At 38.2% G+C, this 56,326-nt stretch overlaps 1 protein-coding gene across 2 annotated transcripts; it reads left to right on the top strand.

Moving 5' to 3' along the window:
- Window positions 1-3,190: 3,190 nt before the first annotated feature.
- Window positions 3,191-51,993, top strand: ghrhrb (growth hormone releasing hormone receptor b). Of its 2 annotated transcripts, XM_042417609.1 has the most exons (14): window positions 3,191-3,549; window positions 3,912-4,357; window positions 17,698-17,806; window positions 33,393-33,497; window positions 38,689-38,789; window positions 39,906-40,003; window positions 40,154-40,286; window positions 43,575-43,728; window positions 43,861-43,921; window positions 44,557-44,626; window positions 45,997-46,088; window positions 46,200-46,329; window positions 46,468-46,509; window positions 48,168-51,993. In XM_042417609.1, exons 2-14 carry the CDS (start codon window positions 4,271-4,273, stop codon window positions 48,372-48,374), a joined length of 1,389 nt encoding a protein of 462 aa, XP_042273543.1. In that variant the 5' UTR covers window positions 3,191-3,549; window positions 3,912-4,270; the 3' UTR covers window positions 48,375-51,993. The 2 variants fall into 2 exon arrangements, with proteins under 2 accessions (XP_042273543.1, XP_042273542.1); XM_042417608.1 differs by having other exon boundaries at window positions 43,575-43,921.
- The last annotated feature ends 4,333 nt before the right edge of the window (window positions 51,994-56,326 follow it).

Raw genomic sequence — 56,326 nt, 5'->3', positions numbered from 1 at the left:
TAAAACTCCTTATTTATCTTATACTGGCCCTTTATGCAGCCCCTCAGTTCAGCCTTAAGGCCCGCCTCCTGATGAGCCCACTCTGCTCTGATTGGCCAGCTCAGAGAAGCGGAGGTTACGTAAACAAACAGTAGTAGTCAGATTTCTTTTTCCTGTTCTTTATTCGAAATATAAACCTCACAAATACATCTGTTTATGTTCAGGCTTGAATCCGATCCGGAAATATGAGAGTCGACAACATGAACTATACAAACAGAAACAAATCTGATGTCATCACGAGGAGGAAGTAGAGAAAAATATGCAAAAGGAGCTGAAGCCCTGACTTTTGACTTGCAGGGAACATTTTTACGTAGAAAATCACAAAAAGTGTGATATGTTCCCTTCAACCTCTCAAACCTTGATATCCCAAGTCAAAGATTTTTCTTCTTTTACAAGCTAGGTACTCTTTTTTTGTAGTTTTGACTATCACTCCCACTAGATATAATAACATTTTCTAATCATGTTAAATGTGTGGAACATTACTGTACATGTTGGTGCCTGAGTCTGTTTTGTACCAAACTATGGACTTCAGATGATGATACAGGTTGGAAAACAAACTCTCAGTTTAGCCAGTTAGCGTGTTAACAGCTAATCTGGATGTGAAACAGGAAGTGAACAGACCCGTAATGTCATTTATGTCCTTTAACTCTTAGGGTAATTGTTGCCATAGTGATTGACCCAAAATCATAATAACAGACTGATAGTGATCAGGTTTTTGCTTTTAGACACTTAAACAGTGTCACAGTAATATAAAATAATATAGAATAATATAACTATTTTGTTTTTACAATGGAAAATTAGGACTAATTCAAATATTCTCCATATTATGAAATTAACATCCACATTAACAGTTAATAAAAACATTTCTAATCAATTTGTGATCAACTACAGGCTGAATGATAAAACTACAGAAAACTACGCACAGTACTTTAACCCTCCTGTTGTCCGCGGGTCAAATTTGACCCGTTTTCAAATGTTTTTATATCATAAATATGAAGCCTGAAAATCACATGGATGGCTCCATACCACACACTTTGCAAGTAAAAGTAATGATCACTACTTTCATTGAATTTTGAGTGTTTTATTAAAATTTATAGCATATAAATATAATATATAGTATATCTGTGGACTTTGGTCCTCCCGACTCAAAACTGACCCGTGAGGACAAAAGTTGCATAGTCGACGGGAAGACAACAGGAGGGTTAAGAAGAGTGCATCAAACATTTTATGAAAACGTTTTGTCCTCAGATGGTTTTGGTGTTTTGAGGCTGTTTCACAGTGATATTGCATTGTGAGAAGTGTTTTGTTGTGTTGAGCTAGAAAAAGAAAGAAAAAAAAAATCACCTCTTACACACAAGAAAATCTCCGGTGTGTTTTTTTCATAATAGAAAAATAATCTGTTGTGATTTACAGAGATGAACCAGGACGTCAGATGTGGAAAAATAACAGAAAGGAGGACAGTTTGTCCTCAAGTCAAAGTCGAGCAGCTTCAGAGAGGACGATTCTTCCTGCTAAACACATCATTACACACACACGCACACACAAAATCTTATTGTGCCTGTGAGGACATTGTATTGACTTCATTTTCTGACTGTAACCTTGAGTCACCACTTTAAAGCAGACAGTCTTCAGCAGAAAAACAGCAGCCTATTGTTCAAATTGCTTAAAATCATCTGTTCTTACTTTTTCCTCACAAGTGACCTCTTGCAGTCTTTTGAAAGTGTCCCAATCGTATCAGAAAGTGGCTCAGCAAAATTAAATTTCATGTTTTTGATTGATGATGTAGAGATAAAATGGATACAAATACTATCAGTGTTGCTTATCATTCAGTAGAGTGTGGTTACAAAAACCGATAGATGGATAATGTAATACAGCGAATACGATAGCTTCCTCCATCTTGCAGTTTTAGACACTCTGGTTCTTTCTTTTAAGGTCAGCCGAGTCAAAAAGTTCACCAAAATTTAAAAGAAAAGGCTTGTGATCATCTAAGTTTTTCTTATTGTCAACAAATCTTATGTGCAGAGCCAAACCAACAATGAATTTATCCACTTACAAGTATTGTGTCTGTATTCCTCTGTGCTGTAGACCTCCGTTGTTGTTCAAAAACTATTAAAAAACGCTGCACTGGGTGACATGTTGACATAATGAAGTGAAGAAGATGCTGCACTTTAAAACTTACTCGAACAAGTGACACAGATGTGAGATTTAAGCTTTATCACAAGTGTTTTAAAAATACTTTTTCAGCTTAACAAGAAAAAAGTCTTTAAACCTGCATTAACTGATTTTTTTTGTGGAAACTTTGGCAGCATCTGAAACAAATTTTGAGCACAAAATTGATTGAATTGTTGATCTTGTTAGCAAACAGTTGCTTATTTCCACATCCAGCAGTTTTTGGAGCAACATTATCATTCATTTGAAGTCGTGTTTCTGTCCACCTGGTGAATGTAAGTCCAATATTCACTCTCTTTTAGCTCTGATTCTGTTCTCCACCAACTCCTGAGGGAAATATCTGGCTCTTTAGCTGCTAAATGCTCCACTATGTTCACCAGCTAGTCTACAGCTAACTGTGTCTGTTTGCTGTTTGGTGCTGAGCAGGTAGTGTACAGTGACTTTTTAGAGCTTTTTCTCTGAGAACAGCTGCCTGCTGCGGCTGAAAACGACACTATAAGAGCGCTGAGAGTGAACCAAAACAGTAAAGTTGCAGCTGGACAGCTAAACAACGAGCTGAAACTCTCTATAAAGCTCCGTAAAGCCGAGAGGAGCTGCAGAGTCACCTGGGCTGTAAAGTATAACTGTAAAGTACAACTTATCCGAATTTAGATGTGCATTAGTGTCTGCAATAAAGGAAATCGAGCATGGCTCAGTTCAAGATTTGGCACACACTGTGTTCATAAAGCAACACTCTACGACAAGAGTAATGAGGAGGAGTCAAAAACAAAGAGCCCCTGGACACAGTCATTGCCGTTGCAGGATCAGCACCTTGACAGCAGTTGTGACACTTCATAGTTTGTAATGTTAAAAAGCTCCAACAGTTTAAAATTTACTGAATACAAATAACTCCATAATCTGTCTCTAATGTTCTAAAGTGGTCTGTTATATTTTGAAATCTAATTCACCTGATGCCTCTTACATTACACACTGTCTTCTCATACATTGTTATTATAAAAAATATTGATTATAGCTGCTTTAAACAGATGGACACTGGACGTTTGTTCCCAGATGGAAAGTGAGTCCTCAGATTTTTGTCTTCACAACATGATAAATACGAAGCAAACACACAGCCTCATAAACACACATATCTAACAGCTGCTGCATCACACTGAACCCTTCTCAGACTCTCATATTGCTTTGCAATATTCTTGAAGCACAACACATAAACTAATAATATGTGCAGCTTAATCCCAGTATCTCTCTCTCTCTGCACAGGTGCTGCTGTCTACAGGAAGTTCATTGTTGGTGGTCTGGTGGAAAAGCCAAAGGCACCGTCTGTCATCGATCGACCTCTGCAAGGTGCCTCCAACTGCACATACACACACAGAGAGAGAGAGATTAACACATAGATTAGCACTGTTTATATTCATCCTAAATGTTTATAAGCATGCTGAGTAATGAAACATAACTGCAATGACACGCTAATGTACCACACTCACTGAAAGCAACAACACATATAATGTAATTCACTCCTGAACTCCTGTCTGCATCCTGTATGCTTTAATCTAAATCTGTCTCATTCATATCACATTGATATGAATTAATACGTGCTGTCCCCGAAAAATAAATATATAATTATATGACACAGTACAGACACAGTGCTGTTCCTGATATGTATATTTAAAGTCAGTCCCTGTGTGAACACGCTGTTATTCCTGCAGGCTGAGAGCGCAGGTTCAGATCTGCTCCCATGCGGCAGCGTGCAGCTCTGCGCCGCTGCTGCGTCTTTGCGCTGCGCTCCGTCTCTGCCTTTTTCAGGGGAGGAGCGCACCTTGTTTGGCTCAGTCGAGTCCCGGCTCTGCTGCGCGCGTAATGCGGACCACCTCACGCACCGGAGAGACACCGGACAACATTCATATGTGCAAACTGCAAACTAGCGGTTCAGTTCATGGATGGTTGCCGGCTCTGGGAATTAACAAGGAACTGATTTCTCATCATCGAAGACTCTTGGAGATACTTTGGTGTGCGTACTTTTGCAAAGTGAGGAAAGCTTGAAAAAAAAAACCCATTATTGCACAGTATGTTCATCTCTGGAAGCTCGTGGTTGAAATGGATTCCCACATTACTTCACTTCGGTGTGTTCCTGCAGCTGGCGGTGTGGGAAACGGTGAGTCCACTTCAGACACTCCGCTCATCAGGACCGGTGTGATGAGGTTAATGATAACACTCAGTGATGACTACAGGTTGTGAAAGGCTGGTTCTATTTTTTGCATTTTTGCTTATAGTCTGGTGTTTGTGCAGAACTAATCTGTCGACGTTTTGCTGTGTTGGGGCCATAATTACAATTTAAAGAAGCCATGGGGCCTATTTACGTGCTATTAAGTCGTAATTAAAAGATACTATAGAAATGATCCAAGCACTGTTAAATTTCAATAATTACTCAACACTAAAATATTAGACAGTTTTGTTTATAATATTACTTGTGAGTACAGTAGGCAGGCTGTTGAATATTTGCCAAAGCGTGCTTATTTGCTCATTTCTGTATTTATTTAAATCATTTTTTAACTTAAAAAAACATTTTCCTTTTTATTTTACTGTATTTGGCCACTACTGGGCAACAAGTGTCTCTGTCCATTGAGCTTTGTATTTGACATGATGTCTAGAAACCTCATTGAAGGGTCATTGAGGGAATAAAGTTGTAGATTTAATACCATAAACTATTTTTAAACGATTCATGCCCTATTTTTTATACTTTACGTTTTATATTTATAGTGTTGATCTTGTCCTGTGTGGTTGTTGATGACTTCCACACATTTAATTGGTGGGAAAAAGTAATCTCAATATATGTGAAGAGTTCAAATAATCAAAAATGATTTTCAAGTTGTCAAACTGCACTTTAACAAATTACCCTGTAAAATTACTGTAAATTACTACCCTTTTTTTAACAGTATCATTACTGTAATTTAAATTAACAGTTGAGTGCTGTAAAATGTATTACAGTATTCTGCTGTAGACTGTGAGGTTTACAGTTTGATACTGTAGGTCTGCAGTAATATACTGTAGTTTTACAGTGTTGCTATTGTAATCTACACGAACAGTTTCTTACTGTAAATGTTACAATAAACAATGGAAAGGTTTTTTTACTTATTCATATTAATAAAAACAACTATAAATTGCAGACACATGCTGTAAATAACAATGTGTCTTCAAATTAATGGTCCAGTAATGAGATCAGATCAGTTGTACATTTAAAAATGTGTAACCCTTAAAATCAAGCACAAAAGACAATGAGGCAAGTGGAAGCTTTGTGGAACTGAACATTTATTCAAAAGGTTTTTTAAGTATATTCAAGTATGTTTGAAAAGATCATTTCTTACGGTTCATGCTCTTTCAAAGGGGGTCAATGTAAATTTGTTAATTATAATATCTTGAGCTGCCAGCAAAACTTAGTCATGAGTCTAAACAGCAACTGCTTTGCAAACTACTGTTTAAACAAATATAAAAGCACAAATAAACAGATTGCAGGATAAAACAATTTGTAATGCCTTCAAATGTCCACTCTCACTGAGTGAGAAAGAAACAAGAGTGAAAGTCGAGCACAGAGTGAGAGAAAGACAAATGAAACAAATGAATGGGAGAGATAAACAAGGACACCTGACTTCCCCGCATGAAGTGACGTCAAGTTCTTCAGAAGAGTGGTGACTAGGATCCACTGTGAGCTTGTTTGTCTTCTTAGGAATTGCTTTCTCCAGCTGGCCTCTGTTCCCCTCTCAGGGTTAATCACAATGAAGTACCTGAAAACAACATGGAACAAATCACCTAATATGTCCCAGGTTTTAGTAAAGCTTGGCAACTGCAGTATCTTTGTGTAACGGGGGACTATATTAACCTCAAAGTTTATAACGCCCCCGTTAAGTTTGTTTTATATGGCTGATAATAGTGACAGCCTACAGTCTCTGCGTTGTGTTGTGATGATGATGGTGAACTAACGGCTGACAGTTAGTAACATCAGTTGACTCCAACAAAGACACCCAGACAGCTCCGATGACGATTCAGTGATGTCTGTTTATTGCTTACAAGCACTTTGGGATCTGGGGGATACAAGTCTGGTCTCAGTAAGACTATTTAACATAAATAAAATCATAATCAAAAGGAAACTTACAATACTAATAAATGATTTCTGTGACGGAGCTTAATAACCGATAAATAACAAATTACAGGGCCGACAGTCTAATCTTGACCAGGATGAAAAACTCACTATATTACAGATTATTGATACAGATGAATCAGTTCACATAGATAATCACTCTGAATGTCAGTATAATTATAATTAGTAATGAAGTCTATCTCAGGTCAGCTATACATTATTATTTACAGGTTTCCATTTAATAGTCACACACTCACCTGGGGGATACAAGCCCGGTCTGACTTGTTACCCAGGTGATGGGCTTTATAGCTGCATCGTTACCTTGGATACTACGTAGCCAAGTATTAAATATTAAATATAAGATAACAGCATAAAACAATGAAAATAACACAAATATGTACACTTTACAACTATTAAATAAAGGTAAAATTACTGACAAAATTATATTCTATATTAAAAGATTTTGCCATTAGACATAGTGACCATTTAAAGCACAATTAATGTATTTAATGTAACATGCAAGAGGCATATGTTACATTTGCAGCAACCTAAGATAAGATAAGCTAAGGTAACCTATATGACCGCTCTGTCTGTCTCTTGGGGCTCAGCAGCCAACGTTATCTTAATCAACTTTGCTACATATTTGAATTAACTTCAATTGTTATGTGCTTTAGATAGTAGGCTATTATTAATTATGAAATGCAAGTGGGATAAACAAGGTGTAGGTATGGACCAGGCCATACTAACATTAGCATTCAGTGAAAAGATTTTTAAATACCAGTAATTCAAACTTTCAACTGAAGATAAACTACCTGAAAATGCTCTCTTGTGCCTGTCAGGTGCTTCCTAGAATAATAACAGTTTAATGTAATGTTTTTAACCAGATGCACAAATGTAATTCTATTCTCTGAGTAAGATGTTACTGACCTTTTGGTTTGATTACACAAAGGAGGATGAACATTGATTATATGATGTTGATGGATGCATGTTGCTTCTGTCCCTCCATTACTGTGGCGGCAAAAATGAAAATACTGTATTTTACCGTCAAATCTTATAGTAGCCTATTGTTAACGTCCGTTCTTGGTTTTGGCTCCAAAGAGCATCAGAGTTTACAGTATTTTACCACATATAGAAAGAAACAGTAAATTACTGTTGGAATTTTGCTGTATTTTTACAGCAATTTTTTACAGTGTGTTTTTTCTTTCTTTTTTTTTTTTACAAAAAGTGTAAATGAGTGAAGCTGTTGACCTGCTGTTGGTGTTTTCTTACGTGTAGGAATTGATCATAATCACTTTGTGGGTGATTAATTTGTCATGAGTGGTGTATAATCCCCATGCTCCCCTTTTAATCCCATTATTGGCTGTTATTTGCGATGGACAAGTGATTTTAATATTTCAGACTTTTGTGTTTTTGATAGTTGCTTTGTTTTGGTGAAGAAAAAACATTTAATTGATGAAACATCTCAGAAAAACTATCAACAGGAGCCACCAATGAATAAATAAACACGCATATACCTAAAATAAATATCCAATAAATAAAAAGAAAAGATCCAATGGTGCGTCCTGAGACTCCAATCAACACTGGACACTCTTGACTCTTCTGCCTTTGGCTCCAGACAGACAGCAGCAAAGAGAAAGCATTAATATTTTCTTTTTTTTCTATATATGTACATATGCTGGTTTGAAATTCAAATAATAAAGAAAATCCAGGGTGCAGAATATTCCCATTTTATTCTTATCTAAACTTGGATTCGCCATCATTGGAGGCGTTCTCACCTGAGGTTTGATCCCAGTGTAAATCATGATGGTTTTGTGATGTGTTTCCTGTTCCTGAAGGCTGTTAATGATCCTGTGTTTCTTCATTAGCTGCTTCCTCCAGAGACTTTGTTCCACTGCTGATTGGTATCAGGGTGAAGGTGCTCATCTTATCCTTCCTGCCTTTTCATTATAGATCACTTTTTCTATTGACGACAGCAGGATGAACGTCTTTAACGTCACTTATTGACCTGCTGGATCACTATAATTGTATGTGAAATTACACAGTGATTCAGTGCGCACATGTCAATGTTTACACTCTTGAGCTCTGTCTTTTTCTCGCTTTCTGTCAAGTCAATTATAGCTCAGAATCAGAAATCACACATTTACCTTAATAGGCTTTACAATCTCTACAGCTACAACACTTTTTATTCTTAGACCTTCAATTCAGATAATCTTATTTTTGATATACAGATTATTGACTACATTTATTTATATATTTCAGCTTTCAAAAACAAGTTCATAAAAGTCTCAACATTCATTCAGCAAACATTTTTGTCCAAAGTGATTTATATATATATATATATATATATATATATATATATATATATATTATATTATATTACTGGATTAATAACCCTCTTGCAATAATCTGTTAGAGAGAAAATGGAAATTGCTCTCTATAACCTTCAAACTATCTGGTTCAGTCTGTTGAAAAGTCACAGACGTCTGGACGAGGCATTCAATTCCCAGATAGCAAAAAATTGCTGCAGCCCAGATCCCGCCCACACCCGACACTTTGGGCACTTTCATCTGGCCCACATACCGCGTGGAATGATGGCACTCTGGTCCTGTTTCCCATCTACGGGTCACAACAATGTCAACCAAGAATAAACCAGATAAACCAGAACTGGCTCACATCCAGAATGCACATACCCGAGAGTGCTGCATCTTTACCAAAAAAGGCCCACATTTGATTTGGGATATTTGGGCCATATTTGCTATTTTACATGGGGGGGGCATTTCAGGCTCACATCCAGTTTGTCCAGGCCAGAAGAAGGCCAGCAGTACTGCATCATTGCCTGAAGTGGCCCACTTGCTATCTGGGTTGTTCCACTGCAGACACCCAGCAACTATACCAGTCTCGGCTCCTCTACTCGTTGAACACCTACTCGTTAACTTTGTCACAGAGCTACCTCAGTTAACTAAGAGTCCCGAAATCTAACTGGCTGTCACTGCTAGGTGATTTATGAGAAAGACAGGTAAAAGGTCAATAAAATCAGAGAATCTAAGAGCCTTTTCCACAAGCAGCATTTTACTGTTGGTTAAGGTGAAGCTAATTATAACTACTTCATGCACTGTTGGGTGGTTTAATCTATAGCTATGCAGCATATTTTATAAGCTAATTATATGATTTATATTTGCAAAGTAAAGCTGTATGATAAACGTAGTAGGAGTAAAAAGTACAATATAAGTACAGTACAAAGTAGCAAGTAAGAACCTCAAATTTGCACTTAAATGTACTGAGTTACATTCCACCGCTGGTAAAAGATCATTTAAAAAAAATATGTCCTAATAGAGTTTCAAAATAGAATATAGTAGTTTTTTTTATCTGATATCAGACTGAATGTTCTTCCTGAGTGATGTTGTGTCTCCCACCTGAGGGCATCTCCTGCCTCTGCTTTAAAAACAAGCTGTAAAATTTTAAAATCAATTCTAAAAGCCACAGTTAACCTGAGCAGAGAGGCCGAAAAACGAGGGAAATGTGCTCCACTTTTTTTTTTTCTGTGGATCCTGTGAGTGCCCTTCCCTTGCAGCTGTATTTTGCTGTTATTGAAGGTGGAAATTGATTTTTTATTGGTGAAAATAATGACAGTAATCTAGTTTCTGGTCACAAATGCAGGAAGGGCGTATATGTCCGGAAATTAATAGAGTCATCCAATTTTTGGAAATGCTCCTAAGCTGAAAGATGGCTGAGTTTGTTATACTGTTAAAATGTTCAGAGAAATTTGAAGGGAAATTCTAATTTATTACAAATTGAGACTTATTTTTGTGCTTTAGTGGGACAACAGTTACATATCAAAGCTGCCGGTGTAGACACAGTGAAACGCCACATCAAGTCTGAAGGAAGAGTTGAACAACTCTCAGTTATTCATGCAACACCCAGGCGACCTTGTCCCTCGTCACAACATCGCTATAAAATTGTTTACTTTAGCGCTGTCTCTATGGTAACAATCATAGAGACATTTTTTTTCTAATTGGTCGTGATAAAATTGTTGTCGTCAAATTATGGTAATTGCTGAGATCTCAGAGGTGGCAGGAAACAGCATCAATCAGACAATTAGATTGTAAACAAAGCCACAGGATAGACTTATTTGGAAGAGAAAATTAAAGTGAATGGCAGAAATGATTAGTTTACAGACCGTCTTCCCCGGTTCAACTTTAACCATCTATCATGTCGCAATACTGATATTATCCAGTCTGACTCAAATTGCGGCCAAGATTTCATTAGACTCTTCTTGCGCAGTGCAGTTAACTTGTAAAGTCTGTAAAGCAGCTTAAGTCTGTGACAAAAAAAAGGTCAAGATTTCTGTGCAAAGTGTAGTTTTTGTCCTACGTTGTGCTGTAAGGTCAAAGATCATCACTTCAAATTTACCAGCGTTCGCTGTGACGGAAAATTACTGGAGATCAAAGACAGGATGTGGGCTGGTTTCAATATACCTGCGTATCATCAACGCCAAGATGAAAAGAAATATCACAAATGACTTGATCCGGAGGTAGAATGTGGACTGAAAACATTAAACAGCCAATAATAGACACACACACACACACATTCACTCTGTAATGACATCAGAGACCTGGTGATTACCCATCCTTTGTATCACCGTGAAATTTTGAATGCAAATGATGGCGGCTCGGTAAAGGTTGGATGGAAGTGATCTTCGCCCTGCGATAATGACCCGGTTAAGACTAAGTGATTGAATTTAAATGAAATTGCTGCCACATAAACTGTTGCCATTTAGGAGCCGGGGTTACAATAATCAAAGTGCATTCTCAAATGGCAACACCAGCTCTTCACACACACATCTGATTTTTATTATTCTGTGTTTATGAAGTTGTGAAAACACCTGCCAGCCTCCGCATCTCATCACATGACTCACACCACGTTCTGCACATCACTAAACTGTAAAAATACACATCGTTTTGCTTCATAAGACAGCATGTCGTCCTACTATCTTGATTGTTTAAAGGAGATTTGTTCCATAAACCTGCAGGGCAAAATATGACTGTCTCATGTCTACGGTGAGGCTCCGCTGTCAGATCGAGTATTTCAGCCACACAGAAACATTTATTGCTCCTGTAGGTGTAAATTATTAATGATGAGGGAGTTTATCGGCCACCTGCTTCAAATCAATTGTGGAAATATTCAGCCTTTTCACGGTGAATTCTCCTCATGTTCAGTAATGTGTTTAGGGGGCAGCATTATCTGATAAAACCTAAAATAGAGAATGAGAGTATTGGAGATAATTGAGAGCTCAGGACAATAAAGGAGAAGGCTCAGGCATCATTTTTATTGCTGTTAATGTGTCATCCAAGCATATTATCCTGTGTTATATAACAAACTGATAGTGTTATTTATCTAAAAGCCGGGATTTACTGTATAAGGCAGCAGCTCCCAATGTGAGAGTGAGCAACAAGAGCTCACAAGATCAGTGTCACAGGTTACAAGTTAACGAAACAAAAACAAAATACTGCTAAGCTAACATTTAACATTTCACAAACGCCATTTGTGAGCACCACTTACACACAGTTTACAAATGGTCGCAGCATGACATTTCTTATTTGATTGTTTTTATTTGCAAATTGCAGATAAATTGCAGAGTCCTGTACTTCTCTTGAATTATCGTGCGTGGGCCACAAATATAATAAAGTTCGTTTTAATCAGTGAAACATCAAAATTAGTGAAAGGCAATCTTCTCAAGCCTCTGCATGTCTTATCTGGACCAGAAATAACACGTTAATGTGTGTTGCATTCTGAATGCTATCGGATATCTGAAGATGACTCGGCTCTGATTGTACAGTTTTGAGATATTTTACATTAAAAAATCCACCCTGAGGTCACTTAAATCTGTCTTTTTCTGCTGGTGGTGCAGTCAGACTGAAATTCACTTCCCATTCAAGCTGTTGTGGAACGGGGCGAGACACATTCGCTTCCGGTTGTGAAATTTCAGTCTGACCGAAGCTTAAAGAAATACCAGCAGAAAGCTACAGACAACCTATCTAATTTGCACACACGCATTTGAACACAAGAATCGAGATAACAAGAACACTTATTAACACCAAGTGTAAATGCAAACACTTGTGATCAGATTACGTTATCTGGATAATGAGTCCAGATACAGACTGCATGTTAGAAACTGGGTGGAAATGGTTTCATTCACAGGGAGGAAGAGTTTTAAGAAGACACTACTTTGCATTAATGATGGGTTACAACGTAAGGAACCACTTGTGTTGAAGGTGTATTTTCAGAGTAAATCATTTTGGGAAATATGTGTTGGAGGAAACTAAATTTTTTGTCGTCCATGAAGTACTACATTTTTTTCCATTTGTGTGTGTGTGTGTGTTTTTTTTTAAGAGAAATGGTAACAACATGCATCAAAGTTCCCTGGAGGACTTGAATCAGAGATGTTACAGTTCACCCTCAGTGTCTGAAAGGGGTCATTTTTATACTGTTTATAATATCAGATGAAAACATAGTCACAGTTCTAAAACCTGAGGTGAACGTATGTAAAAGTGCTGCCTGAGAGTCAAAAGCCAGGGCTTCAACCTGCTCTGAATGCTCCGTTTGCAATTTTACCTCTACTTCCTCTTCGTGATGACGTCAGATTGTTCTGTTCTGTGGTCTTTGTTGGTTCTTCTCCTTGTCCACTTGCATTCTGATCTTATTACGGCTCGAACATATACAAATATATTGCAGAAGTTTCCATTTGGAGTAAAAATAGGAGGAAAAGGAAGTTAAATCTTTTTACTGCTGTTTGTTTATGTAGCCTCTGGAGCTGAAGGAATCCAATCAGAGCAGAGTGGGCTCATTAGTAGGGGGGCCTGTTTCAGACAACAGGCTGAACTGAGGGGCTGCATAAAGGTCCAGTATAAGATAATTAAGGAGTTTTTTGCAAAGATATTCCAGAATCCCCAGAATATAAATACAGACCCAGAAATATGCATGATACGTCCCCTTAAACCCTTTGAAACTTGCAGCTGAAACTATGTAAAACCTGTCAGTTTACACCAATGCGACCAGACGAGATGGTGTATGGTCTCCATAGCAATGACTCTCCGTACTTTTGTTCTATCTGACGGCTTTTCAGGCTTTTTTTTGTAGCTGGATATAATTTATAGCATCTTAAAAACTAAATGAGGACAGTGATAATGTGGTACTTGCTACAGTTGCATTTCTAGTATTGATGAAATGGCAAAAACATGCAGGAAAACAAACTCTGCCATTTCGATCAGCTAACAGTTTGCTGACTTGACCAGCTGACTTCGCTACAAACTGATTGGCTGTTGAAACAGATGACGTGCCTTACCAGCTACTGGCAAACTGAGGCGCAGGCGACACCATTAGCCGGGTTCAGCTGAGACGGGCCAGTTTACACAGCTGCAACTTTTCCCTGCAATGTTATAAAACGGTTTCGTCTCATCGTGAGCCTTAGCCCAGCTGGAAGCCCCAAAGCCCTGTGTTGTGCTTCAAGTCAACATTGATTGTTTGCACAGTGGAGCAAGATTATGATCTTCCTGTAAACTTATGAGGCTTATAGTTACCTAAACATAACCCAATGTTTAGGTAACTATAAACTGCTAATTTGCAGCAAATTAGTATTATATAAACATAATCTTAAGGGGATAGGGTTTAAATAGGATTGAAGTTATTTACTTAGACTTATTACTATTGCTTAGACTAACAATACCAACACAAGGAACTATCTTCCTACCTACCTACCACTTCAGCTTCTCAACAACTTTGACAGCTGCAGGGTAAGATCCTGCAACAAGACAGGACGTGTTTCAGTCCAATAACATCTCCTGTTAATCCTGAACAATGCAGCACTGTGAGAGGATGAGATCAAAGGTCACATTCACCTGCAGAGTCTCCATCTGTCCAACAGGCAGGCGTTCTACGCGTGACACACATTTCACACATTTCAAGCCAAATAAATCCACCAGAGAAAAATCAATTAGAAAACCTCCAAAGTGATGACAAGAATTGTTTCCTACTTGACAGCCTACAATAGATTGATAGAGATTAAAATGGAATAAATCTGGTGACATTTTTGAATGCAGAAACATCTGAGAAGTCGTACTTGGAAACTGTTTAGAAAAGGGCAGACACTTTCAAAAATACTTGGCATCTAACCTTGCAAGTCAGCTGGATTTGCGAGATCAAACGAGATTCCTCAGCTGATTGGTCCGAACCACCAACTTGAAGCCTGACGAGATGGATTCTTGCGTGATCTCGCGAATCCAGCTGTTTTGATATGCAGTTCAAATCTATATTTTCTTTTCATATGTGTATTTATACATCATGTAAGATTATTAAAAGCCTATACAGTATAGGTGTGCTGGTTTCAGTCTTCCTCCTCTTCATGTTCTTTAGGAGGCGTGAAAGAAAGTGAAAGTCAGAGGAGCCTTCATTAGAGATGTCAGGACTTCAAGACGAAGTTGTTGAACTCCCACGTTTCAGTTGTCAGGGCTGCTGATTATCGTACAGAGGTTCATCACTGCGGCAGATCCGCCGCCGTCCTCTGGGTTTCCATGTGGGGAGAAGAAAATGGCAAAGATATTTATTACAAGGAGCAGTTCAAACTCGCAAGAACACATAAAATTTAAAAGCGTGTGGATGGGCAGACTGATATCTCAGTAATCAACACTTTTAGATTCTTAACGGAGTCCATAACTCCCAGAAGCCCACAATGCGGTTTTTTTGAAAGAAGTCATTTTTAAGGGATCAATTTAAAGCTGAAACTTGTAATTTTCTGCAGGTTTTCTTGTTCTTACATAAGTTGTTTCAACTGTGTGAAGGCTTCTAAACCATTATTCACTCTCATCTTTGAGTGATTTCGGTCTCAGATAGATGCTTTTGCGAGGACTGCTGAACAGGAATCAGCTTCCAGCGTGCATCTTCGACTCATTTTATGCTGTTATTTTCAATTAGTTGAACATGATTTCAATCATAACAATTGAACAAACAATTTGGAGGGCAATGAGAGAGCAAGTTCAAACAGATAAAGATAAAATGTTGTCAGTCGAGGTCTATCACCTGGAAGAAGTAATGGATTTGAGGTATTTCAGAGAAAATATTGCCTGTTTTTACTTGTATTATATACAGTAGATATTAAAACGTCTTTATAGTGTCTAAAAGGACATGTTATAGTTATTTTGTTGGTAGTACCTCCTTCCTTTGTGGAAGAGTCTTACTAACCATCTGAGGGCAGCACAGACCCTAAACCCTTCTACTCGGGTAGGCTCTTTCATCTTAACTCTTATTACTTTCTTTATGTTGTGTTTGCTGAGTTATTAATACTGTAGCACTTGCTGAGTTTCAATTAAATGTATTATTATTTCAGTCCACTTGTATTTATTTTTAAATCTATGGGTATAGTGTGATTTCTGTGTTTAGATAAAGACATTTATGAGTAATTCTTTTTTAAAAGTAACTCTCATGATTGTCATTTTAGAAACATTCATGTCCTCAACAATATTCACAATTAGCAGGTGATATTGTTGTATAAAATATTAGTTTCAAATCTAAATACTGTAGAACCGTATTGGCCTGAATATAAGACGACTCTGATTATAAGACGACGCCCCCTTTTCCAAAATCCGTTTTTGGCAAAAAGGCTCTTTGAAGATACAACTCACACACACACACACACACACACACACTCATCCTGTTGGGAAAATTTCACTGAGATACTTTTAAGCCAAGAGGAAGAGTGTCGTCATCCTCGGAGCCTTTTTCTCTTGTGAAAGTGAAACACTTCCATCAAAGCAGAATGTAAATCCCACACTTGTGTATCTCGTCATCAGTGTCATCTTGTATCAGTCACACACTCACACTCTCTCCTGTCAGGCTCTGAAACAGTCAGATTATTTAGTGGTATTTTAGACTGTTTGAGCTCCTGTGACAGCAGTAATTCTTGGTTGCTTGACAGATGATTTTGACTCTGATCCGTTTCTAAAGACGTCGGAAGACACTTTTGACTCGTTTCTACTTGTCGTGAATTTATTTCCTCCATGGCAGAAAGATATGTTACCTAAGCCTTCAGAAACTCCTGCAAGTTAAAAAAAAAACAACTTTTTTTGAGTTAAATTGGACTAATGAAATACTTTAGTGTTAGCATAGCAACATTAATGCTTCAAATAAATCATAAAGCAACACTCTCTGTAGGAGCCGGTGTTACAGCGGTACTCTCTCATTCAATAAGGTTTTCTGATCTTGTGAACATTTGATTGTGTAGAATATATAAGACTCAAATATAAGACGACCCTCACTTTTTCAAATCTTATATTTATGCCAATACAGTACCTTCCGTTCCGAATATTTGAGATAGGTGTATAGAAGTTTGTTTCATCTTACACGGACATTACTCTTGTAAGGAATATTCTTCCAATGATTCCTGTGTTAACATCAAGCAGCATCCTCCGTGGCTGAAAAATGAGGCCAATGCGGAAGTGCCAAAAACCTGCATTCTATCTAATGGCCATCAGGGGGCGACTCCACTGGCTGCAAAAAGGAGTCCGATTGTATGGAAGTCTATGAGAAAATTACCCTACTTCTCACTTGATTTATTACCTCAATGAACACTTTCCTGATGAGTTTGTGGTCTCAATCGCTAGTTTCAAGTCGTCTTCAATACAGCATGATGTTCATTTTGTAAATTATGGTCCCATTTAGAGTACAATAGACGATAAAGCAGCATATGCTTCAGGGCGTGGCTACGATGTGATTGACAAGTTGCTACCATGGCAACAGCGTTGCTTACATAATGTAATCAGGGCGTATAGGCGTAGCTGCTGCTATTTCACTGTGTGTTTTCAGTTCGCCTAAAAACAGTCTTGTTCAGCATTAAGTTGTAATAAAACATCCATCAATGAGTCGCATTATCAGTTTTTTCGGTGAGTACATTTTGTTTTAACGGTTTTAGGCCTGTTTTTCGCTAGCAAAAATTAGCATTAGCATTATCACTGTTAACCATTGATTGTAAATGCACCGTGCTAACCAAGCTAGCAGCTAGCGCTATGGTCAGGCCCACCCCCTTGTCCAAATATGGTCACTTCTGGCTCCGAAAATCAAACATGGCGACAGCCAAATCCAAGATGGCGATGGTCAAAGCGCCACACTCAAGGCTTCAAAACGGCAGTTCGCAAACCAATGGGTGACGTCACAGTGACTATGTCCATATTTTTTACAGTCTATGGTTAACATCAACATCAACACTGCTAATGTAGTGTTTTCACTGCCTGCTAAAGTTTCATATCATCGTTACTGCTCTGCTGTACGTTTTAATGTATAACCGAACTGTGATTTCTGTCTCTGCTCTTCAGACGGAGGCCATCCACCCAGACTGCGCTCTGGTGGTTCAGCACAAGATGGCTCAGGAAGAATGCAACCGGCTCCTCAAACAGGAGGAGAACAACCACTCCAACAGGACAGGTGTGTGTTTTCATCTTATTTCTGACATGTGTTATGGTGTGGGACAATCATCAGGTCCTTATCAGGTACATCAGCTGTTTTAGGGTTAAGACTTGGTTTTATGTTGGAGTAAGGATGAGTTTGGGCATGTATGTATTTAAATCAATTCAGTGTTCAATGACAAAACAAGGATGTGAGTGTCCTTTTCTGAGTATTTTAGTTGTACTTTGATTTGACTGACAGACATGACATGGTTTTTCTAAAACCTTACCAAGTCGTTTTTGGCCTGGATTTATTTCTCTTGGGGAAGGGTGGTCGTGTTAAACAGCCCAGTCGCCAGAATAAAATGTTGGCGTTGTACGTTTCTGCAAACAACAGATATGTTGAATCTCCACATTTCATATGTATGTATATATATGTATGGAAGGGAAAATGACGCACTGTTAGGAGGAGGTGGGTTGGGTGGTTGGTGAGAAAGTTAGTTGCATAGCAGAAAGTTGCAAAAGCATCAAAGCAACAGAGTCATGACAGGCTGTAAAATTACAGACATCCAAGATTGAGTTTGAAATGTTTTTTTTTTCTGTTCTCTTCCTCATCACCGACAGGTTTAAGCATGAAGAGAGAATATGGCAAATTATGGACTTTACAAAAAGTGCAAAAGTTCAAATGCAAATACCTTTGGGACAGAACTGTACAACTACAGTTTTTGCAGTCAGGAGAAGCTGTTAAAATCATTTTTTTAAATTAATGCACTCCCTTCTGACTATGGAGAGCACATTTATAGATTTCACCTAAGATCATTATTGACTGAAAGGTCACTTTTTCCATCTTCGTCCTCTTCACCTCCTTTAGAGGGCGTTAAAGCGAGTGAAAGGTGTTGAAGCCTCAACAGTCTGAGTCAGGAGTTGAAGAAAAAGTCAATGAACTCCCACGTTTCTTGTGTCTAAAGGGTTGATTGCTGTATGGAGTGTCCTCATTAGAGGAGAACCTGACAACCTCTGCGTCAAAGCTATTACAGTAGCAGTCTCACTTCTCAGAGATACATGCCATTATTATTTCATTCAATAATATAAATTGCTCTATGACAGTTTAAGCTCTCAAAATCATATGTTGGTAGATATAAAATATGTCCATAAGAAGTTGAAACAGGATGCTCCTGGTTGCCGATCTCATCTCGGACCAAAACTTGGTCCAAAACTTCATGATTTGGCAGAACAATTATCTTCAACTTCAAGTATTTCAATCCTTTGACAGTATTTTCCTGATTTGTTCTGTGTTGTCTAAACTGGAAAGCGTTGAACTTCTATAGCTCTAAATGACAGTGAAAGGCAGCAATTGGTAATTTTGGACCTCAATACTAAGAGACCAAATTTTGTCAAGGAATGCACAAAACATGGTCTGTGATTGTTTTATGCAAAAATATACAAGAGGTAAAATACCTAATGCTGCATTCACCTTTCCCCTTACAGTTTTGTAGATGGTAGGTTGTGATTCAGTTCTGTGGGCAGAACAGTGTCCAAACCCGACTCAAGAATCTCATTTGGATAAACAGACCAAATAAATCCAACAGGCCTCGATAAGCAGGAATGCTGTGTGCTTCCATTACGTCACATTGGTGTTAGGCAACAGATCTATCAATCCAAAGGGAAACGGAATATAAATACCTTGGCATCTGGCTCGATGACAAATTCACATTCAATCACCATATCAAGAACTTTGCTGACAAATTAAAACTAAAAATTGGCTCTCTATACAGGAATAAATCCAACTTCCTCTGCCTCCTCTCCTCTGTAGGAAGAATCAACTTTCTTATCAGTTTTAAATTATGAGGATATCATTTAGCCTCCACACTTAGGCCTTTAGACTCAGTTTACCACTCAGCCCTGAGATTTATTCCCAGTGACGGCTACAGTACTCACCCCTGTATCCTCTATAATAAGGTTGGCTGGTCTTCTCTGACTGAGAGACACAATAATCACTGATATCTGTATATCTATAAAGCCCTGACTGGAAAATGACCATCATACATCACATCTCTATTGCACTGGAACTCTGGTCCACTTCTAACCTGTTCCAGTAACTGTCTGGCTCTTCAGGTACCTCAGGACTGAACTTGGAAAGAAGCTTTTAGTGGAAGCTCTTGCAATGTGACCTAAAACTGAATACTCTCACACCTCTTCACACTTCAGGAATATAATTACTAATAACTGATCACTGCCTGTCTGTAACTGTTTTAACTCATTTTGTTGAATATGTATGTTTCCTTGTTGATTGTTTGTTTTTTCCATGTGTAATCTTGGCATTATTGTAAATGAGGGTCGCCCTCAGTGGTTTTCCGAGAATCTTAAAGGTTGAAATGAAATTTTTACATCAAAAATATAATCTAATATAGTTAAAACTATGAGCCAAAAGCCATTCAGCATTTGCTTGGATGTTGTCTCATTTGTTGGCTACGTGTAGTTCAAAACAAGAGAAGCATCATAGTAGTAACACGTCATAGTAGGGATGAGATTTTATTTATTACTAAGACAAAAAATAATATGACAGTCAAAATAATGTATTTTTTAGACATATAAGCATTTAAAAACAAATTATTTAAAAGGATTAATTATTTTTAAAAATATTTTCAAAAATTGGATAAAAATATCCAAAATTACTAATATAAAAATCAGGGTGAAAATCTAATTTTACTGTGCTGTATAGTGTAACCATTTATTTAGATTTCTCCAACACATAATCAGTCAAATCATCATACATTTTCAAGTATGTATGTATATATATATATATATATATATGAATGAAAAACAATGAGCATTAGGCATTTACAGTCCATTTTTACAGTAAACAGTTGTCATCACAGCAACACAAAACAATAAATTAAGGTGATAATGCAGTTGAAGGAGGAGAGATTCATGCAATCTACATAGCTTGGTGCATAATATATATGCACCAAGCTAATTCAATTCAACACAACACCAAAAGTGCTTTGTTGAATTATATCTGAGTTAATTTATGCTTAAATTAAACAGAACTATCAGTGAACAACATAAGTGTCTCCAGTACAGTTTTCATGATCTACATTTGCTTTAATGCAGTTATTTTTTGCATAACTGCACTTCTACATGCGACTTCAAAATGTAAATAATTTAGTTTAGTTTAGTTTATTTACATTTAGTTTGTGCTTTTGCATGCGTCAGGGTCACTTTTGTAAACATCTTACATTGGATTATATCAGTATTCAGATTCCTAGAACTATAGATCAAAACGCACTTTTTCAAACCACGCCTGGATGTAAAGCTCACTGCAGCAAACACAGCAGGCTTATTGGATAGCTTCCTGTTGCTAATGATTACCGCTTTTTAATCAAAAGCATAGTGAGCACATTTGCTTCCTGTTATCAAATTACCGTCCTTCACTTGGCAGAGCAGCCAAAACAATCAGGGGAACTAATCAGGTGAAGCGATGTCTGGATTAAAGGTGCTGATTGGTCAACCTGCTCTGGCCCTGTTTCATCTCTGCTGCCCAGGAAGAAGGTGAGCCAGCTGAATCAGAGGAGGTTCATCCATTATCCTCCCTTCAATGCCTCAGAAAAAAAAAAAAAAAAAAAGAAATCAGTTACTGGAACAGCTTGTCCTTCAGGAAGGCTGAGCTTCATTTTCCATCACAGATGCAGTCTGAAAGCATGTTGATTATACTCGAAATAAGAATTCTCTTTGTTCTGAAGTGTTTTGAGTTATGCGACAGGGTCATTCCAGGTGGCTAAGCTCCGCTCTCTCCTCATGCTGTCTCTCCACTCTGAAAAGGTTGTTATGAAAGCTACACAGTCTGTGAGACAGTCATCTGCTCGCCGGTGAGACTGCCTGTGCATGCCACAGCTGGTGTCGCTCAGAATTAATTGCGTCATTTGTCACCCTTTCCTGTGATCATCCAAACCAAAGACGTGACAATTAGCATTTGAAGTGGCATGAGCCGCTTCAAGCCCTGGACTGAACGCTGACTGAAGTAGATGGAGGTGCTGCTTCACTTCTTCAGTTCAACTTTTACAAATGTAGACTGTCCAGAGGGAGAGACAGTCCCAGCTGGTTCTGTATGGTCTCCCCTGTGGTTTAACCAAACCCACCAAACAGAGACACACACAAAGATTCAATCTATTAGCTTTATTTGAGTACAGACTTGTGTCTTCACATGCAAGAAAAACGACAGAATTGGTTGTTCAAACATTGGTGGTCAAGACTTTCTTTCTCAAAGTTGTGCCAAAGTCCCTGCAAACATAGACACACACACACACACACACACACACACACACACACACACACACACACACACACACACACACACAACATGAAAGCCAACGAGGGCAGCTCACCTTCAGCAAGCTGCCAGGTGAACAAGGGTCGGAAAACTTGAGATAAAGTAGACAAACAAAAATGCTGCACACGTTCACTGATTGTAAAACCTCTGATGAGCTTAACACTCCTGAATATTCAAGACTGTTTTACCACAGCTGTCCTGAGGAGAAGCGCTGGGACCATGTGGGTCAGGGTCCTTATGTCTCTGACTGGAGCATTGTGGGAAATACAGGTGGGAAGTAACTGCATACTACTACTGTACTCTCATTCAGGGAGATTTAATGTTTACTCAGCTACATTTCAGAAGGAAATATTGTACATTTTACTCTACTAATTTTACGTTAATATGAGAATAACTTGTTACCTTCATTGTTAGATAAAAATAGGCCTTTTTCACAGCAAACAGTTTTACTTGACTAGGCATGAAAAGCACAGGTGTAGCTAATGACATCAATTATAGTTGTTCTATTTAGACATGCCAGTAAACCAGCATGGCCTTGCAGTAGCACACCTGAACGAATGATTAATGTAATTACATCCATCTATGATTGGCAGTCAACAAGACCTCCATGAGAAAAACTTGTCCTCTCCAAAATGTGGACTTTTCAGGAGGTCTGGGGAAAAGAAGGCTTGTTTTAGATGCCCTAATGGATATTTAGATTATAGGGTGTTAGAGAATGTAGCTACTCAATTTATAGAAAAGGAATATCATTTTTCAACTCCAGAAATGTGAATTTCTACAATTTCACATTTCACTCTGGCTTCTTACCCATTATCTGCAGGATGAAGGTGATTTTGTCCTAATCACTAGTGACCATCATACAGTATCCGGTGCTCTGACGTCATTTCAGTCAACAATGAGTTTGCCAGTTTGTACAGTTAGCATATCTAATCAAATTGAGTTGATAAAACAGTTGATATTGAGATTTTTTTTGTCTGTAAGAAGAATTTGCATTTTGCAATTTTTAAACAAACAACATTGTGTGATATTGGAAAATAATTGAAGGAGAGTCAAAGATTTCCACAACCTCAGAGAGCACTAACATGGATATTTAAGAAACAAAGGCTTTACCTAAGACTTACTTAACTTGAGAAAAATAGATTAAATAGAGGCAAGATTTATTGAAGATGGTGCCTGCTTGAGTTGGTGTGTAACCCTTTGAGAAATCAGAGAGTTAAACCCAGCTGGACTGGCTGGCAAATGTTTACAAGTTGGCTAGCTGGTCAATGCTAGCTAACATCTCCAAGTGGCAGTTTTCTGTTTTCTCACGTATAAACACTCCACCACATTCTCACAGGAACTATTAATTTAGGTAAATTTAAGTGGTTAGCAAATTGGCTAACATTGGCTACTACATTGGCTAATGTAGCTAGCTAGCCAGTATACCAGGACATTTTCATTAGTCTGTGTCTGCTAATATATTGTTCACAGAAAATAATATTCAGAGCCCAGCAGGTGTCATGGTGAAATTAAGAAAAAAATAATTTAACTTACTTATTTGTTCTCTTGCATCACTTAATGCAATGAGAGTAAGAACATAGCATTCAGTAATATCTAGCAGCAGGCTAGCAGCTTTGGCTAATCCTTCCTACATATTTAGGTTAACATGTTAAATACATTTGTCCTTATCTCCTCTACTCTCTACAGTAGTTACAACTGAAATCTCATTTAATCATCCCTCTTTGCAGTCATATATAATGTCAACATGTTTTTTAAATATATTGTTAATAGTTTTGCATTATTAGAATAAAGAAAAAATGTCAAAATGTCAGAAATGGAAAGGTGTGTCGATGTCTGTGTTTGATTGACATTAGCTGGCAGACTATCTGTGATACACCATACAGAGCAGAGATAAAGTAAACTGCTGTAGCTACAAGTCATGGACAGACTAGTGTTGTGCTAACAGGGATTTTCAAGAGCAACGACCAAACCATCATCTAACAAGTCCGAAGTGACATGTTTACATGCTGTTAATTAACCTGCTAAGTGACGTTAGCGGTGCACTTTTCCCTGGTGAATGTTTGTTGGTGACTCATTCAACAAGCTAAGGTACAGGACAAGATGTGTTAATGTTCGTAAGTTAAATAAGATGGAGACTTTAGCAGGAAAGTTAATGTGGGTTGTTGTTCAGAGTCTGTGGCTTTTATGCTGTGTAGCAGGATGCAATCAGGCTCAGTGTGACCGTCTGCTCTGCCTGTGATTGAACGCGGTGTTATCACCACATTAAAGATTTAATTTGCTGTATTGAAATAAGGTCTCCAGCTACATAGCAGGATAACTAACAGTATTTCATCAAAATAATGTAAAAATTGGGGGCAATATCATGAAATCAAATAATTTCAATGTAAATTTCTTTTTTTTTTGTTTTCTGATTTCTCTCACAGGACAAGTGATTTACAGAGCAGACATGTTGCTGTAGTAGACAAAAGGTTTAATTTCAGTTGGACTTTAATTTGTGCTACAAAGTTGGTAATTTAAGAGCACAAACTAATAGATTGTATGAACTGTAGACAAATTATTTTTTCTTTATGACACTTGATGGGCTCTGTAAGAATAAGATCTTGAAAATTTTGAATTAATATTTAAACATGCGGGCTAATTTTTCTTCATCTTCATTGTGATTTACAAAAGCAACACCAAACAGAGACACAGTGGCTGATTCAGTGGTTTAATTTTACCCAATATTTCATGTTTTTCTTAGCATGAAGATCCTCAATACTTGTTTACTTCAATGCATGAAAGACAAAGTCGTCCATTTGAATATGACGTCAAACAGGTGGCTTTAGGAACACGATTCACCTGCAAATCCTTTCAGCCTAATTCATCATGTTCCCAGAGCCCATCAGATGTGACTAAATGAGGGACGAACAGATGGGTGGGATGACGTGAGGAGGCAAATACGGCTCATGAAATAGTGATTGGGAAATTATGAGACTTCTTACTGGCAATTCTACGAAAGACTGCCCAAGAGATAGATGCTACTAATGGATAAAGATAGAATTTGCAGTTGTTAGTGTAATTCTACCGCAGGAATCAGATTAATTCTCTGTGTCTCCTTCATTCTCTCTTTCTTTATTAATCAACAAATGTCCAGTGAAGGGAGCGAGGACAGAGGTCATGTTAGTTACCTTCACCCATATCCAGTCCCACAGGAAACACCATCAGAGGAGAGACATATGTAGACAGTAACAGAGAGGAAATAATGCCAGAATGCCAGAATAAATACAGACAGAGAGTCTTGTCTGTTTTCAAAGGATACTTATTATTAGACTCACATTGAGCAACAGCCAGCCTCATGAATTAGTGTGTGTGTGCGTGTGTCTGAAAAAAGAGCATGGCTCAGACGCTCCACCGCTGGCATCTCCGCAGATCATTACACACCATGACTGTTTTGCCCTTTCTGTCTCTCTGTGGTCTCACTGTTGTCATTGTCATAACTAATTACACAGACTAAATACCAGAGGTGGAAAGTGCTGAAATGATAAGTCAGATAAATCTATCAACATAAGATTATTAATGATAATATTTATCAAGCAAAAGTGCTAAAACCTTCCTATTTCCAGCTTCTCAAATGTGAGAAATTACTGCATTTCTCTGTTTTATAAATTATAATTATTATAAATCTCTCATTTTTTGACTGTTGGTTGGACACAACGAGGCATTTGAAGTGATCATCTTGGGCTATGAGAGGAGGTAAAAAGGCATAATTTAAATTTGAGGTGCTTTACTTTATTATTTGTGAGAGCGAATACATCAGAGGCATTTATATATCAGCCTGATCTGACCTGTGAAACAATTTAATAAGGTCTCTTACATGTTTATAATTTACTTTTACATCTTTTGTCTCATCTAGATTTTTCCACAGTCTTTATTTCAGAGTAATCAATTATTTTAAAACATAAGATTTTTAAATTTCACATTTAGTGAACAGCAACAAACACTATTTGTCAAATCAAGTCGATATAGGCCAAATTCACAAATCACTCATTTGCCTCTGTACAACAACGTCTATTCAGATAATGAAAACGAAAACCAAAAAAAAAAAGAAAAAGGTATTAAGTAAGTGATATTAATATACAGGTTAAAGAGTTTTTCTGGCAGAGTGTAAAAGTATTTGGAGTGAATACGGGAAAGGTTGATCTTCAGTACAAACAGTTTAAAGAGAGATGGACGAGTTTAATGCGACACAGAAAGTTGTGTACAATCTCCAGCCCCCTTACTTTACTAAACCTGCTGAGTAGCAATGCTAGGTATGAGGGAGAAGAAAGGGAAAAGAGGAGTCGCTCATGCATTAAAACTTAATTTCAGCCGTTTACTGAAGGACTGTCTGTGGCTGCTTCACTTTCAGTTTTGGATTATCAGAGTAAGGTGGTAGTGGGAGGTTGTAGAGTTTGGTTTTCCAGAAGAGAAGGGGAGCTGAAGGTGGAGAGGAGGGAGATTAGACGAGAGATCAAGGGAGTAGGGATGTCTGCTCAGTCTAAACAGAACATAAAAGAGACTTTATGTTTCCATAATCTGTCAGACAAGCGACGTCTTGAATTTCTGGTCAAGCTCTTTGTCCGTTTGAATATCTCCCCTCTGTCACTTCTTTCTCCTCGTCTTTTCTGTTTCTCTGTCTGCTTCTGCTTCTCCCTTATCACATAACATTGTTTATTAAAGGGCAGATATTGTTCTGTATATCACAGTGGAGCTTTTTTTCTCCTATAATATGTGCAACAATATTGTGGCAGCAGCAATGTACATGACAAACATAAGACAAATGCCTTACTGGACCATGAAAACACTGGAAACTGAAGTATGAGGGGTAAAATTGTAGCCAAAGGAGGAATAAAATACTGAAATATGGCCACGGTGGTGAAGAGAATATACAGGACATAAATTTAGATTGATGTTTGGTCAATCTAGTTCTCCATCGCTCATCATGTTTGCCCCTTTGGAAATGACCGAGCTTCCCTCATAACTTGTTCTTGATGTTTATTATAGGTCATATAAATGTCAAAGTGGCAGTAACGTGCCATGAGATCTAAGGCCAGGTAGCCAGTCGCACACACCAATGAGTATTTCATATGTGTCGGCAGGCGACACATATGAAATCAAGATTGTAAAATACTATTACCAAACTTAAACAATTACTCCATAACAGTCCTCATTACGCCACTTTCCCAATAGGCTACATCTCATAACATTGCAGTGCCTTGTTTGTGTAACAGAGACAAACAGACGGAGAAAGCGAGAGTGAGCGACAGCTATAGTGAGAGAGGGGAGAGAGAGAGACAGATCAAAAACTTCACAACGAATAAACTTATGCACATTAGTCTGCACAGATCCACGTATTCAAAATGTGCAACATCTGTTCCCCATAATTTATGCCATCCACACAGTTATCCTGACATCAGCTATCACAAACAGGCAATTCAAATCAATAAACTTGCAACACAAGATCGTGATCTTCGGACATGTATGATATTTCACAATGACCACCGCCGTCATCAAACAACAAAGAAATAACAATAGGCTTAAAGCTACATAAAATAAGAATCCACGACACTCAAACTGAAGGAAACAACAATAGAAACTGCGCTCAAGGGTATTATTAGATGTGATACAGATGTGATTTGACAATCTGAGCTGTTTGTGTGCGTGTGAGAGAGAGCATTAAGGCTTGCCTACTTTATTTGAATGAAGATGAAGTCCATATGTCTATCCTTCTCGACAAAGATGTTGATGACAGTATTGTAAAACTCCTCTTCTTGGCCTTGAGTTTTATGAGTCTCTCTTTCTCAAATTGATATGAGAGCCAGAGATGAATGTCTTCCTTGCTCCATCCTGTTGTGACTGTAGGTCAGTTTTGTTGCCTTTGGAATAGTCCGTTTAACGTAATTTTCAACCAGGAAAGCCAGCAGTTGAAGAGGTGATTTGTCCTTGATTATATGTGAACTATATAGTCCGATGAGGTCGGCCTGCAGCCTGACAAAATCAAAGTACTTGTCATATTTAGCAAGGCTATGCAGTTTTGCGTCATCAAAGTGGGCTCACAGCTCACTTTTTACAGTCAACTAAAGCCAGAAAATCAATGTCTCCCAAGTTCTTGAATCTTGCCTCCATTTGTACATCAATGTTGTCCAGGATGATGTAGAACAGCTGAGACCATGTTGGAAGTGGTGGCACTTGAAGGGACTTCAGCCTCAAGCTGTGGTAGTTGCCGCTTGATTAGCACCATACACAAAGTACTGGGCAAATTGTAATTTTGACCTGATGGTGGTACTAGAGGAAATGTTAAGGGGTCACCAAAGTTTTTACAATTTGTCCTGAGGGGGACATGAATGTCTGAGTCTATATTTTCCAAGATATTTCACCATAAACCAGAAATATCAACTTCTGGGTGGCACTAGAGGAAAAGTCAGGGGATCATCAAAGTCAGTAGGATTCTTCCTCTTGGGACCATGAATATGTGTACAAAATGTAATGGCAATCTATCTGATAGTTGATGAGATAATTCAGTCTGAACCAAAGTGGTGGACCAACCAACTGACACACATTGCCATTGTTTTTAACGCCTAGTGTGGCTAAAGACATTAATTTTAACAAAAATAAATAAGAAAAAGCCAAAGAGAGTTCACTTTTTCAGTTTTGTTTGGGGGCAAGATCGTTTGCTTTGTCACTACATGCCTTTAGGCCAGTTCTGTAAAAAATGTGCGAAGGTGTTCGTCAATGAGATTTTCATGCCTGTGTGAGCATTATGATGGCATTGATGAACAACACATACCAGCCTGTCACACAGACCACTGATCTTAACAAGATAACCAAGACCCTGGAGAGGAGATTTACTGAAAGCTTGAAAAAACAGGTCTTTGTACTGAAGATACTGCTGCTGACGGGACAAAGAGATCCAACCATTAATACCTGCGATGAGGAGAAAGAGAGCATCAGTCCATTCATCCGCTGTACCATCCTGTCACAATGTCACAAGCTTTAATTAGCACCTAATGAAGGAACTTACCGTTGCCACCAGCAGAGCCCCTTTCACACACTGTGATTCAAATTATAGCACCGTGGCCTTTTACGCTACTACAGTCTGTCCACGCATCGAGTGGCTTTTCATTACCTGGAGAGCCATTAGGTTATTTACAACAAGGTGCTTGATTCATTCAGTGCACCAGATGAAAATGTCATCTGCTGCTTGATGGTAGTGGGGTGTGTGTGACAGCTACTGTAGGTACAGCTAATGACTACACCACAGGAACTTAATGACCTGTAACCTGGAGCTTCCCTAAACCTCGTGGAATTTAGGTGTTTGCTTTTCTTCTGTATTTTACAACCAGGAAGGATTGGAAATCTAAGTTAGACATCGTACAATGACAATGAGAGGAAGACAAAAAAAACAAAAAAAAAAAGAAAAGAAAATAAGTATGAAATATATTAAAAGCAGATTAAGTTATAAATGTTTTCAAAAATGCACTTATAATTTATTGTGCATATACTTTTTGTTTCGAGGAAAGTTTTGTAAAACACCTAAAATCATGAAAGAAAAAAGAAAAAAATGGTAATCTTATCAAAAAATGACATTTGGGAATAAAGAAAATTACTATAATAACAATTACATATACAATAAAAATCAACTTTAGGGTCTTTGCATTTAAAATATAATATATTTAATACAAACTACAAAATTATGTTTATGTTGGAAATGACAACTAACTAAAATCTGACCAGAATTTGGCTGTAAGGTTACAAATTATTAAATTAAATAATAATAATAATAAGTTAAATTATTTCATTGTTTGCTGACAAACAAAAGTGAAATGGTGGTTAATGTTATGTTGTGTTAGTTGTGGTTGAGCTGTGATGACAACTTGATGTAGTACCACCTCCTGACCTCGTCTCCAAAGCAGGCAGAGGAAACACTGAGCTGGCTAGAAATGATTTGGAATTAGAGTGACAGATCTCTCAACTGCATCAGATCAGAGACCATGAAAAACCTCTAGACTCTCCTCTTACAGCTGTGTCCAATAAGAGGGTGGTTGGACTGGAGACCAACCACAGTAATAGATGGATGATTCGCTCCTCATCGCTGGTAGATCAGCAGGATGAAATGGGAAGCCAACTGGAGCTCAGCTTAAGTCCCTGAAATGGATTCCCTGCCATCAAATACTGGATGGCCTCAAACATTCTGCAACCGAACACTGATAAGTCTGAAGGTTACTGGTCCTGATGATGTTTCAAACAATATCACCTGCCACCTTTCACCTCTGAAAACTAAACCAATCAGCCAGAAATTTCAGTCAGCACAGTCTTGGTCAATTTTGCTATTTAGAAATGGAAAAATAACGCCAAACTTAGTTATTTCCTCTCACCTAGACTACTGCAATTCATTCTTTACCTGAGTGTCTGAATGATGCAGCAGTTGCTCGTCTACAGTTGGTGCAGACTGCAGCAGGAAGACTTCTACACAACTCTCCAGTCATGCCAGGCTGAATTACATATTCAATTTAAGATTCTATTCATCGCTTTTACATCCAGACATCTCCGCTTTAAACCCCTTTTTTCTGCACCAAGTCCCCTCAGATCTAACGAGTCCCAGTCCAGGCTTAAGACAAAGGGAATCATGCTTTTATTCCTTTTTAGCTCCAACACTGTGGAACAAACTCCCCCTCGGTATCAGATCAGCTGAGTCAGGGCTACATTTTTAAAACCTTTTAAAAACTCACATGCATACACCGGCATTTCTGTAACATTTTTATAATTTTTACTCTAATAGTTTGTCGTCTGTGCACTTGAAACTCTGGTTTTGAAAGAAATAAAGTTTACTTACTCACTTACTCTCTTATTGTACAAACAATAGCCATTATCAAGGCAAATTTTTATGAAAGAGGAGAGTTCAAAGTCACATTTATGCAGCGAAATGTTTGTCTCATTACAGCTTTGGCAGGAGAACCTCCAGCAGTAGCCAAAAGCTGTGTTTTATAATGAATGAGTGGTGTGTCTCTGCGCGCTGCTGTTTTAATTGACACAAGGCCGAGGTGCTTTGATGTATGAGGCGTTGTGGTGGCGGAGAGAGACGGGCTCCTCATTACTGCTCCCCCCACACACCCTCCCCACTCCACTCCTCCCTCGTTTGGAGCGACGGAGGCTACAGGGAGAGCTTGTCATCCATGTGAGGGGGAACAGCAGAGACAAAGCGTGGGCAGAGAGGAGGGTTGAGGACGTCACTGAATCAAACACCCCTTCACTTTCCCAGACTGGGGGAAACTCCTTGAAAAATTGCATCAGAGGACTGACTTTATTTACTGATAAGAAGATTTTATAAATGAGGTTAAATGAGTCAGGAGTTAACAGTAGCAAATTCTGTAGCATCAGGAGGTGTTCAAGGTCAAACAAGTCATTTGTCAATAGAATTTTAAGCGTGCTACATAAAAAAGACTGATGATGAGAAACACTGCTGGCCTCCATAATCAGATTATTCATTCATTCATTTGTTTATATACAAAATCTCATTCCTTTCAAGTCCTTGTGTCCTTAAGTGCTCTTATCACATGTGAAAAAGCTGCAAGTGCAATAAGATTATTTCAACCCCATTTTCATGCAAATCCAGTAGTTTCTATATCAAGTTTAATTTTTCTGGATTCCAGTGAAGCTATCTACCTTTTTTATTTTTTTATTTTTTCTAAACTAGTGGGTTTCATCTGGATACAAGTTGAAACATTCTTGGTACATAGGCACATTTTTTCACTTTTGTTAAAGTTACAGCATACATATCTGCTTTATAAATTACATGTCCTGTGTTATATTTTTTGGTGTCATGATCTTTGCGCATCCTATCTTAGAATTAATTCGTCAGAATACTGTTAGTTCTTAGTCTAAGTAGATGGAGATCTTGTTTCAGTAAAGCCAATCAGATTTTGCATAAAGTGATAACATGTCGTTCTATTACAGGCAGAGCAGACGGTCACACTGAGCCTGACTGCATCCTGCTACTCAACACAAGAGCCACACACTCTGAACATCAATTCAAACATTCAAACATTATCTTTCCTGCTAAAGTCTCCTTATTATATAACTTAGACACAAGGACACACATCTTGTTCTGCACCTTAGCTTGTTGAACGAGCCACTAAACAAACATTCATCTGATAAAAGTGCACCGCTAACATCACTTTGCAGGCTAGCTATCTAATTAGCTGTTCAACTGCAGCACATTAAACAGCATATACACATGCCTGCAAATGTCACTCCAGACCTTTTAGATAATGGTTTGGCCTTCAGTCTTCAACACCACTGCTAATAACATACTGTCTGCCCACGACTTGTAGCTATAGCGGTTTGTTTACTTTGTCTCTCATTCTCCGCTCAGCTGCTGTCAATCAAACACACTGACATGCTCATCCAGCCACTGAGACAAAAAGAAATATTTCCTTACTTTTTCCTTTGTATTAATAACGAAAAAGCTATTGACAATACATTTTCAAAAAAAAAAAAAGTGTTTACATTATTTTTGGCTAAAAAAGGGATGATTAAATGTGATTTTAGCAGGACTTTAGCTGGAAAGTAATCAAGTAAACATCCCCCCTCTCCTTCTTTCTTTCTCTCTCAACCCAACCGGTCAAAGCAGATGGCCGCCCACCAAGAGCCCGGTTCTGCTTGAGGTCTCTTCCCGTTAAAGGGGAGTTTTTCCTTACTGCCGTCGCCAAGTGCTGCTCATGGGGGAATTGTTGGGTCTCTGTAAATTATAGAGTACGGTCTAGACCTGCTCTATGTGAAAAGTGTCCTGAGATAACTTTTGTTGTAATTTTGCGCTATATAAATAAAATCGAATTGAACTGAATTGAAGTTTGTAGCCTAAGAAGATGGCGATATTTTTCAACACCCTAACCTGACCAACTTATATTACCTTCTTTAACATGAACATTAACATCACTCATTAAGTTCATATTGTCCAATTTTTGTATCTCTGTACATTTTCCCAAACTGAATATTTAAACATTTTAAGTCATTCTGCAGAGATTTCCATAATGTGACTCCTCCAACTGAATTATACTCTGTATCTTCATCTTTTTCTCACACAATGCTCTGCTTACAGTTTATAGATTGCAATACAGTTATTCAATACTACGGCCTAGTTCCAGCCTGACAGTATGTAATATCCTCATACAGTTTGTCATGGTTTACATGTCTTGCTCATTGCAAGGCTCTCTACTCACACTGTGAAGTCGTCAGTCCAGCTAATAAATATGTGATAAATGTTGTTTTCCTGTCTCAGGTTGTCCGACACTGTGGGACGAGATTCGCTGCTGGTACCGTGCTGAGGTGGGACAGGTGGTCAGCGTCTCGTGTGCTAATATCTCACAGCTGTTTGCAGCATACAGTAAGTGGGAAACATTATAAGGCAAAGCTGCTTTAACCAACCATCAAGGGGCCCTCAAACAAAATGAAAATGACTTAGGTCTTAATTTATAATTTAAAGATGCACACTATTCCTGCTTGAGAGGTTTTAAAATTTGCTACAACTAAATTAGGGAATGTATCTTAAAATTTTGTTATGTAGATTTTTTATACTTCTTTACTCTTTGCTATTTTTTTTCCTTTGAGGAAGTTTAGCTGTCATCAATCAGAATTCATTTTTGTTGTTCACATTTTTTCATTCCTGTTTGAAGCAGTGTAGAGAAAAGATTTATAATGCTGCCAACAGTCATGCTGATCTTTTGTTTTATCCTTTTGCTTGTGTTTGCACTTTTTTTTTGTCAGAAGCCAAAAAGACAGGCAGATTCGCTCAGTTCATCCATCTTTCAGTTTACAGCTCAGCAAAGTGACCAGGTTATATTTAGAGATCTCTTAGGACTGGTGTTATGCTTTCACTGAGTGGTTTACGGAGACTTATTCTACACGGATCTCGCGGACTCGTTTTCTCCAGTGTCTTGGCTGTAGAGAGCGGCGCTGTGCCGACTGTTTACATGACCCCCACCTCCTCCGAACCCCTGTCTCATGCAGCTGGCTCGTCTAAAGAAAACAAAATACACTCAGATTCTCTCATGTAGTGTCAAATGGCTGACAGACAGATAAAAAAAATGCAGTTGAAATGCTAGAAAAATGTGTTTCTGGACATCTGGGAGATGGATGAACAGGAAAAAATCTGCATATTGTCACTAACAGACCCAGTGAGAGTTTAGAGGAGAGGAAGAAGAGGCAGAGAGAAAAAACTGCATCCAGTGAAGGGTAAAAATTATATTATTTTTGTTATTATTTTTCTAAAAAGACCAATTACATGTAGAGCAAAAAAATATCAATATGATTAAATGTAAGTGCAAAAATCCACATGTTAATGATGGACTTCTGGGACTGGTATAGAAAGAGGTTTTCTGGATTTATAATCTCTGAAACATGAACGTGAAGAGTGTCTTAGTTGTTACACTTATTGAACAGGTTTTTACTATCTACTTAGATCTTAAATACTCTCCTTTAAGTCTGTGAATGTGATTGTCTGTGTGATTACTTAACATTTTACCACATTTTAACATTTTATGGTGTGTTTTTATGTGGAAATTTCTATGTTGGAGGTGAAGCATCCTACAGTTTAGTTTAGTTTTACTGGATAAAAATAAATATCAGAGCCTGACTGATGACATGCACATGGCCGATATTATCAGCTAGTTTTATGTTATCACAGATATGTCTCTACCATCATATATAGTACTGTTATACTATACAGCATCCTACTGCATATTCATATAAATATGCATATGCATATAAATATTCAGTATAAGAAGCTAATATTGGTATGATTGCAAAGGAACAATACAGCACAAATATATACAGCAGCACTAACTATAACACTGTTGTGAGTGTTACATGTTTCATGTTCAAGACTCATGTTGGTGAGTGTGTACCGGCCCCCCAGAGCTGCAGCTCAGCCTTGTGTGTTATAGAGTGTGACGGCTGATGCTACTTTTATATTTGTATCATCAGCCTGATGGAAGAACTTCAAGCTCACTGAACAAGCGGTGTTGTGGTTGCAAAGTAACAAGTTTAACATATCTAAGAGGGAACAGGTTTTGTACACTAACATCATCTTGTTTATTATTTTGCTGGCAATATTCATAGTTTTGCTGAGTAAGTTCATCTTAGCTACATTAGCATCACCATGCCAACAGAGGATGTCATCACATCTTAAATAAAAGAAAGATAACTCAGAATAAAACACAGCTTTCACAGCCGAATCAGCCTCCAAAATCCAGCACTAGTCAGGCTCTGGCATATAAAGGGTGTAACTCTTATTAATTCTGTAAAAAAAAAAAAAAAACCTTGATGAAAACCTTGCAGAAACACACTGGACGATTTATTCCAGACTTCCATTATATCAGTCAGTGTTGCTGAATTATTTTCCACAGAAGAGGCTGTAGCAGCAAAGAGCATGTACTGTATGTGGGATGCTGTGTGAAGAAATGACTGATTTCAAATAGCAGTGAGAATGAAAGACAGCACAAAGCAGAGAAGTAGAATAGAAACCACAGCAGCTTCTGAGTGAAAGTTGAGCGCATACTTTGCGAGCAGGGATCAGGAGGCGGAGGTTGCTGTTGATGACCTCATAAGTTGGTATTAGTGGGTTCCTGGACCCCACTGGAGTTCCTCCTCCAGTGCTGCACAGTTTTAGATGTGTGGTGAGATCCAGTTTATCCAACGGGACGCTGCATGCACGGAGAAAATAATGAATTGGAAAATCAAAGAGTTAACTGTAGGAGCCAAGAGCATGAGGAAGGAATTGGCGCTGCTTGTTAAGCGTAGCGGTATGAGCACTAGCGCCCTCCCTGGAGCTTCGGCCTTCGCCCCTCCATTCACATCCAACCATTCCACCGCTGACGCTGCGGCTACAGGCCTGCAGGCTTTGTACACCACGTTATACTGAGGCTAATGCAACCAGATATCGGTAAAACCACCCACGACTCAAACCCCCACACTCTCCTCGGCTGTTCTGAGGAGCCGGACAGGCAGGCATACTCATATCATGAAACTAAATTCTGTTATTTCTCTGTAAACTTTCTATCCTCCTTCCTGTAAACACATATTCACGCAGAAAACCTTGTGACCTCAAATGTGTCATGGCTGTCGTAGAGCTCAGCGAGTGAGCTCTTACTGCAGGCCATGGCGGGAGAACATGGCTGCACATTTATCTCGTTTAAATTCATCATTAACAGGCTTCTCCTGGTCGAAGAGCCTTTTGATAAGTGAACAAAGTCTTAATCTATTACTGGTGTTGAGTCAGCGTTGAGGTTGAGGTTAGTTGTGTAAAGGAATGATGGAGCTTCTATTTCTGAGTTGCCATTTATTGCTCAGATAGGAGCAGAAAATATATAATGAGATGTACTGGTCAGTCATAAATGGCCATTACACCAACGGCTCGCTAATTAGCTGTCCAAGTGCACTATTCCAGGTTATACAACCTATTTAGCACACTAAAATGGATTGTAATTTGCATTTCAACAAACTCAGACTGCTAATATGCTGTGTGCATACAGAGGAACATATTTGTTCAGAGTACTAACCCCAACAACCTACCTTGGCAATGTTGAATCACCAGTTTCACAGTGAACAGCCGTGAGCCAATAAAATGAATGGACTTATGGAAAGCGGAGGCACATCAGGTGCAAAATTTATGTGTGCATGTACAAGTACATCGTCTGAATCATAGCATCTCAAAGGACTGAACTAGTTTGAGAAAATGTTGTTGTTTACTGTGGCAAAACAATATTTTTCAGCCGCAGATATCAGAGCAGGAGGAACACAAAACACTGACTTTCTTCTGTGAGGTTTGCTCGTACAAGTGGGATTCAGCAAACTCTCTTAACTGCCAGAAGTTTTTGTAAATTGCTTGTTTCAGCTTGATGAATAACATCTGTTCAGGTTAGGGTTAGGGGTCAGGGTCAGGGTTAGGGTTAGGGCCAGGGCTATGGTTAGGGTTAGGGTTAGGGTTAGGGTTAGGGTTAGGATTAGGGTTAGACGATGAGTGAATATTACAGCCTGCAGGTGATGTTTCACTGTCAGCTGCATCACAAGATGATACTGGACAAAGAGCTGCAGAGAGAGGCAACTGTCAGAATGAGAGAAGTTTCCTAGCAACTACCATAAGTTGCTGCGCCAAAATATGCCAATAAAAAATCATAAAATCTAAAAACCCTCTTGGTAAATTGGCAGCTTTGATGATGATAATATGGTGAACAGTCAGATTAAGACATTATGATTCTAAGTGTTTCTTCCCTCGTGAAAAAAGGCATTGACTATCTGTTCAGGACTCGTACGACATCTTCTGTTCGTACCTAAGAGAAAATGATAATTGATGAATGCAAATTTTCTTAAATCACTCATACGTGCCTCTTAAGAAGAATCTGTTCATATGAATGCTTCTTGCACGAGGCAAGAAAGGTATGTATGCCATTGTTAAAGCTCCTGAAACCTGTTCTTCATGTCGTATAGTGTTCAGATGTGTAAGTGTTCCTACGTGATTGTTGTGTGCCCTCATCATAGGTGTGTCTCCAGCCGCTTATGTCATTAACAGGCAGATGGGGTTTAAGTGTCGCCCATTGAATCCTAATGAAGAGCCATGGCGTTATTTCTCTTCTGAGAAACTACCAGAACGTCTGTGCTGATGTGTATGCATGTGTTTACGGTTGCATTTGCACCGACAGAAGAGGTGATGTGAGATCGGTTTAATTCTTATTATTCATCAGTGTCTCAGTAAAACTAATAGACCTCATCAGGAAAACTGCATATTCATGTTGGAGCCTGATGAATCTAAACAAACGGCAACAAATTGAACATTAATCAGCCATCATGGTGTATCTCCATGTTTTATGTGATGCTGCAATTCAGTCATTGAGACTCTACTGACTCTCAAAGGTGTTTTATAGAGTTTGAAAACATCTGGGCTAAGATTTATTTTACTTAATTATTTTTCACAATGCCATACCTCAGCAGATAAAACTAAACTATATGCATGGTGTGCAGTAAGTGACAAAAAGGTGTTTTTATTTAGATTTTTTGGGGGTGAACTGATCCTTTAAACAGCTACTGATGCTAATAAATAGAATATTTGTTTCACTTCTGCTAGCGGAACATGTCTACACATAGTGTGCACTTCAATGTAGCCACATCGACTGACATACTTGCCAGTACTGACATCATAAATATGTATTTTTTTTGTCTATCAAACTCCCAGAATCCCAGGAAGTCAGGCAGCATCAAGTCTTTCATCTCTTTATGTTTACATTTCTTTGCCAACTGTCTGAACTCCCTTCAGTATTGCAGAGTCTCTGAGTGCAAACTTCCCTCCCAAATTAATCTGTTACACTCCCGTGTGACAGTCACTTTATTTATTCTTCCACTACCCCACCTCTCTCGGATGACTTTTAAGTGCAACATCTCTTTCTTTTCGCAGTTTTTTTGTTCAGATTTGAACCATCATTATCCCTCCTGGTTGTGGTTTTGTGCTCATGTATTCTTCTGGATTTCTTGTCTCTTGTTTTTTGGCAACCGTTCTGTCCTTGAGAGCTTGATTTGTGTCTCAGGTTACGTCTATAGGAACTGCACCGAAGATGGATGGTCCGACATCTACCCGGCGTACGAGGAGGCCTGCGAGTTTGTGGAAGATGAGGAGACAGAGCCAGAGGTAAACGTTTAGTCCATCATTTCTGTTTAGCTTTCTCGCTCAAACTAAACAGCAAGGACACACGTTTAGTGTCCACTATCTGTAGAACTACTGTATGTTGAAGATATCAAAGCATATTCCTATCAGTCACAGACCAGTAGTTACTGTTGGCTGAGTCATTTACACACTTACCCATACGATGTCCTCAATTCTCACTGAAGGTCTTTTTTATTACTAGCGTTGCAACTCCAGCCCACAGTTTTGCTTTGAATGGTCAGGAGATGCTAAAAGATAGATGTTATTTCACACAGATTGTAAATAAGATGACGGACAGTTCTCTCCTTCTCTTGGGCATCAATGTAAAGCCTTAAAGAGTGTCTTTGTCTTCGTTAGTCCTTCATTAAAATGCTTAAACCTTCTATTTTTTATCTCTTGACTAGCGACCTCATGCTGTCATGAAAATATTGACTGAGGAAGAAGCAGTATGACCTTGTTGCAGAAAGTCTTTGGGAGGGGGTTAGGAGGGATTTAAAGCAGCTATAATCAATATTTTTAAGACAATGCATTAAATGACTGAATGACTGAGTGTAACATGTAATGTGTAGCACATAGTGATGAACCTAAAGAGAATTATCAGCAGCCCCCTTTGGCTTTACAGAGCTTTATAGCGAATTTCAGTTAATCTGATATCTGTCCGGCTGCAACTTTACTGCTCTCATAGCATCATTTCCGGCCACAAGAGGGAGCTGTTTTTAGCGAAACAGCTCTAAAAAGCCACTGTACACAACCTGCTTAGCACCAAACAGCAAACAGACACAGTTAGCTGTAGACTAGCTGGTGAACATAGTGAAGCATTTAGCAGCTAAAGAGCCAGATATTTCCCTCAGGAGTTGGTGGAGAACAAAAACAGAGCTAAAAGAGAGTGAATATTGGACTTACATTCACCAGGTGGACAGAAACACGACTCCTAAATGAATGATAATGTTGCTCCGTAACTTCAAGTTACAACTTAAAAGGTGATGATATGTCGGTGTTGTGTTCATTGCGTGTTTCTGCTGCCCCCAAGTGGCAAAAAACTCAGTTATTGATGCCAACATTACTTTTTTTTCTTGCACTTTTGTATCTTTTGCATTTCAGACAACATACTTCTCCAACTTCAAACAGGTGTATACGGCTGGCTACGCCACCTCCCTCATCTCTCTCATATCTGCCATTTTTGTCTTCACTGTGTTCAGGTAAAACCATCATGAGAAATATTTAAACATTCACATTTGTATAAAAGTGTCTCAACACACACATCAGGACCAAGCACTTTTTCTTCAGTCTTCATTTATATTCACAAATACCTCAAACCCTTTGAGGAAAGTGTTTTTTCTGCTCTACAGGAAGTTTCACTGCACCAGGAACTACATCCACATCAACCTGTTCTTCTCTTTCATCCTGAGAGCGAGCGCTGTCTTCATTAAAGATGGAGTTCTCTTCTCTGATGAAAACCTGGACCACTGCTTCATGTCTACGGTGAGTGAAACCATCCGCGTCCTCCATTAATGTGTCTATATTTACCAGTGAAGGACTCATATCCTTTACCAAAGTAAAACCAGTGGAACCGCGTAGGAAAAATGTGTCATGCTGCTTCTCATCCTAAAAGCTTACAAGAAAAAGCTGCAAAAGAGTATCAAAAGTAAAAAGTTTCTTCTTCTTCTTCCTTCAGCTGGATGTTGTTTCTCTTCTCTGTGCAGAATGATGTATGTGCAGAGTTTGTTTTCACATTCATCTGCTGAAGGAAGTTTTTCTCTTTTCACCTTAAATATGAGTTTGTGGCAAACATATCTGACACAAATTATTATTCAAAACAGAGTAGTTTAATGTCTTAAAACATTACTGGAGGGAAACTTTAGTTTTGCATGATTTCATGCTTGAGACAGAAAAGGAAAGAGAAGAAATCAAAGAGGAAATGACACATCAGGAGGGAAGAAGGAAATAAGGAAAGACATGATGTGGGAAAGGCAAGATTATTTATATAGCACATTTCATATCCAAGGAAATTCAACATGCTTCACATAATGCAAAAGAATATAACAACAAGAATAAGAACAACACAAATAAAAGCTAAAACAAGCAAGCAAGTAAATGAGCATTAAAAAGGCAACAAAAGGATAAAAATTATGAAGTGTAACTTTAATATTTAACTGAAAGCCATGGCAACCAGATATATCTTCAGCTTAGATTTAAAAGTAGTCGACAGTGTCTCTAGTCTGAAATCTTCAGGTAGTTTGTTCCAGATATGAGCAGCATAGCTTCACCATGTTTAGTTCTAACTTCAGGAACCACAAAAATAAAGATTAAAAAGAAAGAATTAAGGAAATATAAGTTATGAGATGGAGACTGTCCTCTTGACTGCATCAGTCATTTCAGAAACTCAACTAAAAGTAGAGATGTTTATGTTCAAAGTGACAAAGCTGTTACAAAGCTGTTGCAGCCGTGGTGATAATGTTATTTTGATCTTGTAACTATGACCATGAAGAACCCTTAATGGCAACCCAAACAACAATAACCCTAACCAAGTCATTTTTACGCTAAACCTTAAGCTTAGCTGATTGTTTTCATTTTTCAAAAGGGATTTTTAATAGTTGTTGAAGATCAGAAAACGCTCATGTGTGTCGTTCTGGAGGGCAGTTACCAACATAATTGTATTTTGTCATTTAATTTGGAGGAAAGATAGATAATTTTAGCAATATTTTATAAGATAATCTCATTTTGAATGTGGAATCTGAAAGTAATTAGTATTTATTAAATTAAGTGGACCAGAAAGTACAATATTTCCCTCTAAATCTAGCAAAATTACCTCTCTCCTAAGTAAAACCTCCCTTATTTACTTTCCTCCTGTGATAGTTACTGTCTATAAACTTTGAAACTGACAACTAAAAGACTCTCGTGTCTAAGTTGCCACAGTCAGTCAGGATTACCTGCATTTTGTTTTCTGTAAATGAACCTCAGGAACTCAGAAGAGCTTATTATCATAGAGAGCAGGAAGGAACGGGATTGAAATGCTGGGAGTGACGGAGTGGAGACTGTGAGAGCATTAATGATGAGTGTTTTTCTTCCTATTTTTCTGTTGATGAGGCTGCCTGGAGTGAAGGTAAGTGTCCCTCTTGTGTGGCTACGAGGGACCGGCATCAGCACATCGCTGTGACTCATTTAGAGAGGATGTGTGTGAGAGAGAGAGAGACGGAGATGAACGGGGCCGTGAGAGAGAGAAGACAAAGGAAAGAGAAAGCTCTTGTACTTCATCAGAATGTAAAAAAAAAACAACCTACAGGGATTAGAGAGAAACATAAAAATAGTGACAGGAAGAGGCGAGGGCTGGTGGATGAAGTGGAGAAGGGTTAAGAGTAAAAGTGAGAATGAAAGAACAGTAGAAATCAAATTACTTGAGAAATCTTTAATCAACTTCACAGTTCTTATTACTCTTGGAAAAAGTAATTACATTACTATTGACTCAAGAGTTGAAATAGCTACATGAGTCAATATGCCTTCTGTCTTCTTATTAATATGGTGATATTAAGAATGGAGCAAATGACAACTTGTGATGTGAAACAGATGCTCATAATGACAAAATGTCTCCAACTCTGCAGCTTTACTGAACTTTTTAGCCTCTTTTAGGAAACCGTTTTGGTTTTTACGACACATTCACTTAGTTTCACCGGTCTCATCAACCTCATCTGTTTTCAGCAAAAAAGCTCTGATAAACTCACTGTACACTATCTGCTCAGCACCAAACAGCAGACAGACAGAGCTCAAGCTACACAAGATCGATTTCAGGCATGTTTGTGTTCTTGAGTGTGTCTACTGAAACTTTACAATTTAACGAAAAACTTAACCACTTAACGCAACGCAAGCACGAACTGCAGTCTCAGTGTTGCAGCTAGGGGTCACTATTAGATGAAAAAACAATAGAAAGAACAGAAGGGAAAGATGGTGGTCTTGGTTTATTACAGAAAAAGTGACTTTAAGCAAAACATGTTTATAATATTTAGCAATACCATGATCTTTCACTAACCAAAGTTCTTTTGTTGCCTAATGGCACATATGGGACTTAGGATGCAAATCCGGGACTGTGGTGTCAGGATCCTGCATCTTGCACGTCCCCCATTCACCCCGACCTCCTCCCTGTGACTTCAGATGTAACGCTTCATTCATTAAAAAAAAAAACGTTACCTGTGAACAGCCATTATGTTTGTCAACACAGTGTAATTGGGAATACTATTTAGTTGTATATGAACGTAATTTCTAGAAGACATGAGTTGCTATATCGGTTCCTTGAGGACTGATTGATCACCTCCATCAGTGCTTAAGAGCACACGTTGAGTATGTTTGTATATTTGTGCCGGCTTGACCAGGCGCTACCATTTGTATACTTGCTTGGAACATGTTTCTTGCTTTACACTACTTCATTACCACACCGAAAAAGTAATCACATTACTGTAACACGTTACAGAGTGTTGTGTTAACTGCCCAACAATGCAGCAATTCCTCGTCAGTATCTATACCAACATGGAGTGCAATTATAAAACACATCCACAGCTTCAGTTGGTGTCTGACCAAGGAGAGAATTTCAGCCTTTAAAATAAAAGGTTACACATTAATATCAAGCTATTATCCTCTGTACCCTTAAACGTATTATCATCACAGACCTCACTGTGACCCACAAACTGATGGGAGAGGACATTACTGTTACGACCACTCCAGATAAATGAGATCTACAGTCTAATCTGATCCTTGGCTCTTGTTGTTTTTGTCCTGCAGACATCCTGTAAATCAGCAGTGGCTTTCTTCCAGTTCAGCATCCTGGCCAACTACTTCTGGCTGCTGGTGGAGGGCATGTACCTGCAGACACTGTTGGCGCTCACCTTTGTTTTCCAGAAGAAGTATTTCTGGTGGTACATACTCATCGGCTGGGGTGGGTGCCCCACTGATCATGATCCTTTTCTGTTTCCCTTCATTTTCTTTCTTCCTGCCCGCCCCAGTCTCTTGTTAGAGAAAAGCTCTTCTTTGACTCTAATGATCAGGTCACTCTGTTTGTGCCCACCAGGTCTCCCAACTACAATCATAACGGCGTGGATCCTGACTCGAAACTTCTATGATAACAAGGGGTGAGCTGCTGCAGCAGGAAATCAAAGAAGATGTCACATAAAAATGAGGAAACTTTGAAAAAGAATCAATAGACGCATTCAAGTAACCTCCCAATAAGATGCACTTTCATTCATTTATGCATCCAACCACCACTGTACCAGGCATCTAGGACATGATGCCTTCTTGGTGCCATTAAAACAATATAACTCAAGAAAAATAGGTGATAGAAACATCATACTTGCATCACAGGTTCCCTCTGAAATGATTTGCTTTACATCTGGAGCACCATGCATTGTAAATCTATATATAAATATAGAAAAGACACTATAATTTAAAATCCATGTATATATGTCCTTTTTTTTAACTACATTTTGGACGACTGTACCTCATTAAATTTTTAATAAGCTTCTTACACATGATGTTTACATGTTAAATGTAGAGATATTAAAATATGCACAAATCAGATTAATTAATTAGCTCATTAGCATAGCTTTTTATGTTTTATATATTATAGTGATGGCATGGTGAGTGGATGGTTGTGACATATATGATGCACAGTGTGTATGTTCCGGCTGTGGACAGTGTGATGAGATCTACAATATTGTGTTCCCGTAACGGTCTTGTTTATCTCATTATTGAACGCCGTGTGTCACAGCTGCTGGGACGACACAGATGTGGCTTTTATCTGGTGGATCATAAAAGCTCCAATAACTGCATCATTACTGGTGAGTACAGAACAGTTTCACAGGGAGCTATTGAGGAATTACAAGAGTCCTCAATCTTAGATTAGGCCTGTATTTTCACTCTGCAGCAGCTACTGTAGACTCTTATCTGGTGTTCACATTAGGACGGACGATAAAAATCCAGGAAAGCCTGTTTATTTCCTACATGGAAGCAGGGAAACTTGGCCAGTGTGCAGATCATCATCTCTGGCACTTTACATCAGCAGTTAATCAGTGTACTTCCTTGTTTTCCTGCTTGTGTGATTTTGGTTTTGTTTTTTTTGAGTGAGAAGTTATTTATAGTTGTAACAAGCTTTCTGGTACCATAAAAAAATACTTAGTACTTTTTTAATGTGTTCTTCTTTTTCTCCCTAATTTGCAATGGTCATATCCCTGTTCTTACTGGTTTCCCACCTGCTAAAGCTGTGATCACACCACAAAGTTGCCCATCTGTGGGTCTGGAAGATTGGTAACAGTGACTACTCGCAGGACTAGTTGGTGAACTGTTATTGCTGGCAAGTTAATTGCTAACTCACTAGCCAGTCCACCCGGGCTACTGCAAGTCAGTCACAATAGTTCCCGGAGCTTCTCTCTGTTTACTTTCAACTGTTGGTTCACCATTGCACACCATCTCATTCAATAAAAAGTTATCGAAGAGGGAGAAGCTCTCCCAGCTAATAAGCTTGCTAACGGTCAGTAGCTTGGTTGCTAACGGGACAATAATGTATTTGTACCATCTTTACTCTGACAAAGAAGATTAAAGAAAAGTGAATTGTGCAACACAACTAATAAGCTAGAAAAGCTTCCTTCATTTTAGTTGAATCTGACATGAAAAATCAGTGCAGATTTATTTTGTCCCAGTGAGTGGTTGTGGCTGCAAAAATGCTTTTCTCGGTTTTAAATCCTGGTGTTCACACCAGGGATTGAATAAATGTTTGCCCTTATGTCATCATCAAAAATGTATTATTCAACAAATAATCATAAAAATGATAAGGTAAGGAGCCAGATATTTTGTTGGTTGTCGTTAAGTTGGTGGAGAACTAAATGGAGCTAACAGTAGAGTGATAATTGGACTTGAATCTGCCAGGTGGCCAGAAACAGGGCTACAAATAAATGTTTTGTCTGCTGAATATCTAAATAAGCAACTGTTTGCTAAGACATAATGCAGGTACAAGTAATAGCAATGAGTTTGCTAACTTTTTGTATGGAATGTTTTGTGGATTTGTGAAATTTCGGACTCTGGCACCCCCCAGTGGTAGTATCAAAAGTAGCAATGCATGTCAGATCTTCAGTAACACATTCTGCAGGTGTAATTTATTGATACAGCAGCTGTGCTACAAAGAAAAATGGCTGCATTTGTTCATTTCATGTAGGTGAACTTCATCATCTTCATCAATGTGATCCGTATTCTGGTGCAGAAGCTGAGATCTCCTGGTGTTGGTGGCAACGATACCAGTCACTTCAAGTGAGACAGAATTATTATCTTCCTTCACGCATGATGGCACGAACAAACACAAACAAAACACCTGCACTCACACATGTAGTCACCGCGTGTCTCTCTGTTACATGTGTGCAGGAGACTGGCCAAATCCACTCTGCTTCTCATTCCTCTGTTCGGGATGCACTACATGGTGTTTGCCTTCCTGCCAGAAAACACCGGAGCAGAGGCCCGGATCTTCATAGAGCTAGGTCTGGGATCCTTTCAGGTAAAATAAAATTCAAAACAACACCTGTAACCCAACACGGATGCTTTCAAAGCATGAAACTAAATTTATCAGCGTGTGCACTGTATGTTTAACGTTTAATATTTAATTTTGTTTGCTAATGTGTTTTGTACTTATAAGGGATTCGTTGTGGCCCTGCTCTACTGTTTCCTAAATGGTGAGGTAAGTAAACGCTATACAGTACGTAATACAGTTTGTAGGGTCACCCAGTGGTGTGGTTTTGCATCTCTTCGCTACACTACAGATAGTCAAAACTATTTTGTTTTCTAAAGTATATTGTAAATCTCTAGCCTCTTAACATCCACTTGCTTAAGCCAGTTGTTAGCAGCTTAGCATCATGCAGTAATGAGTAAAAGCAATTGACGCAATTTGGCCACTTGGAGACGTTTTGGAGAGGTTCAGGGACACCAGTGACACCACAAACTAAAAACTTCCATAGATCTGATAAGATTAAGTCCAGAGGTCTGGAACTCTATACAGGTGTGGTTGACAAGATGTATGTGGTGATTTGCATAGCTCTGGCATTAAGCACGTCTAGTTACTGTTATTCAAATATGACTCATTATAGACGAGGACCAAAAACACATTTTCGAGCCTTATTTGAAAAGATGTAGTTTTGTTGTGTTTTAGCCACATGCTAAACAAGCACATTTCCAGAAACCAGAAGATGTTACCTTTCAAGTGAAGGCTAATACATGCATTTTGTCCTCACAGTTTTCTCTTATAAGCTCTTCCATTTGGGTATGCCAAGTAGGCAAAAATGCCAAAAAAAAAAGGGTGGATGTTAATGGCTAGATTGATCTCTTGCCTTCCAGGAAGCCATTTTAAGATCATTTTGATGACACTTGGTAGGTGCTACAAAATATAATGAAATTATTACCATCAGAGCTCCCTTTACCTTTATTAGGTGTTAGATATTTGCTTGAGGAAGACCTGTAGTTGGTCTAAACATCATTCAGTGTGCAGGTCCTCCTTGTATCATAGTAGTTGCATTACTGTCATCTGGTGAGTAGGCCCTGATGTGAAAACTTTTACTCTAATATTATATTGGAGTTATTGTAATTATTAGTTTCCAACTTGTAAAAATGGGTCACGTCAACATCCAAGCATGTCGAGCTTCAACTTGGCACTTAATAGTACAGTAGTGCCTGAAAACCAAACAATTCACCGTCATTTAGTGTGATTAAAAATAAATTGAATGAATATGTCAAATCATAGTATTTTAATCCTGACACACCAAACTCTGTAATCATACAACCCTCTTCATGACTTGCACAAATTATTAACTTGGGAATCTTCACTATATCAACCATTCATCCCATGTGACATGAATAAGAGTCTAAGGACACTCTAATGTCTGGGATTTCAGGATGGGTTGTTTAAAAGAAACACCCTGACTTATTCTGGTTGATTAGATTTCTGATCAGGTTGAAACTACGCAGAGAATTGATAGGAGTCTGAGTACTAATAAATCTAGGGCTGCAACTAAGGATTAATTTCATTATCGATCGGTCTGAGAAATGGTAAAAGCCCATTATGATGCCTCCAGTTTGCTTGTTTTGTCCGACCAACAGTCCAGAATCTCAAGATATTCAGTTGACTGTTATATATGTCAATGAAAAACAACGAAATCTCACATTTACGGGAAGCAGATATTTTTTAGTATAATTTCTTGAAAAATGACTGAAACTATTAATCGATTATCAAAATAGTTGTTGCAGTTCTAATAAAAACAGTAAACTAGTGTATTTGTTTTCCATGCTGTCTTTTTATTTTTTCTTATGTATTTTTTTTGTATGTGTATGTGTGTGTGTGTTTAGGTGCAAGCAGAGCTGAAGAAGAGGTTTTGGAAGTGGCAGACTCAGAGCTACCTGAGCTACAGTAAACGGCGCCGTACATTGTTCACTGACAGCAGCACGGTCACTCAGATATCTGTCCTGGACAAATCCAGCCCCAAAGATCAGCCAGTCTCAGAGACGCAAGCCCTCACAAACACGCTAACACCCAACAATGTCTCCACAGTCTGAGAAACGTTCGACGATGCGGCGATGTTCGCGTACTTTATTACCAAACCTACTTCAAGTCTGGATAACATCCTGAGCGAGTGACTAAACCACAGAGCCTGATTGTTGAATGTTAAGGTACCTCTTAACTTTGTACGGTACAAGTTGATTTGCAGAATCCCACACAAATTTAATTAACTTTTAAAACTTTCCCCAAATGTCACCAATTATTCTTCAACTTACAGGCTAGTGTGGGCAGAAAGAAAGGTCAAATTACTCATGATTCAAATGACTCTACCAGCTCTCGGATAAATGTTTATCTTTTGTCTGACATATACACTGATGAATGCAACCTGAACTTACTACATTTTATGTGTTTTAAGTATCAGAGATCAGAATTTAATTGTCATGTCAACAAAGACAATAATTATTTTGTAATCCAGGGCCGGCGTTAAGCCTTTTGGGGTCTCAAGGCAAGATTTTGCTTTGGAGGACCTCCCCTACATCTTACACACAACCACCAGATCCACTGCCACCTTTTTACAAAAGCACTGATATCACAAGTACACAGTGAATATGGCTTCAAAGCATTGTCTTTACAATAATCAATAGTATCTCACTGTAAATAAGAACTATGATTAATTCCTCCGGTGTAAGCCATCACTGCTGTCTCTTGTGATAAAATATTGTGTTTGTGTTGTTTTTGTTCATATATTCACATCCTGAGCTGCTCATAAAGGACAAAAAAATGCATGGAAATGCATCAACAAATTATATTTTCTACTGCAGAAGTAGAGGTAGGAAAAGATGGTCAGAAATCTTTTGTAGATCCATTCGTTTTCAAGATTTAAATGAATTTTGCCACAGAAAGAGGCTGCACAGGTAGGGAGTAATGCACAGTATCCCTTACAATTTCACCCCCCATTGTGCAGGCACCAACCAATATGAGTCACATGATCCCTCACTGACTTCCCACCCACAAGACAAATATGGTCAATTGTGTTTTTTGGAAGACATGACCAAGCAGGAGGTATTGCTAGTGGGAATAAAACCACAGTCTCTACAAAGCTTTACCCCCTGCATCACCTGTGGGCCAATTTGTAAGCCTTAATTGTCTTTTATGAGCAGTCAATGCAGATTTTAATCTAGTAAATCCATAGTTGATTAAGGGTGTTTTCAGACCTTCACTGTTTAGTCCGGTTGAATCGGACTCTGGTTCGTTTTCCCTCATTGTGCAAATTTGTTGGGCAGGTCTGAACACAGCAGCTGTACTCAGGTGCAGACCAAAACTTAGACTTTGAAATCTTTAATGTTCTGCAAGATGCAATTTGTGATACAGGGCAGAACATATAGACATGTTAAAAGCACATCAGATAAACAAAAACAACAATAGTCCAAGATCATGTATAGCAGCCATCATAAGTATCAGTTCAGTCCAGACTGCACATCCCCCATGTATCCATGAATATCACATCCGAGACCTTTTGAGGATGTGGTTTTGGTCCAGTCCCAAAAAATTCTAGAGCGGTTTGTTTGTGGTGGGAATGTGATACGACCACAATATGACGCAGGTGCACTTTGCATGCTGGGATGCGGATGAGCAAATTTAACAGTTGCTATAACTATATGGAGAATCAATTCAGATTGGACCTGCTCTAACAATGAAGTACGTTGCATTTGGCCCGAGTAGCTTCTTCAGCACCTTCCTCCTGTGTTTAATGGCCCAAACACATTTGACCAATGAGAGGAGAGAATGTCCTCAGCTGGCTTTTAGTGATACATTTTGGTTCGCTTGGTTTTTTCTCTGTTAAAAGAAACCAAACCGAGTTTACCAACTCTTCCACTGATTTGGACCAGAGAAAATGAACTATAGGTTTGAAAACACACAAAGATTATCAACCACCAATTTGTCCATTAATGCCATGAAATTACATCTTATTCGTACGTTGACAAATGAAAATCTTTAATCACTTCACATGCATTTACTGATTCTCAGTTTTGTACATTTGTATTTATTTTTTATACATTTACCCAGTGGATTTGTGTCATTTACAGTATTAGTGTTTGGACTTTGCTCACCATGACGTCCGTGTTATTTCTGCTGTTACTGATTCAGTGCCACTCGGCCTCTTGAATGTTGGGCGTCCCAATATTATGATAATATTTCAGAGAGAATTCTTATGAAACTTATGAAACTTTATTGTTTAAAGGGAACGTGCCCGTGTTACCAGTGGCTCTGCATGCAACATGTTGCACAGTGCACTAGCACACATCTGGAGCACTAGACTGTAAAAGCTATTTATTTGTCAGATAATTTGTTTTTATGTCTTTGTGTGAATGTAAATACACTTGAACTACAATTTACATGTGTTTTATGAAAACAGTATAGTTCCTCAACCAGATGTACAAACTGTTACCAAATTAAATACTGTAAAAAAATATAATAACTTACTTTGAAATTGATAAGTGTTTATATTTAACATATTTTTTGTATCATACATGTTAGTTTTATTCTTATATGCTGTAAAATTGCAAAATGTGGAGAAAATTATATTGTAAATTTCCCTGTTTGAAACTGTACCATAGATTTAGTGTCCAGTTACTGATTTCTGTGCTAATGCTAATGCTCATCAGAATTTGTTTCATCCAAGGAATCATTATTGAGGACTAGATGAGCTGTTTTCAGGCTGCTTTGTATCTCTGTTTTATTATTTCTCTCTGTTTTTACTTTTTGGGCAGTTGTACACTGTAAAAGCGTATATATATATATATATACAGTCAACCCAGTCTCATGACAGTTTGTGAAATAGTCAGGAAATTTAATCCACAGTGTAGATTCATGTACATGGACACAAATTTCACAATTTTTTTCTTTCTATTTGTGACACTCGACACTAATGTATTTCAATTGGAAGTATGTTTCGTTTCTGTCAGATGGGACTCAGGAGTACAGAAGTTGTATTGTTTTTTCTCATTTGTTATTAATTTTTCTAACTATAACCGCTACATGACTCAACATTTAATCACATGATTTTGTCCTTGTTTTTATGCATCAGTCCAGTGGGCAGACTGGAGGACCCGCTGCCGGGAAGAATTTTTCTCAAGAATTTGTCATTTTTAATGACATGAGAAATGTTGATATGATGTCAACATTTCTCAATACAAAAGTGTCCTTGATAACTCAACAATACGATAGGTTAATGTTATGACTATCTGTTTTAACTATTTCATCTTCGATCCTGTGAAATCAACTTTTTTTGTCAGTTTTTGATGGCGGAAGGCCAGGGAAGGGCGTTGTGTTATGGGTGGACTTGGTGCATTCAGCTACTGTTTTGGATTGTCTGCCATCAGTGGGATTCATTCCATTTCAAATTGCCACCAGTCGGCCACATCCCAAATCTAAACGTGGCTATCTATGTTAAGAGGAGGTGTTTTATATCCTGTTATTGTAAAATGGGAAGTTGCTCATTTAATTTTACTGTATGTCATTCTGACATAAAATCCAAAAACCAAGAATAATAGAGATACAAAAAAATCTCCAGGCTTGTGTAAATAGTAACCTATACATTAATGAGAACAGGTTGGTCTTTTCAGCCCTAATCCTAACCCTAACCCTAACCCTACGCCTAACCCTAACCCTAACCCTAACCCTAACCCTACCCCTAACCCTAACCCTAACCTAACCCTAATCCTAACCCTAACCCAAGCACTTCAGGCCTTCCTCCAAGCCTGTAATAATGCCTTAGCATTATTGTAATCTATTTAACAATTAGATATTTAAAATCTGATTACAGAAATATGTTACCATCTCCTTAAACTCCTCAGTGTACTCTCAATTCAGTATTTACAACTTCCAATTCTAGGAAAAACACTAATACTTTTTAAAAAACTACAATTCCCTACAGCCGCGCCATGCAGCTTGATACAAATCAGCACCACAGTTGTAGTTCTTCCAGTTTAGGGTTGTAAATAGGGTCATAAAAAGATATATCTGCTGAATATATCGAATATGTTGTACTGCCAAACTAGTAATTACACTGCATCTAGATGATCTGTGTTAAGAAAAAGTGAGTTGTTGTTGGTTTATTTTAGATATTTTGGTCAAAACAGGAGTCGAACGCATAAAGTCCGCCCACAACACAACGCCCTTCCATGAGCCACGTCATCGTCGTCCAACGCATTATTCAGCTTCTGACCCTCACAGTGCCTTTACCGTACAAATTAAACTCACTGTTTCTCTGCAGTTCAGGTGGATTGAACCTACAGCAAGTTTCCATTCAAAATCAGTGTAACAAAATCACGTATTTAAGATTGTGATACATGTACTTGAGTCTTTGCTGAGCAGCATAACAGTGTACTTCTATGTTGTGTTGATTTCCATGCTTGACAATTGTGCTTTTAAAAAAAAGATTTCATCAAATTTAAAATTGTGCAGCAAGAAAGTGAAGGATGATATTACCTGAGCATGTTTTGATGTGATGCTTTTGAAAGAAAACTCTTCATGTTTTGTCTGGACTTTGTTTTTTTAGATTATGTGCATTTACAGCGTCAATGTGGACACTAGGAGTGTTATTTCTTTCTCTCCTCAGAACGTGAACAGTGATGTGAATGTTTCTCTTACAGGTTCCGGTTTACTACATGAATACAAGTGTCTGGTTTGGTGTTTTCTTATTTGGGCTCAGGGGAAAGAGACTGGTGTTTTTCTATACTTTTCATATAGTCAGCAAATCCCAAGAAAAGACCAAAACCAACAATGAATTGATCTTACCAACAAGTATTACCTGCAATAGTTATATCTCCTTCCTCAGCCATAGAGCTCTTGTTCAAAAGCTGTGAAAGAAAACACATCAATGACCCACACGTGAAGTTGGATAATTACCTTGCATTTTTGACTCAATCCCACATGCGCCGTCCTGCTGCTGGTACCAAATATGTATAACGGAGCTGGAGAGCAAAATGAACATGACACATAGAGCCACAATGGCCACGTTTATGGGAAATACATCAGGTTGAAATAAATTGTAATTTTCCTTTAAGGCCCTGTCACACCAGAAAGTAATATAGCAGAATTCATTTGCTTATGAAACAGACGGTGCTAAAGGTTTGGTGGTGTAGTGACCACTTGCAGAGCTAACTTAGTTAGTGAACTGGTGAGCTGCTGTCTAAACACGCTAGCCAGGAACATGCTAACACTAGTCAGTCACAATATCTTTATGAGTTCTCTTTAATTTTTTTGGTAACACTTTATAATAAGGGTACAACTCATATACTTAAGTAATGCTTCACTAATGCATGTGTCATGACGGTGTACACTTTAATGCAGGATGCATCATGAATGATGTTAATTCACAGTTACTTCATACATTAAGCTGATTAATGTGCCACCAAATTAGCTAAATTCCAGTTATAGTAAATGACATTTTATAATTTATTTCATCAGCCTCTCTGAAGCTGCTTTTTTCTTTTGTCAAACTGATGCAAACATCTACATGTTGCTGCATAACCCAGTGGTCTTTATCCCACATTTACAAGCTAGTAACACTAGATGGATATATTGTACATGATCAGGTTGTATCATGCTTTAATCTTTTACCCACAGTACCTGTAGCAAAGTAACTGTGAATTAACTTTTGTTAATTGACTATCTATTAAGTGTAAGCTAATTACATAAAGTCATATTGACTTGATCACTTGTTAATTGAATTCATGATCCTTGCAGGAAATAATCATGACTCATGCTTTAGTTAAGCATTGCTTAAGTATATTATTTGTAGACTTATTATTAAGTGTTGCCATTTTCTTTGTACAGTGATGTTTATTCCCTCCTGGCATTTTGTTCTCAGTACATAATTTAATTCTATAAAGAGTTATTGAAGACAGTGAAAAAGCTTGGTCGCACAATAAGTTCACACAGTTTATTTAAAAGACGTCTGTGTACTTTTCGTCGACTCATGACTCATAATTGTCTGCAAACTGTTCCTCTTCTGTGACGCAGTTTGTGCTACAACAGTGGGGGTTAAATAAATGTGGATGGTGCAACATATTTCCTCCATTTTTTTTTTACTTTCCTGCTCTCCGTTCTCTCAAAGGTTAGCACTGTAAAGACAACTCGCTATCAGTCAACAGCTAACAGCTCTCTTTACCTCGCCCTCATGAGCAAATCCATTGAAATTAATTTATTTTGCAGTTTGAAATGCTAGTGTGAGGACTTTAATCCTCAACTAAAAATAATCCCCAACAAATACAATTTATTCCTGTTTGAGTAACAATCATTAAAAACTACAGTAACCAGCTGTTTCAGGAAATTACTGAGCCTTTTTCTTTTTTAAAAATAAAAACTACTTTCTACTGATTTTAATTTTGACATGTTGGGAAACTATAAAGTGTTGTGAGAATGTCACACGTCAGTTTTGGTCTTTTCATTGGATTTATAGGCAATGAGAAAAAAAATAGATCAATGCCAGTTTTATTGTTTAAGCTGTACAGGACGTCTGAATAATTCTGACATTAACACATAACACCATTGAGCCAACAAGTTAAAAACATTTATTGTTGATATCCCATAATGTACAAAAAAACCCTTCTAATGTGCACACACCGAAACGAGATAAAATGGTGCACTGTGCAGTGAAAGAGATCAGATGAAAGCTCATGAGCAGACAGAAGCAGGCTCACAGCAGAGTGCTTTTACAAGTTTTACATTCAGCCATCAGTACACAGACTGCCGAGCCCCATTTTTAACCCCACAAATGACCCGTTAACTGATTCAAACAGGCAATTAATACAGTGAAGCAGTTCAATAAAGATAATCAACATCAAAAAAGCTAAAAGAAAAAAAAAACATTTGAAACTAATTTTCTTGTCATGCTATAAGAAAGAAAATCAAGAAGAACAAAAAAAGAAGTTCAGCAGTTTTTATGGCACTTTTCCTCATGTCAATGAACCTCTGGAAAGATTAAACATTCAAAGGAAAAGTATTCATGGGTCTTGATGGCACAAGAGCTACAATTTGATAAATCATTCACAGTTGAAACCCAGTATGTGTTCTAGCTTATCAATTACCTTCAGAAACAAAACACAGACAAAGCTCAGTTTCCCTCTAACGGCCTGAAAGCTCGACCCTCCCTTGTGACTACATCTGCTGGTTCACATGAGATCAAAACGATTTAATACGCATGCATCAGCCTATTAGAGAGTACAGAGGCGTCGCAGGACGCTTTATACTTTTAGCAAACACGATCACCATAAAAGAAATAGAAATATGAGATCAACAATCACATTGCAAAGTTTTTTTTTAAAGTGACAGCTATTCACTTTGAACCACAGAAAACTCAATTTACAAGGTACAACGTTGGCAGCTTGTTTCTGTCTTGTACATTTATAACTGCAGTTTATTTAGTCACAAAAGGTTGGCTACAGACCTTTTAAACACTTCAACTAACTACTTCATATTTCAAAACAACAGGTTCAAATGAATATTTATTATTATAATAGCAACATCTTTGTCTGACATCAACATAGTACTGGCAATATAAGGCTCCAACTCCCTTATTAACACTAAAGGAAATAATTCATATTTATAAATACATAAACAAAAATTAGGCTCATGACCTGGTGAGATTGTCTGTAATGAACTTAACATTCAACTGAACCAGAGCGCAGGTGGTGATTGTCCAGCCCTTTCCCCCCCAAACATCAGAAGATGAAACGGGGCCCCCTTATGGCTGCTGTTGGATCTGCACCGTTATTATTGACACAGCAGAACAACAGGACAGTACAGTTTCCGGTCAGCCCTTCTTATCTGTCTTTGCCTTTGCATGGTCTGGACTCCCAGTGAGCATGGATTCAGTCATTTGCAGGTCAGAAAACGTGTCAAACTGGACTAAACTTGCATGCAAAGTGAATGTTTTTTAAACATATAATCATTATTTCAGTGTAGAGCTGCAACGATTAGTCGATTAATGGATTAGTTGCCA

This window comes from Thunnus maccoyii, chromosome 7, assembly GCF_910596095.1.
Source record: "Thunnus maccoyii chromosome 7, fThuMac1.1, whole genome shotgun sequence".
Taxonomy (NCBI): Eukaryota; Metazoa; Chordata; class Actinopteri; order Scombriformes; family Scombridae; genus Thunnus; species Thunnus maccoyii.
This window is presented reverse-complemented; position numbering and strand designations above follow the sequence as displayed.

What these genes read in the sequence shown, in the direction of transcription:
- ghrhrb (XM_042417608.1), top strand. Translation starts at nt 4,271, where the DNA reads ATGTTCATCTCTGGAAGCTCGTGGTTGAAATGGATTCCCACATTACTT. An exon ending in ACAGCTGTTTGCAGCATACA is followed by an intron (nt 33,498 to 38,688) that starts GTAAGTGGGAAA and finishes TTTGTGTCTCAG; the next exon opens with GTTACGTCTATAGGAACTGC. An exon ending in CAATAACTGCATCATTACTG is followed by an intron (nt 44,627 to 45,996) that starts GTGAGTACAGAA and finishes CATTTCATGTAG; the next exon opens with GTGAACTTCATCATCTTCAT.